Genomic DNA, 69,514 nt, shown 5'->3' on the forward strand with positions numbered 1-69,514 from the left:
CCATCAGTGCCACCGTTAACTGTGGCAGCCACCAGGCTAACGTTACAGCAACTGTGATGAAGCTTAACAGAGGCATGAAACTTAATGTGGTATCTGCAGAAAAGAGTTGTCTTTAGTTCTGCTAAGGTGCAATATGAAGCATTTGCCAGTCCTGCTGCAGGGGCGCTTACTGATCTCTGCAATCCCATATATACTGTAGCCACAAGAGCATCACTGTCAGTAAACCCTTTTGGGTGAAAAAACCTCTTTTTGTTAAGGTTAGGAGTTTGGATTCTTTTGTAGCTGTTCCTGATCTTGGAATTCCCCAGGAGAGGTAGTAGATGACACTTTTAAGCACCTCCTCCAATCTAGGGGGTACAAGACTGATGCTTGTATAGAAACAGATGATATTGAAGTGAAGGGTTCTGCTGTGTGACATTTTCCTCCTCCTGGATCCACATGCCCTAATCTAATACACTTCTGTGCAAGGAATGTAGAGGTACTGTCGGGTATGTTTTTGAGTGTGGTTTGAAGACAAAGTATTTGGTTTGGGCTGTCCTTTAGGAGTCAGTTGGAGGTATATCAGAAAGGATCTGTGAATATCCTCTTGTAGGTTGATTACCTCTTTCTCTCCCTTCCTCCCCCCACTCTCTTTTTCCTTTTAAAAAGTCTCTTATCTTTCGTGCAGACGCTGGAAGTAAAATAATAAATTGCTTTTGCATGGCTTATGTTCTAACACTTGTTAGCTTCTGTTTCTGACCTTCAGAAGCAAATACATTCCTCAAAAAGTTCCTTTCCTTAAAAGTTAAATTCCTTTTAGACTTCAATCCATAATTCTGGTATCTCTGCTAGTGCTCCAAGCCTCAAGTCAAGACACCAGAAAAACTCCTGTTGTGGGTGAGTGGGAGCTTTTCCTGCATTAGGGCTACTCATTTAGGCAGCAACCACACGAACCTGCCCCAGCCCCATTGCAACAAGACTCATGAAGCAAAGATCCCATCTGGATTCCTACCACACGCCTTCCTCGGCTTCTGTGCGTAGAGCAATTTTCAATTTCAAATGGTTTAGTAATGCAGTTTAGAAATGCTGATTTTTGGTCTTCAGCACAAACCTAAGGATAATACGCTGTTGACCATGAAAAGGCTTTTCCAGTAGAGCGTGTCTGTCTGTAGAACAGCTGGCTACAGCTGTAAAAATCCAGTCCTGCTCTGAAAATAACTTGCACAGTGAGAACTCGTGCTTTATTTGCTAAGAATATGTTCAGCTGCAAAGCTAGCTGAAGGTTATAAAATTCCACAACTTTATCATGAATGTCTTTGAGATGTCAGTTTAGAGCTGTCCAGATTTGTGGCATCAGAGGACTTACATGAGGATGAAGTTGGCTCACAGTTAGTAGCATTTGGAAACAAGCTTGACATAGAAAGAAGATTGATTCTAACCCATGAAGATTGATTCTAACCCACGACAGCCCAAAGGGGATTATAACAATATTTAAAAAAAAAACATTTTCTCAACCTGCCAAGACTTCACTTTACCCCTACGCAACTCCGTTAGGCCAAAGCCTGTGGGCAATATTTAGCATGCAAATCAAAATATCAAGCTTTTAAAGAGAATTCGTAGCAAAATTCAGCAGCAGTTTAGCTTCGCAGAAACATTTTCCTTGTCTTTGTCACAATCTTTGACGAAATTCAAGTATTTTGTTTTAAAACACCATCCCTAGTATGAACGCCTGCAGTTCCAGTTTTTGCTCTGTCTCTTGGTTGTTCCTCAGGGGGCCTGGCCCTTGTTGGAGCACATGCTTTTCCTGCCCGAGGGTGGCTGCCACGGGCACTTTCTACCTCAGTGCATTTTAGCAGCTCTCCTGAAGTTTTCAAGTGTTTATCTTACACAGCTGAAAGTCTCCTCCTGTTTCATGAGCTCTGCACTGGAATGCAGTGGAAGAGACCCAGGGCCTGTGGCCACCCAGATTAGAGGTTTTTGTAATAAGGTCCCTATATGGTTTTGTTAGAGGCTTCAGCTCTGTCTCTGGCTGTCTCTGCTCCTTGTTTGGGAGGCTCGTGGGAGGAGAGGAGCCGAAGGGGCTATATAACCTTGGAGCATTCGGATGCAGAATGCACCATCCCGGAGCAGCTACCCCAGCTGAGCACTGCCAGGGTAAGTGGGGCTGAACCAAAGCAAATGACACGTTTCTGGAGGACTTTATTAAATACGGTCAAATGGAAGCTGTTCAGGAGGATGCACTGTTGTGCTGTACTCTGCTGATGCATTTATTAGAGATGGATGGATACTGAATTGCTTGTAATATCCATACTGCATTGGCTTTATTTTCATAGCACTTTTGAAAGGGAAATAAAATTCTACCTCATATTTTTGGTGATTTCACTGACAGTCAAGCAATAGTGTGAAGACTGTGATGCCACCACTGAAATTATGATTGTGCCCATGTTCAGATTAACCCATGTAACCCTGGGATAATGGTTTTGGACAGAATGGTATTCTGCATGGGGTGAGTTTTTCTGCAGTAAAGCAGGGCTTTTTAGCAAGTTTGCTTAAGTGCTCTTAAATCTGTGTAAAGTGGCATGTTTTAAGAAAGTGTTTTGTGGAATGTGGCTGTAGAAGAGCTAAGAAGTGTGTGAAATAGCAGTGTCCAGTCTGATACAGTAAGGATGCCTGTGCATTTGTCCTTGTCTCTGTGTGTATGAAACCACTGTCCTGGAAAATGCCAAGTATTTCTTCGGGGACACGTTACCCACAGTGTTTCCTGTGAGGCCGGAGTTCTTTCAGCAGGTTGCTGTGGAGTTTTGTGAGGTGACTGGCTGTATTTAAATGGAAAATAGGTAGATATAAGCAGCTAAATACTGTATGAATTATTTGGGAGAGAAAAATACTCTTGTTCCACAGTGCTGAGTGATATTTGCTGCTGTGGGATGTTGCTGTTGCACGCTATGATAATGCTGAGCTGTAACTTACTGGCTGGCAGGAGAACACCCTGTCTGAAACCATTCAGCTCTGATTTCTTCAACTTTTTGTGCTTTATTACTAAATATGGTTTTCATTTAGAGTTCACTAAGCTCAGAAATGTAGCCTTTCCTGCCCCCTCCTCTTTCCTCCCCCAAGTGGTTTTTGGCATTGCATTAGCTGCTTTGGTTTGAGCAAACCCCCTGACCTCGAACTCTGTTCCAAAAACAGACGCTTGAAAAGCCCGTTTCCTAATTAGGAAATGGTTCGTCTAAACCAGCCCCTTCATTCATGTTAGATAACAATTATACTCCATTGAGTAAATGTTCGAACGTAAAGAACCTGTTTTCTCAGGAGTTTAATAAATGGAAAAACTGCATCCTAGTTTCCATTTTTAGTACAAGCAGTAAAATACCTGGAGCATCAGGTCAGGATTCCGTGTCCGCGTCTTCTCCGGGGGCTGTGTCCGTGCAGGCTGCAGCCGCCGTGCTGGGGAGTGACAGAGCACCTCAAAAGGAGGATTTGGGAGAACTGTCCGTGTTTCCTTCCATGTGCCAGAGGGGCTAAGCAGCATTTTCACGTTCCCTTTCTCATCAGCCAGGGCTCGCGCTGAGCCTGTCCCCCTCTTCATCCCGCCCTTCCAGCATTCCTGTGGCGAATGGTTTTGGTGGCTGTGTGTGGAGTCAGCTGGATCTGTGCATCGCAGCTGTCTCCTCTAGCTGTTAAGGCTCTGCACGCGAGCCCGGGCTCAGAACCAGCCAAGGGATTCCCCTGCCGCAATACAAACTGTGGGCAAATAGTTCTGCAGTCTCGGTACTTGGGGATTGTTTCTATAAATGACTTCAGTACAAACCCTTCAAAGCATTTTTACTCTCCGTGCTATTGTCTGTTGCCTGAGGAGGAAAACAATTTCTGTTTTACAGAGTCAGGGAGCCAACGTGAATTCCATTGCCATTTTACAAATGCAGTTTATTAGACAGTTTGAAATGATGATGGAGCATGTGCTATGGCCTATTTTTAAAATACAGACTTGCTTGTAAAGGCAGAATCTTTTTCTGAATGAGTAAAGAAAGGTTGGGAGAAGCTTTTTTTTTTTTTTTTTTTTTTAAATTAGGAACATTGCCTCACTCTTAAAATGGGAAATATAAGTGTATTTTGCTATCTTGACACAGTGGGATAATACCTGTATCATTAAAATACCATTGGCGCCTGACTAGTATTTAATGTGGCTTGTCTTATGGATGCCCAAGAGTGGTGTGGGTGAAGTGTTCTTGCCTTTAAGGGCTTTCCACGTGGGCCCGAATGCTGTCAGGGGAGTACTGTGCTGAATCTGATGCAAAGGGAGCTCTGTTTTTGCAGCTGTCACTCCAGCATTATTTATTTCTTCTGCCCGAGCAGTAGATTTTTTGACCAAATTTAGATAAATGTTTGCTATTTAGATAACATTTGCTACTGGCCTGTCTCTCCATGCAGCAGGACTGGAAGTCTCCTTTGGAGTCCCCTTGAATTAACTCTTGTGCATACAGTTCTCCTGCCAACATGCTGAAAATTTTATTCTTTTCCTGCTATTTTCTCTCAGGAGGATCTACGGACACCGACATAGAAGATGTGTGAGGAAGAGGACAGCACTGCCCTTGTTTGTGACAATGGGTCCGGGCTCTGTAAAGCTGGCTTTGCTGGGGATGACGCTCCAAGAGCAGTTTTCCCTTCCATTGTGGGTCGCCCCAGGCACCAGGTAATGAACTGGTTTGATTATTTCCTGCTGGATTTCTAGAAGTTCTTGCTGCCCTGTGCCCAGGTGTCCATCCAGATCTACCCTCTCCTGTGCGTGGGGTAGCCCAGCCCTGAGCAGTTTGTGTAACGTGCCACAGTCCAGCCATTTCTCTTCCCTTGACAGCAGAATCCTGAAAATTGTCACTTCTTTCTTTTCCCTGCCCTCAATTTTAGGTCATCTGGAATATTTGTCAAGTAAAGCCAATTTTAAAAACACAAATCCTACAGAGAACTATTTGGAAATTTTGACTGCACAAAGTTTGGTGAGAGATGATTTGGAAAGAAGAAGGAAGAAAAATATTTCAGTCGGCTTCCTGTTAACTTTCCTGACTTGATTCATTTAGTTGTATCACAAATGAGCAGGGTCATTTGTGTATGGCTGAGTTTCTGTAGCTTAAAGGTTTGCAGTTGAGCCTATAATGCTTTACAGTTTGTTTTATTAATTTAAAAATTCTGAGATGTTAAAGAGAGTTTTGAGCCAGATCACCATTAGCATGAACAAGAACAGTTAACTAGGCCATGTAAAATGAAATGGGCTGCTGAATTTTAAGATCTACCTAATTTCTTCTATGCCATCCAAGGACCTGGTGAAATGTAAACCGGTAAATTGTTTTTAATATGTTTGGCACTTGTATACATAGGAAATACATTTTAAGTTTTTCAGGGCAGGAGAAATGTATGCTTTTCCATACAGGTCTGGAGATTTAACTGAGGCCTTTGGGTGTTACCATAATTAAAAAGATAATCAAATATCATTCTCCGTAGACCATGTGAATGATGTTAATTGTTCAAAAATAAGCCACACAGTCACTGTGGGGAAAAAAATATTGCAGATTTCTAGAAATTCCCTTTCCTGACCACAGATACAGATGACATTAGTCCCCTGATGAAAAGATCACCCCATCATAGACCGCAAATCCAGATTTCCTGTTTCCAAGACAGGTCAGTTTAGAGAAGACAAGATTTAGAGCATGTCATGACTAAATTCTGATAAGGGAATAAGGCAGTCAAAACACCCCAATATACTTTTATTTTCCCTTGTATTTCCATTTTCAATGTAGTAAGAGGCTACATATCCAAAGCCTTTTTTGGCTCCAGGGACCACTTCCAGATCCATGAAAATACCTAAAAGGAAGCATATACCAATAGATTTAAATTGCCAGTATCTCCAAAAGCAGTATTTTAGTATTCGAAAGAAAAAAAAAAAAAAACAGAACAAAAAACATCTAAGTTTAAAAAACACTGAAATTCAAACTTTGGGAAATGTAAAGTGTATATTACTCACTCTTGACCATTAGATGGCACAACTTTGCTCCCCGCTTTAACTCCACTTCATGATACTTTAGCAGATAGTTCATCCCTAAATAATAATGATCATTAAGATAACCCTATTGATCAATTTAACATTGTACTTGTGCTGCTTATCTAAACAGTAATGCAGATATCAACTTCAAAGGTTTAACTAAAAATTTAATTTTGTAAATTGAAGAACAATGAGTACTTCTGCAACATTAGCTTTCATAAAGTATTTTGTAACTGATGCCATTGGCAACTGGATGTATCTGACGGGTAATGTTCTAAATGCTTTGTTCTGATTACTATGTTAACACCTGTCTTTGAGGGACTAACTCCTTTTGTGTCCTTTTGTAGGGTGTGATGGTCGGCATGGGTCAAAAAGACAGCTATGTAGGAGACGAGGCTCAAAGCAAGAGAGGAATCCTGACCCTGAAGTACCCCATAGAGCACGGCATCATTACAAACTGGGATGACATGGAGAAGGTACTTCAGCATGGCAAAAATGATGTGTATGAATCATAGACCTACTTGGTCTACAATTTCCTGGGTAATCTGTCAACATTAGGTTCAAAGCGTCATGTCATCAAGTACAGTTTAGTAAGAAGCTTGTTAGCAACTGAAGCCAGACTAGCAAAGCTTAATGGGCATCAAAAGTTGAAGTATCTCTAGGAACACATCAAAATGGCTTTTAGTTTTCTTTTTCCTCTCTACACATCTTTGCTATCTATTGTAAAGCAAAAAATAGCAATGTCTTCAATTTACTAGTGAGAAAATGGAATTGAACAAGGCATCTCTGTTCTTGAAAAACTCTGCAGCATGTATGTAATTTTGATATGAACGGCACTGCTTACAGATATACATTTTAATATTAGTTTTAATATTATTATTATTTAATAACATTTTAATATTATCAGTCTAATAATAATAGAAGATTAGAAATACTAAGAATGAAATGAATCCATTTCAGAGGTAGTATCTGGATGAAAGTATTGTGATACACTGTGGAATTAGAGCTGTTCCGAGTGGCCATGACAGCACAACACACTGCAGAAGAGTGTGGAGCCACACAGGATTAATTCTTGTAGCATCATAGGCTTTATTGGGGAAAATAAAAAAGTATTTCAAAGACGTAACCAACAAACCAATCTGTAATCACCACCAGCTTGAAGGCAAGCTTAACAAACCTGTTTTGGTATTTAGAAACTCTCTTGTGGTTTATTCTTATTGGTGAATTAACTTCCTCATTACAGCCCACTCAGCCTCATATTTTATGACTGATAAGAGCATGAGTTGGCCATGAGGAGGTGGTAAACACTTGTTGACTTTTAGTCCCACAAAAATAGCACTTTCATTTCTTATTATGAATTCTTGGGCTGACCTCTATAAATCAAAAGAAGAAGAAACTGTCTTCAAGAGACCCATTATCTATTGAATGCTACTGCAGGGATCTCTGTGTTCTAGAATAACCATCTTTTAAGGAATGCTTAAACTATTGCACTTTCAATCAATATTGATATTGCTTCTTGAGGGTCTATCAAAAAGATGGAAAGGAAAATGCATTTGTACACTTGGGTCCTAATGCTATTTGCCCCTGGGATTTCTTTTTTTGACCTGAAATAAGACAGTTCCCTTGTTTATGTAAATCGGTAGAAGGCCAAAATGGAGCAAAAAGATACAAAAGGAACCAGTATCGACATTTCCATATTATATTTGAAGGGCAATTTAGAGTGAAATAGCCTCGTTTCAATCAAATCTGTCCTGCCCTGTCTCTTCTACTGTAAGAACAGAATCTTTAAGAACCTTCTTAAAAATACTGCTAGTATTTTACTAGCAGTAAAACCCAAGGATAGTGATTTTCTTTTTCCGGTCCCTTTGGTAATCTCTACGGAGGCAATAAGACCAACTGCATCAGTAACCTCTCTCTAGTAGGCAGTCAGCAAAGCGCTGGAGCAGAGTAGCTGGCCAGAAGTGATTTTGAGATGTTGGTGATGGTGTTTCCTTTCTTTGTCCTCAGATCTGGCACCACTCTTTCTATAATGAGCTCCGTGTTGCACCTGAAGAACATCCGACTCTGCTGACAGAAGCACCACTGAATCCCAAAGCCAATCGAGAGAAGATGACCCAGGTAAGCAATAATGTGCAATAATTCCGATTTTGTGAATTTAGGAGAATCTGAGATTGATCATTACAGTTAGTTGTGCCAGCTTGACTGTCCAGTTGTCCTCAGCACTGAGTTAGGAAGATAGAATAGTGCATAGTGACAATCTGTCAAATGGGCACAATCTTTTTGAATCAGTTTTGACTGTGAAAACTTAGGTGTATCCAAGCTGTTATCTTCAACCTTTTTAGGGCCCAGGCCTATTACAAAATTATCTTTAATACTTGCATGTATCTGTATTCATAAATTGTGGTTCCAGGCCAGATACTGAGAGATGCCTTAAAGAACAAATATTTTTAGACTTAGATGTGTTTTCTTTCCTCAGCATTACAGGCCATAAAGAAATACGAAAATCCTGTCTTTTCTCTTTCTTTCAATGTATTGCTTTAACTAAACTACAAACCCTGTTATTAAGGTAACTATTTTAACTGCATTTCAGATCATGTTTGAGACATTCAATGTACCAGCCATGTATGTAGCTATTCAAGCTGTTCTGTCCCTCTACGCTTCTGGACGTACCACAGGTAGGAGGCTTCTGGGGAAGGTGGCACAGGCCTTCTAGACAGCTGAGTGTGTTCCTGTGCAGTTGAGAATGAACAACTTGTGTTATCTGCTCAAAGGGATTGTGCTTGACTCGGGGGATGGTGTCACCCACAACGTGCCAATATATGAGGGCTATGCCTTGCCTCATGCCATCATGCGTCTGGACCTGGCTGGCCGTGATCTGACAGACTACCTCATGAAAATCCTGACCGAACGGGGCTATTCCTTTGTGACCACTGGTAAGAACATAGTGCAAACCGAGCAGAAGATTTATTTTAATGTGTAGTGTTTCTAATGGCCTTAAAAGGAATAGTGGTGGTTCTACAGCTGCTTGGAAAGTTGCATGAAGGATTCCGACAGGAAATTGCCCTTCAAGTCTGTCGGAGAATTTCTTTAAAAAATGGGGAAGGTGCTAGAGAAGGAAAGGGAATAACCTGTATCAAAATGCTTAGGTCCTCCTTAAATGCCATTCTAAAGACTGAATCCTCTCAACAGCGGAGCGTGAAATTGTCCGTGACATCAAGGAGAAGCTGTGCTATGTGGCTCTGGACTTTGAAAATGAGATGGCCACGGCTGCCTCATCCTCCTCTCTGGAAAAGAGCTATGAACTTCCTGATGGTCAGGTGATTACTATCGGAAACGAACGCTTCCGCTGCCCAGAGACCCTCTTCCAGCCATCTTTCATTGGTAGGTTGAATGATTATCCTGACCAGAAATACCAGCCCATGTTCCTTTTGAGTCCTAGCCATTGCTGGCTTACACGAGTATGTGCTAGGATCCCCACTACAAAGTGACATTTTAGAACAGAACTTTTAATAGGATTGGAGGAACTTCATGTTGAACAGTAAGGCAAAACGATTTCCCAAAATAAACTGTGAATGTTTATTCCTCGATTCTGGCTTTGGGCACCTGTCATTATGTAGCTGGCTACTCTGCAAAGAATGGCTACAGAGCCGCTTTTCTAAACAGCGTGAGGACTGTAGTTTGAATGTCCTTGTGGGGGACAGGGGAGCACAACTTCTAGTCTTCCAAGACTGCTCAGAGTTCTGTATCCACAGTGCCTTCACATCTGCAGAGCGCAGCTAGCTTCATGCCATGTTAATCAGCTGTGGTGAAGGCAAGCTTGTAGTGAGGTCACATAGGAATCCAGTGTTGGTTCTGCCAATGGGTAGAATTTGAGCTCAGAATTGGACAAAGTAGTTGCATACTTGGATGTATTAGGACATATTTTGACTGTTCTGTCTCTGAGCTGGCTCAACATAAAAAAAAATAAAGAAAACAAATGATTTCAGAACCATATAAGGAAGTCTTAGGCCACTTGAGGTTGTCTGCAAGAGCCTACTGGAAACTCTACTGTTCCACTGCCCCAGCCTACTTTTTATGGAGGAATTATGTATAAATAAGGAGGGGAGGAGGACTGTACCCCAGGGAATTCCTAAGTAAATAACCTAGGCAGTTGCAGAATGGCTTTCCAGATTCCCACAGCAACTACGACTGGTATCTTCCAGCGGGTCACTTCATAGTGGTGGTTCTATGTTAACAATTTTAAGTCTTTGTATGGAGCTGCTTCCTTAGGGTTATGCTTTAACTTCTGCAGGCATGGAGTCTGCTGGCATTCATGAAACTACTTACAACAGCATCATGAAGTGCGACATAGACATCAGAAAGGATCTTTATGCCAACAATGTGCTGTCTGGTGGCACTACCATGTACCCAGGCATTGCTGACAGGATGCAGAAGGAAATAACTGCTCTTGCTCCCAGCACTATGAAGATCAAGGTAAAATGCAATTATTTGTAGACTATTTGATTTGACAAAAAACTAATGAAAAACGGCACCACTTAGATCACTTTGTAGATATCTTTAATCATTGTATATGTTCTTGCAAATAATCATCCAAAGTAACTTTGTTGCTAGTGAAAGACGGGCCTGTCTCCTTTCCTTATTCATGCTGAATTCTGCAAAAATGCCCTAACAAGGACTAAGCACCAAATCAGAAACACAGATTTTCCTCTGGGGCTTTGGGAAGCTTCTTCAGCCCTATTAGGCTGAAATATGGGCATGAAAGAGAGGAAATGCTGGTTTTGTCCTTGGCCTACACAATCAGAAAATCAAGAACCTCTGACAAATAGGTCTTCTTTCTGCTGCCTCAGACTCCTCTTCCTTGCTTTTCAAGCATTTTCCTGGCTCTGCCAACAAGGATATTCCATAGGCCACCTATTTTTCCAGGATCTCTTGGCTGTCATTTCTTATTGCCAGACTAATTATTTCCCCCTTTCTAATTTCCAGTCATGAATATGCAAGTGCACAACTCCTGCTGGGTAGGCTGAATCAGTCAGACAGTTTAAGTCTGGGACTTCATTTCTCAATTTCTCTAACTTTACTGCTTGCAGCAGTGGCTACCTGTATTAAGGGATGACACTAGCATATAGATAGAGTGTTTTCATTGACATCAAATATAACTGCTTTGGGAATTTTGTGTAACAAATGCATTTCATTCACAGTGCAAGGTTGTATTTGATTCCTTTGTTTCTTGAACAGATTATTGCTCCTCCTGAACGTAAATACTCGGTCTGGATTGGAGGTTCTATTCTCGCCTCCCTGTCCACGTTCCAGCAGATGTGGATCAGCAAACAGGAGTACGACGAAGCAGGCCCATCCATTGTTCACCGCAAATGCTTTTAAATTGCTTTATATGTTTCTTTAGTGTATTACTGTGAATGTATTCAGGAAGATACATTCTTATAACTTCATTCCATAAATCTTTTATCATAATGACTCTGATTAATTGGATACTATGTATTTTTTGGAATAAATATAAAGATGCTACAAAATTGCTGCTCCTATTTTACAAAAGAAACATGCATTTGTGGAGACACCATTACAGCTGGTTTAACGCTCCATCTGGTGGCATGAATTTGTTATTACATTATGCTGGGCTCAACAGGAAAAGTGGAACCTTTTGTTCAGGGACGTGAATGATAGAAAGTGCTCGGCTATCAGTGTCTAGCCAGTGTCCAGCTTCACTAAATATTCTTGTCTGAAAACACCCAGTCTTGAGTCTTCTAAAGTTCTGGGCAGCTTCAAAGGCACAGAACATCTGACTTACACAAAGATGAGCACATGCACTCTGCTTTGCACCTGGTCTATCCAGAAATAATTATCTATCCACATCACTACTTAATTGACAGCTTTAATGCTGAAAAATTCTTTTAGTGTATGTGTGGCCCGGAGGTACTACAGCAATTCAGTACTTCCTCTTTAAAGAAACTAAACCTGCTCCTTGTGGGGGCAGGACCAAGCTATCTCATTAGACCAAACACAGGACTTTGTTAATATATGCCTTCAGGGTGAATGCAGACCTATTATTTTTATGTTGTGGTTTCTGGCATGGCCTACAGCATAATTAAGCAGGCTTAATATATTTTCTCTTTTGACTTGTTTTTTTGAGGTAATGTAAACAAAGCAGATAAAATAATTTTAGAACACCTTTTTCTGTGATTTTTCTGATTCCATTTATGGTCTTAAACACATTGAAAATAATGCTAAACTAGAAATACATGTATAGGAACTGAAGCCAGTATTGCTGTCTTAAAAGTGTATATATAAATAAAAAATTCACTGAGTGATGTCTGGAAAAAGGCCAGTTCTAAGAAAATTGCTGTCATCTGTATTTGTTAGAATTCAGGATACAGGCTGCTATTTATTTTTGATATTCACTTACCTGTTCCTCCTTATCTTTCAGACTGTAGGGTCTTTAGAACAGCACCTCTTTCTTACCATGTCTGCTAACTCCTGGGTTCCTGATCTTGTTCAGCCAACTTCTGAGGATTAGTATATGTTCCAAGGTTTTTCATATTAATCTTATTCTTTCAAGTACAGGTGATTTAGATTCTGAATCAACTCTTGTAAGGGGAATATTACTTTGTATGCTTCTTTCTTGTAACTCTAGAGAGATCTTCTAATCCAGCTCCAGATAGCTCTTTCAGAAGCAGAACTTCCTTTCAAGTAGAAGTTTCTGCAATAGAGCTGCTGCAGAAGACACCTTCCTCCAAGAAAGTCTGATGCATCTCTGTTATTCCAGGATATGATGGGGGATCAGCTCTCAGGTAAAGAACTTGTGTTTTCCTAAGTGATTTCTGTTTAACAACATGGCAGAAATCAGAAGTATACAAAGATGGAAAGGGGGAGGTGTGGAAGCAGAAGGACAAGTCACCCAAGCTGACTTATTTGGCTCTACTATGTGTAATATAAATCCATTGAAGCAGTTAGAACTGCAAGTACATAGCTGCAAATCAGGAAAAGTCAAAGGTTGTCAAAAATCTGCAATTCTTAGAAGACAATGCCAACAGTGACAAAAGAAGCATTACTTCAATAGCATTACAGTTGTCTGATGTTCATTTTATTGTGCTGTTGTATTATTGAGATACATTTAGAGTTGCAGGGCTGTCACTGAACTCCATCTTGACAGAGCAACAAAGTAACTCCAAAATGGTCAATAAATATCAAACATTCAATCCAAAATGTATAAATATAAAAGTCATTTCTGAAAACATAGGAAAACTGGAAGCCATTTTTTTATTTTTGGCCACTCACCTAGTAGTGGCCACTATTGTCCATCTGTATCACCTCAGATCCAGCACAATTATCTTGATGTCTTTCCCGACCACATGCGTGCATGGCTGTAGAAAAAGTCAACCCATTACTCACAGAAATCACTTTGAGTAAAATAGCATATGTGGGTTATTGTTTCCTTCTGACATTCTGGGTCTACTTAAGATTAGGCCTATATATAGGACTTTAATTTTACCTGTCACTATGCCTGTTAATAGACAAATGTATCTTCACAGGTGTAGATTGCTAAGCAGGACAAGGATTACAACATGCAATTAGACAGAGATTTCTAAGAAGGCTATTGCTATAAAACATCTCTAGAACCTATAAAGCACAGTGTAGTTCTGAGTAGTAGTTTGAATCACAGCATGGTGTACTGAAGTGAAGGGGCAACAGGCTTTACGCTGGGCAACGGCAGCAAGCCAAGCTTGAAGTCTTCTTGCTTTCTGCAGTAGCTTCAGATGTTTCTACTCAAATAATACATTTTTTAACTATCACTTAGTCATGACTGTGTCTAATGGCACTAACTAGTCGTAAAAGCTTGCGATGTGTCTGTGGAAAATAACTTTTATTGTAAATCAGATGGATGCAAATTAGGATTGTTCTGCTGATCAGTTTTCATGAAGTTTCTTGTATTATCACACCTGATATTTTTCTTTCAAGAAATAAGGCTATGATCTTCCTATTCTTGTCGGAAGATCAATGGGTTTTGAATATGGTACTTAAAAGGAAATTTGTGATACCAGTAGCTTGCATAATGTTTGTAAATGAGTCATTTTTGAGGATTAATACTGATATTCTGAGTACTGTACCACAAAGAAGTAATTCGTAATGTCTTTTAAAAATATTATTTAAATGCATTTGATTATTTGATTTTGAGCTGTAGCCTTGAGCTGGTCTGTCTTTAAACTGAGCTCCACTTAAAAATCTTAATTATTCAAAGGTAAAAAGATCACTGTCTTTTAGGAAACAATGACATTTCATATAATTATGAATGACTACTGTTCAGCTACGCAAACAGCATATTAGACTCTGAAAACACCTAAGAACATTGTAGTTCTTGAGGAAAGCTTCTGAAAAACTGGGGGAAAGTTACAGATAATGAAGGAAATGGGGTTTAATTAATTCACAGTTGCACGTTGCAGCATCTGGTCTGTTCTGTTGGAACCCCACAGCTGGGGAGATGAACTAATTTCTTTGTTTAAAAACTGGACAGCTCATGAACAACTCTTGTTTGAATCTGTGGCATTTGCTTCTGTTGAAAGCAAGCAGAAGTCATAACTGATGGAAACTGTCACTCATACAATTACTTGAATGCAGGTATTGACCTTCAGATAGATTTCTGATAGCTCTACCTTTCAGTGAAGAAAAGATAATGAAAAAGAAGGGGAATGTAATGAGTTAGAAAAGGTAAGAAGAAAAGGTAATGAGTTACAGTATTCTAAAGTGGGGAAAAAGTATAAAGAAACCAGGTCTGAAGCAGGTATAGTTTCTGCAGCCAGGAGCAATAACCTGAATAGTAAAATCATGTTGGATTATATACTTACATTAAATAGCCTAGGCTCCTTTGTATGTGGGTGAAATCCCTTCTTTTTACAAGCAGAAACTTCAAGCATGCCAGTGTTAGTAAGTCTGAAGATGCCAGTGCTAGAAGTAAAAGATGAAACTGCTGTTAATACTGCCCTTGTTCTGGAAGTGCAGGATTTCACATACAAATTGCTTGGCTCAAGAGAAGGACAAGATGACACTCAATAATGTTTGATTCGCAGGAGATAAGGCCAGGTCAGATTCTTATGACCCCTATAAAAAGTCATAATAGGATCCATGGAAGTCAGTTCTAAGAGCAGATGGCCAATAATAAAGTCTGAAAAAAAATGCACAGTACTCAATAATGGCCCTATGGGTTGAAATGCCAAACACAACAAAGGCTATACATCTCCACAGAAAGTGTTGTGCAGCTCCAAGTTCTAACCACATACTTACTCCTTGTATTTATAAAGTATAAAGATAGGACCTTAAAGGTCTGCTTTCCTTCTCTCCTCTTTTGCAATTTTCATATCATCCTAGACAAATACCTCTAAACCCTTCTACTTCCTTCAACAGAGAAATAAATATAGGTGTCTGGCAGGCCATGGCCAATAAGACCTACAGGAAAGCATCTTTTGTTGTCACTACTGGCTTGGGCAGAGCATAAAAACACATAAAAATTAAAAGCTGGGCCTAAGGGGGCAGCAGGAGAGAAATGCCAAAAACAATACTGTGCATACACTCTCACTGGAATGTAAGTCTAAGCACCATAAAGAAAACAAACTCGCCCTACACCCACTCCTGTCCTTCAGCCCAGTTTGTATTTGATCAAGTTTTAAGATAAGAAGCAGAGAAAAATATCTAAACATTACTTGGAAAAATCAGAACTCACTCATTATGCTTTGGTGAACAAACAATTGCAATGGCCTCTGGTAACATTAGCTGATAAGAACAATGAGTATGAAGATCGACACTGGATAAGAATGCAGTTTGTGTTGGATGTGTCTACAAAAAGAAAGGGAAATCTCTACATCATGAAATATTTCCAGCAAATCACAGTTGACATACATTCTAGAAGAAACAATAATTTGTAACAACTAAAAGTATCAGTAATTCCCCCAGACTGAATTCTTAACTTTCTATTATCTCAGATTCAGCATCGTCAGGGTAGCTTTTCAATATGAGGTTCATGGAGGCACATTCATGGTCAGATGTACAAACAATTTTCTGATCATGGGGGCAAAAGCAAGTGGAATGAGGCAGAACAGGACATAGGGAAATGTCTTGACTGGCCAGAGTTCCTAAGAGTGAAATCACAGTCCATGTAACTAACATTTAATTAACATTTAAGTTTCAACTCAATACTACCCCCAAATTAGATTTTGACTGTACAGTGAAATAAATGTAATTAGAAAGTAATATAAGTACCCTTAGATAGACACAAACAGAAGCTGTCCTTGTGTCAACTAGATGCCTCATAACTTCACTGATTAAGAAATACTATCTGTGAAGAACATTAAGGCTCAGTTACATCCCAACAATTAGTATTGTGAACAAATTCATTTCTATCATACAAGTTATTCTTTTAGTTTATTATTTCCAGGGGTGGCTTCATACAGCATGCAGAGCCAAAACACAAAAGCCAGAACCTACGTGGTATACGTACATGGATCCACCCCAAAGTAAGGAGATCATACTGGTCCTGAACACCAAATAATTCTTCCACATTCTCCATGTCGCAGTAGTCTGGACCTGCAGACTGCTTTGGCACTACTACATGGGTAATAGTAAATTGATTGTGTGTCTGCAAAAAACAAGCATTGAGATGATGGCACAGAGTGAAACTAAAATGAACTAAATGAACTAAAAAAATCTGAATCTGATAGGATAGGAATTTGAAACATGCCCATCCCAGCTATATTCACCTAAAATACCTGGATGTACACATTAGCGTTTTATTGTGAAAATACATTGGGCAGTATTAGTAACAACAGGAGGTGGCTGTATTTGAAGTATTTGTAAATCAATGCTACAGCTTGACAAGGGCATTTTCTTCTCCTTTTTTGTTGTTATGAATTTGATGACCCTAGCAGGCATGCAGCAGGCCACAGTTTTATATCTGAAGTGAATGTTATGAAGTTAATTGTTGCTTAGATCTGCTTTTGCTGCAAAATTAGTGCATTGCCAGAAAATATACGGCACTAAAATGCCTTCCCCATAAAAATGTGAAGGTTTAACTGTACCAGTTTTCCACAGAGAATTCCGCATGTCTCTATTCCTCTCACTGTATTTGTCTCTGCTAGCAGCAGAAATTTGTGACAGAGATCCCTGGGTAAAATTACACCTCTGAGTGCTTCAGCCAATTGAGCTAACACACAAACACACACAAAACAAAACAAAGAAAGAGAAAAAAATATATAATTTGCACAGTAAATTTCTCAAACGTAAGCAGTTACATGCAATTATTAAATAGGAGAGAATTATACTTATTCCATTACAGATTTCTAATGAGGCTAAAAATAATTTTTCAGAGTGGGTCACCAACCCATGAATGACTCTAGCTAACTTGATTTTGAAGCATTTTCTAGGCCAAGGTTTTCCAAAATTGTTCTTCAAATGAGCTCCTGCAAATTCTTCTTCCGCTCCCTTCCATGGTAAGATTCAAGCTTCTATAGGAAGTCTGATTCAGACTCCATAAGAAGAGTGAGGCTGTATTTCCAGATCCAACTATTAGATGGATCTATGAATTTGAATAGTAAAAAACATGGAAACATGAAACGATACAATTAATCTCACTTAAAATGACCAAACTATATGGACTATTTTATGTACATTAACCTGCTACTTCTTACTTCAAAATGGACTCCCTCACAGTGAATAAGTAATTACATATATGTATGCAGTATGCGGACTGCTTTAAGCAGCCAGGAAGCAGATTAAAAAAAACCCACAAAAACAGATCTATGCACTTACTCTGAACAGCACTTAAAGCAGCTGCTGGCTTTAGGGCCTGATTTAGTGCAGGTGAATGTCCAGCACAGCCTGATGTGCTACTCATCTCTTTTTTCTCAATCAATGTGTTAGATAAAGAACTGTTCTGAGGTGCAGAAATACAGGACAGCATGCTTCCATCTATCTGTTCAGACATAACCATGGTCTCTTTAATTTTCTGATCTCGAGCTAATTCTTGCTTCTTAAGTTGATCCTCAAAGAACTGGAACTGTTCGGATTCAAGCTGCTGTTGCCGCATATGTGCGATTCGTTTCTTCTCTGCCTCTATTAGCCGTTGCTGCTCCAATTTCCTCAGAAATTCAGCTTTACATTTGTTCTGAAACATATGCAAAGTAATTAGATTCTCAGAACAATACTGAAAAGAGTACAAAAAAATAGGACAGCAAGGAAAACACTAGTAAGACCACCAAATTCTATCATTAAACTTTAAAAACCTTTCAGTCTGTGAGCTAAACTGCCAAACCCTGAAATATCCACAGAAATAGTCTGACATGGAAGGAAATACTGGAGGTATGGAATGCCTAGCACAAAGCTTTTGGTTCATATATCTGTCAGGGGTGGTATTTTTACTCCGGTAGTGATAACATTTGACTCATTTACCTTTGATGTAAATGAAGTGTTACCAAAAAAAAACAGTAGTGGCAAAGAGATGAAACAGAAGTGTAATTCCTTCCTGTAATATTCATACATTGATTCAATATCCATATAAAACTTACTTTGTTTTGCATATATTCTTGATATTCTAAGTTATATTTTTTTAAAAGATCCTTCTTCAATTCATCTGTCCTTGGGAATGCAACTTCCTTCAATTTCTTTGGAGGGAACCAAGATAGAAAAAAATTACTTTTCTAGGAACAACTTGGTAAACAAATTCAGCTGTAATACAGATTTCAAAATAATAGTAAAAATAATAGTAAAAAACTACTACTCTTCTCACAGTAAAGAAAGAAATAAGTAAAAACTAAATCATCAGCTGGGGTCAACTTATATAGTACACTGATTTCAATTAAGCTATATTAATTTACATCAGTGAAAGGTTTGACTGCTTTTAAAGAAAGATGGTTCATTTTTCTAACCATCTGTTATCTCTGCTTTATTTAATAGATGAGTGATGACTAATTTTTCTGATTTAGTTGTATTTTGTACCTAAAGCTAACTCCAACTTTCATTATTTCAGGTAGGATTGCCACACTTTTCTCTAGGACTCCCTGGACAGAAATACAGCTGTGTATGTTCATTCCTCGTCGGGTATGAGGAGAGCTATTTGCCGAGATATCCACGCAGGTAACTTCTTGGAACCACCAAGGCAGAGTCTTAACTTAAACCAACAAAAAATGATCATCAATGTTTGCTAGTGATGCACAGGCAATTGCAAAATAACCTAGACTATTGGTTAAGCTGACAATGTGAAGGTGTGCCTAAGCCTACTGCCTTCTCTTCTAGGGGAGCATATGTTAGATGCCCTTTCTCAACAGGGATGTTTTCCTAGATTGTGTTTTAAACTCAAATCAAATTTGTCAGGAAGCCTTTTGGCCTTATGGATTAGTTATTAAACTTTAACAGTAGAAAAAAGCTAGGCAAATATGGCAGTATGAATCAGAAGAGACTGTTGGTAAGTCTGGATGTTTTAAATTTAGTATAAGTCTGTATTTGAAAATTCTCTTATAGCACAATAATAGTGAAACCATTTGTATTAAAGTGGAATAAAAAATCTGATAAAAATGGAATAAAACAACTAAATTAATATTTGGCAATAGAGAAAGCAAAAATGTACTTTGATTATTTAGCAGGGTAAGCAAAAATGTACAGACACCAGTTATTCCAAACGTCTGTTTCTCCTTGTTTGCCGCAGTCAGAAGCTGGACTATTAGCTATTCATGTAACTGGAACCAGAATAAAAAGTACTGTTAGTGTATTTTAAATATACATTTTTAAAATCAGTTGGAAACAGTAGTTGAGTTTCCAATGATACACAGACTTAGTTCAGAGGTAGTGCTTGCTTACTCTTTAGAATAATAACATCATTTCCAAAAATGATCTAGTGACTATACTGAAATAAAACATGAATGAGAAATGGAGAAAGTTATCAGAACTTCAGACTGTGCCGGCTACGTTTGGCTTCTGCTTACACTGGCAGAAAAGGAAAGCTAGGAAAGTTTCTTAAAGGCCAAGAAACAGTAACTCTACCTTAAAAATATCTTGTTTTTCCGGTACTGCACATTGGTGATAGTCTCGGTGACTGGGCAGCTTTTCTACAAACAAGCTAGAAAATTAAACACACATGTGTTTGCCTTAGCAGTCTGAGGAAGATTCATAATAGTTTTTATGCTGGCAGGGAAATAAGTTTCAAGTTAGAAATGCTAAACATTGTATCCTAGATGACTTGAGCAGGTTCTACATATTCACTAGTTTAAACTATCACTTAAGTTCTTGTATGGGCTGGTATTGTAGACATGGTGTTATGACAGAAGATCGTTTTCTAAGTCTGAATATATTTTGGATTTTTTCTATTTGGGTTAGGGGTTGGGTTAAGAAAGGAACAACCAGCACTCACTACCTGAAAATAGCCTCATTCTCCAACCTAGCCAGTGCTTTAATAATAATAAAAATGTCCTTATGTAAAAAGCAGAATCTTAGATGGGAAATCTAGAAGGCAGCACTATCATTAACACTATTGTTTCTACCAGACCAACATGCACAGCTAAATGTAGTATTAACCCATCTAGCCATCTAAATTATGGAAACACTCTCAGCTGCAAAAATCATTGGGATACACAGCTCTGCCATTCTTCCTGCATTTTGTCTAATGTTCACCTCCAGATTCTTTTTCAGGAATACAGGCATTTAAAATGAAGTTAAATAAGCAAGATTCAGTTTTAGTTTTCAGATCATGAGGGATGTAAGGAAAGGGAAGGAAGTTTCCTATGTGTATATATATATATATATATATATATATTAAAGCACATAAAAAATATTTTCAGAAGTAGTGAAACAAACCATTCAGTTCTACAAATTAGGCTAGTTCAAACACTTAACTAACTAACTGAGCCATGGATATATTTTCAGATAGCTATTTTGAGAGTTGTAATGAATTTTGTCTGGATTTTCATATAATGATCGTTTATTGTGCATTTTGCATTTCTTCTCTCCAAAGGAAAAAAAAAAAAAAAACTTAATCCTTCTCAGGATTAAAGTAAAAAGAGAGATAAAAGTCCATTTCCTTTTATCTGAGTGCTGTGTGATACTACACACTGTCTTAAAGATCTGCAGAAGCTCATAGCTTTTACCTATTAGAGTCTGTAATATAGCTTTTTAAACCATGCACAGTATTTGACAAACATGCTGATTGAAACACAATAACCTGCAGCCAGCAGTGCTCATAGTACAGCCTGGTACAGTAGACTGAAAGCTCAGCACTTTAGGTCAATTCATGACTGGCAGTTAATAGACAGATATGACTGCTATTAGTGGGGAAGAAATTACAACAAAGACTCTGGTTATCTCAAAAGAACAAAGCTACTCACTAAGAAAAGGGGAGCCCTGTTTTCAGCATGACTCTTTCAGTCTACTCAGAATCAAAAGCCGTAGTAACAACAAACTTTCTTACGTTATGAACTTATTATAAAAGACAAAAGCATTTTCCAGGTTGCCTTCCTCCAGATATATGGATGCCATTCGTTCCATCTCAATTCCAGATCTAAAGTAACGACGGGGAGTGATATCTTCATTGATTGTGATATTGCTGCCAAGTTTGCTCAAGGCACGTACTCTCTCCTCTGGGGTCACAGAGATGTCTGTATGGTCAGGAATAGCTACTAGCTTTTTCTGAAAAATAGAAGAGAGATTAGAAAAGAGAACATGATATGTATTCATTAGACCTTCAGCAAGTCATCTCATCCAAGAAACCCAAGGAAAACCTTCAGCTTTCTTTTTGAAGTAGCTAACTTCCTCCTCCTTGCTAGCAACATGTAAATCATTCTACCATACTTCTTCAATTGTGTAACAAATACAAGCGATTCTATCTCTCTCTGCAAATTACAAGAAATTCCAAGGGTTGGAAGAAAAAAAAAAAGGATAAAATTAAGTTAACCATCCAAAAGCAACACAAATTGTGTGCATCATGCAGCCTCATCTTCAGAGTCCCCCAAGCATTCTGTAAGCTATGTTTTAAAATACTGAAACATTTTGGTGGATGGCCTATATACTCAAACTGCTATTAGGTGATGTGCTTACTTGGCTGTGTATAGTTCAACTGACAAAATTCAACTAAATAAGTTTCCTTAATGAAGTCAACCATTTACTTTAGATTTAATTTTTAAGATTTAAGGGAAGCAGCTGAAGATTAAAATCTGGAACTAATTCTACTGAATAAGAAGCATAGTTGCTTATTATAAGCATTACCTTATAAGTGGCTTAATGAATAGTTAGTGCAAATTGCTTCCTCTTACTTTGTTGAAAAGTTGTACCCTTTCTATTTAAAATATTCACTTCATATTCCTAAAAACCTGATCACTGAAACAAGCTAAAACTCTTTAAACCACATTTACAGACAAAACAAAACAAACAAACAGAAAAGTTACAAAGGAATCATCAAGCAGAATGTGTGAGGAACAGGCAGAAAGCCCCAGAGGTGACACACAGCACTGCTAAGCACCTCTCAAATTGTTGCTTCTTTGAAAGAGGCTGCTGAGCCATTAGCATCTTGCACGTACCAGGGAGCTAACAGTAAATGGCTGTTCCATGTTGCTCTCTGTCTGCAAATCAAGGAACTGACTCTTTTTTTCCAAACTCTCCATCTGACTGTAAAAGACGAGACGAGCTGAAGTATCAATCCAGTGCAAACTGTCTCAGAGTCTATTAATCCAAGGGAAACTTCAGTACAGATATACTGATGGTGGTCATGTGCTGGATGAAACAGGACAAGAAGACACTCAGATGAGAAATAGATTAATGTGCTACACAGGTTTGTATCCTGAGCCCTCCCACTCACCACTTTGACATACAGTACTTATATTTGTTAGTAACCTAGAACCCAGCGTGTACCACGAATTTAAAACAGGACACTTGTCGACTAGTTGATTTAACATGATTACACTGGATTTTAACAAAATTCAACATTATTTTTACAATTTTTTACAGGTACTCCAAAAAACTTTCAAGAATTAAGTAAAAAAAAAAATTAAAGTTCTAAGAGACTAATCAGAAATCTGATTCCTTCAGCATGTTTTGACAAATATATTTATAAGCAGTGTGAATCTGGTATCTCTTTTTCTGCTAAAACTGTAATTAAAACTAAAATCCAATTCAGTACACAAACTAATAGCAGTAACATAAAGTACAGGAAATGTTTCAAGCACCATTTGCTCCACCTGCCCAACTGGCTGACTTCAAGAACACACTAAATATAATGAAGTACGATGAGTCAAATGGTAGTAATTGCTCCCTGCACAGCTCTGAACAAGTGAAAATGAATAAGTAGACATGCTGTGGTCATTAGAAGAAAAAAATCTGAAAAGAAAATGAATTATTTAAATTATGCTGGAAATATGAAAATGAAGCTATTAATGGTTTTTCACTTCTGTGTTCTCAGTCTAAACAAATTTGATCCTGAATGTCAAAACCACTCTATGTACTGCAAAAAAACCCTAAAACTTGGGTGCAGAGCAGAAGTCCTGCACCCAGAGAAGGTTCTGCACAGATGTTTTCCCAGCGCATCTCTCTAAAGGCCAGAGGACAGATTTGACATTTGCTGATAGGCAAATAGGACCATGTTTAGTGCAGCAGGCGGAAAACACAGAAGCCACCAGTATTTTGTATTTTGTTTCATGACAGGATTCCCAAGGAGGTCTTAGTTAAAGCACCCTATGAAGTCTATTCCCCAGCAAAAATCTATTTTGAACTGGCACAATGCATACATCATGCAGCCTTTTCCCTGCAGACATTTCTCATCTTGGTTGCTTCTAAGAATATGAAGATTAAAAAGATAAGTGATTTTTAACCAAAAGCAGTATCCATAGATAAGAAGGTCAAATTGAACACCAGGTGCATTACAGAGACACGGTTTTAGTAGAAACTCAGACTTCCTGAAAATTGTCTCAAAGCTGTGTTAAGGATGAAGAAGCTCTGTAGCTCCACAAGCTCCTGAGCACAAGTCAAGCCACAGTGAAGGTTAGCAGAAGTACTAAGCTTGCACCAGCTAAGCTTGCAAGCTATGTAAGTGTGCCCTACCACAGAATAAGGTGGTACTCAGGGCTGCACGGCCAGCCTTGTTAGCTCAAGTACGTACTGAACTAATCAAGTTATGTAGTGTGGGTTTGCAGTGCCGCGATGCCTTGTGTGGAGAGAATAAGCTTGGATGGATCTCCGTGCGTTTCTGTGACATGCGCTGCAGTGCCTCTTAGCTGTGCTGCAGGCTCGTTATTGAGGCAGCCCGATACCCGGGGTCGTGGTGCTCCAGCACCGGGCAAGCCGGGCCGGGCGGTGGTGCGGAGCCACCAGACTGACTGCGCGGGCGCTGCCCAAACCTTTCGGAGAAGACAAGGCCACGAGGAGCACGTCAGAGTAGCAGCATCCCTGAGGGACTGGCTGGCTGCAGAAACACAAGGAGTCAAATTCAACTTGATGCTTCCTTCTTCAGAAGATGCGGATTTTAAATCTTAAATGTTTTTTTTTTTTACATTTGAACAGGTAACTGCTTAATATAAACAACTATTAATACATTAGTTTCCACTTTCCCCCTTGTAGTATGCTTTCTAAAATCCAAAGGACTTATAAAATCGTAACACTGACTTCAACACTGCCAGCAACATAAAAAGTTCCGACAAACTTGTAAAAGGGCACATCCAGTGAGTGCTGGATCACAGAGGGCTTGTTTCATGCCACTTGCTCCCTTAGGGTGTAGATACCTATCTGTACTTCCGTACTCTAAGCTGGCTGTTCAAGTGAATTGGGTGAAAGACAAGCACCTAACTCATTCAGCCCTTTTGAAATGACCAGCCCATATGCTGGTATTGCACATAAGCATTTACACACGCTTGTGAGTTTGGTTCAAAACATTCTAAAAATAACCTAAACAGCAAACTGCCTTCTGTTGCTTCTCCCCACAAAGCAGCAGCATGTTCATCTGTCGACATGTTTTTTGAAAGAACAGCTTCAGTTGAAACAACCCATTACAGCAAGTGATTCAGCTAGTACACTAGGTAGTTGCTTCCGGAAAATGCAGCAAAGCTCTGAATGTCACGGCAAGATCACCCTCCTGTGCAGATCAGAAAAGTGAACAACTGAAAACAACAAAAGGAGAATAGAGAGAAGCTCTATTGGTTCTTTCAATAGAGAGAAGCTCCAGAAAGAACCACTTGCTGAAAGTCCCACGTCTTCCAATGGAGATAGTATAGTAGCATAGGAGCAGCTTGGCTCCAGAAAACGCTTTCTCAGCACTGCCCTTGGCGCCATTGCACTGCGTTGCCAGCATCTCCTCCCAGGCTCCTACAGCTCCTGGCAGCAGCTGGGGAGCTACAGAATCGGCTCTCCCCAGTGCTGGTCAGGGCTGCCTGCTCTTTGCAGCTGCGTGAAGGGACAGCCCAGCCGCTGCAGCAGCACAGCCTCGAGCTCTCTTTGCATGCTGTGTCAGGAGCACCTACACAGGAGCAGCTTTCCCCCTCTCCCCCTTGCATGTTGAGCACCCAAACCATGTGCAGGGGAGATCTGCAAAACACAAATGTAACGCTACTCTCCGCATGGTTATAACTCGCAGTATCCTATCCTACATCACGTCATTCAACTTTACTTTCACATAGACAAAATATGGGTCACAGAAGGATCTATTCTCCTACAGTTAGAACTATCCTCTGAAGACCTTTAAAGTTATTCTGCACTTATGCAGGTGATTTTAGTCACTGAATTTAACTACTTAGATATGGTACCATGGACCGTCTGTTTTCTAATGCCAGTTTTCCTCTTGGGAGAGGTACAGATATGGTTGCATTAATAAGCCATGTCAATAATACTAGATTTTTACTGCATCTCCTAAGAATCTGATAAACAACTACAACGTGCAAAATGACACACGCAAGAGCATCACTGCTACTCGTCTATGTTTTATGTCCCTGATAGGGAAGAAAAAGTTTTCAGCTTAGCCATATATGAGTTTTCTTATCTTCATGCACAAGTAGTAAAATGTGTCACATTATCTCCTCTTCCACAGACAGAAACCTCACTTGCTACCTTGAGGAATAATGCGGAATAAACTGATGGCTTACTTCACTACTTAATTTTCTTCTGGTTCAGCAGCATCTTGATGTAGGATCATACCCTCTCAGTTTTCCCCTTAACATCAGGCATCTGCATGTTCAACAAACAGAAAACTGGTTGAACCCACTGATGCTGTTAAAGGGCAGCAACTAAGATGGGAGGCTACTGAGATATGCTTAGAATTCAAGATACCATTAAGTTCGCTAGAAAACTGAACTACTGCTTAGAGGAAAAACTCTACCACTATAAAGAAGAGGAAAATGCACTGTGAAAGAGAACCTAACAGCTTTCCCCAGCGTGTCAGAGTATGCCTGGATCAGCCCTGTGCATTTGAGTTATGGGCGTAAATGGTCACTTGCGAACAGATTTATTAATATACTCTTTCTACAAGGCTATTAATCACTCCTAAGAAAATGTCATGAAAAACAAACTGGAAGTATTGAATATTCATGCTTCTGTGAACTACTGACTTGCAACCGAGACAATTCTTGTTTTCCTGGCTTCACCAGAGAAAAATACCATTACCAAGGGAAATGTACAACAACCCCCCAACAAAACAACAGTGCACCATGGCATATCAGACCAAAAGTAGAAAGAAATAAAAATTATTATGTGAGTTTTTCTTTGATGACTCTGTTAATATACTGAAAAGAAAAAGATACCTGCAATACTGGCAAAATCAAAACATAGCTGATAAAACTAATTTCCGCTATAGAGAAAAGAAATGGTGTTGCTAAGGGAAACGATAGGGAAGCTAAGAGCAGCACAGAGGTCTGCAAGAACCAAAGACATGATTCCCAGATTTTGCATATTTAAAAGGCTGAATTTTTACTTTCATCTATGAAACTACAGTGCTGACCCACTATTTAGTAGCTTAATTAATCAACTTAGTTTCACTTGGGGGTCTTAATGCTAAATAAAACCTATTGGCATAACATGGAATATACCTACAAGCAGATACCACATCTCAGCTGTGAGTTGCAGTAACTGGTAACTTTGAGATTTTCCAGCTGGAGTGAAAGACTGTGCCTGTCTGTATCTGAACAGCACCTTATACAGAAGGTATGCATCGGAACAACATCAAATACGTTCTCTGTCATGGCAATCTTTAGATTGCTAGATTGTTAAATATTTGTTACAGTTATATAGACACTGTTATAGCAAGCAGAAAATTAATTTGTCAGAAGCCAAACTGGAAATGTAGACCTTGACGCAGAAATAAAATATCACGAGTCAGATAAGAACAGAAGAAAACCTCCGTGCGCATATGCCAGGCAAACAGCTACAAAACATTTATTTTATAAAGCATTTGCTCAGTGTCTTCATATGTAGGTGACCTTGTCACTCCTTTGGCGGCTGAAGATTTCATGAGACCTCTCACCTTGAGCTATACACTTTCTCAGCTTGGTGATTAACTTCCAGGAAACGCCTTAAGGCCAGATCTTACACATACTTGTACACAGAGAAAACCACGAGAAATGCCTTCACAATAATCCCAGCATGAAGCATGAAACGTTTGCAGGACAGAGCAAGACACTTAATCCCACTTTTAAACATAATATTGCAATATAAAAACCTTGTACTACAGCCATTAAAAATACTATATAAAACACAACCATGAAATTTGCACCTGCAGAATTATATAGCATTTGGAAGCAATGCTTCCTACACTTTCCCGTAATCTAAGAAACTCAGCGTTTGTCAGCAATGACCTTTAGTTATTCATAGTGTTACTATCTTACAGCTAACTACAGAAATGCAGTTTACCAGACAAAAACACCTTTAATACTTTTGAAAATCCAGCTGGGACAGAATAACACAGAATATTGTGTTAGCAACACCAACAACCAAGGAACTGTCTGGCTGTCTCCTAGGGATATCTCATGAAGTTATGGCTCCATTTTCAAAGACCTGTTGATCTAAAGGTATCTGTCAAATATATGGCAGACCAGAGCTTTAGACAGGCAACCACTTCAGCTCCAGTGAGGATAAAACCCGCTCTGGTGGAAGACAGAATTTTCGGAAAGCCATTCTCAGCTTACGGAATGAATTCCCTGGGAATCACAGACCACCCCATAATCTCACCACTCTTCTTTGTTGGCACAACAGATATCAGAATCATGTACATATTAAACTCATTCCAAAACAAAGGGGTGGCTTTTTGGTGCCCTTCTGAAAAGGGAAGTGCACCCATGAGATTAGTTAACTGCTCAGTGCAGTCCAGAAACTTAGGTCCTACAGAGAGGCATTTGGGGTACAAAGGGAGTAGAAATTGCATATGAAAGATGTGCAAACGCCCTGTTTCTTCTTTTTATATTTTCTCTTTTTGCCCTGAGGATATTCTTTCATTTGTATAGGGCTAGCGACAGGAATAATTATTAAAAATGGAATACTGTTGTAGGCTTGAGGTTTTTCTGAAATACGACGAGGCCGTTCTGAACTCAGCTCGCCACCATACCAGAATCACCTGTGTTTATGGATGCGGGGGAGCAGGAGCTTTGCACAGACGCGGGCTCGCGGCCCCCACCTCCTGGGGATGGAGAAGGCAGCGGCTGTCAGTGACACCGCGCGGTCTGCGCTCCATCCCCGCTCAGCGCGCACCCTGCCCGAGGCTTCCGCGAGTCCCGCCTCGCCTCCATCGGGCCTCCTCTCGCGGAGGCCTCAAGCAATGCTCAAGGCGCGGGGAAGGACCTGACAGCCCCAGGGCGGCGGAGCAGGGGAAGTGGAGGGGACGGCGCGGGGGGCGCGCACGAGAGCGGCCGAGCTGCACGGAGCCCCAGCAGCGACCACACGAGCACGGGGGAACCTGGACGCCCCCGAGAGCCGCCGCGGCTGCCGCCATCCCCAGCCTCCAGGGCGGCAGCTCCCGCCGCCGCACGGCGCTGCTTTCCCGCCCCCGCCCCGTGGAACCGCATGCGCCAAGGAGCGGCGCGGGGCGCTGCTTACCGCGGAGCCGGCTGCTCCCGCCCGACGCGGCGCCGCCTCCCGCATCCGCGGGACGGGCCCCAGCGCGGCCGCGGCCCCCGCTGGAAGCGGCTGCAGACAAAGCGCGGGGCGCCTCCCACGCGGGGCACCTCCGGCCGCCGCAGAGAGAAGGCGGCAGCCGTGGGCCCCGCCGGCGCCTCCGCCGCCCTCCCGAGCGGCCCCGGGGCAGCCACTGCCCGCACCCGCTGCCGCAGCGCGGAGCCGCTCGCAGCCCGCGCTCCGCCGCAGCCGGGCCGCGCTGCACTGCGGAGGGAGGAGCCTGGGCGGCATGGCCGCGGCCGGCGCTGCCCGCGGGGAGCGCGGCTCCGCCCCGCGCCTGCCCGCCTGCTCCGCCGCCGGTGCCCAGCGGCCCCTGGTGCCCGACGGCCCCTGGTGCCCAACGGCCGCTAGTGCCCAACGGCTCCTAGTGATCAGCGGCCGCTAGTGCCCAACGGCCGCCGCGCGCCTGCCCTGCCGCTAGTGCCCAACGGCCGTTAGTGACCTGTGGCCGTTAGTGCCCAGCGGCCGCCGCGCGCCTGCCCCGCCGCTAGGGCCCAACGGCCGTTAGTGACCAACGGCCGCTGCGCGCCTGGCCCGGCCATTACTGCCCAAAGGCCACCGGGTGCCCCTGCCCCAACCGTTGGTGCCCAACGGCCGCACTTTGCAGAGCGTGCTGCAGCTCTGGGGCCAGCCAGAGCAAGCAGCTCCCTGCCTGGGCGTGCAAGAGTGTGGGAGGAGAGCAGCGAGAGGGCACCAGCCTGCAAAACTAGGTAGGGGCAAAGAGCGACGAGCGCGGTGGGTGCCCTTTCTGGCCCACAAGGTGGGCGTGTGAGGCAGGGAGAGTGTGACGTGCCTAGTGCTTGTAGTAGTTGTTATCTCGCGTGTCTCTCTCCTCTGCGCTTTGAAATTCCTTATGTTCAGTCTGCATTTGAATGAGTTTCTGTGTGCTTGAGCAGTTATGAGCGTGCATGCTTTATCTTGGCTGATCTAAATCTTGGGTGGGCTTAAGCAAGGAGAAACATGAATTAGGAAAACTGCTGCTAAAGAAACTGTGGATAAGGTACCAAAGAAGAAGAAGGTTTAAATAAGGGTATAATGGTTGGTCTGTGGCTGTGGTAGGTTGACAAGAAGGGCACTGGAGGGGAAGGGAAGAATGAGAGAATTTGGTAATCTCAGGTGTCTTAATGTCTCAGACATTAAGCTGAAATATTAGTGCTTGGTAATCATGGCACCTTTTGGTGTTCAGCATGGAAGATGTTACAAGCTGCTTTCTTTCCTGAGTGGTGTCGTTCACTGACTTATCTGTAAAGACAAATACTTTAGTGTTACCTTTTGCCTCCTGGATCATCTTGTAGGTGAGCAGAGAGGGTACACTAATGTGGTGAGTTGGGAAGCTGGAAAAGCTTGCAAAAGCTGCCAGTGCCAAGAATATTTTGTGATTGGTGTATTGCTTGGTGCATTGGCTGCCTGATGGATTTGCATCTGCATCTGAGGGCAAGAGAATATTTGCATCTGCCCAATCTGGTGATTCCTCTATGACATAAATTTTCTTAGGTTAAATCCCTTGGCATTTGAGCCATTGAGGCTAACTAGTGCTTGCGTGTCGAAGCCATCTTCTGACATCTCCTGAGTCTTTTTTGCCACTGTTGGTAAATGTGAGGAAAGATATGCCAAGCACTCTCTCAAGAGATAGATGATTTAATCTAAACAAATATCTAATCAAGAAAAATGAGCAAATCCCATTGTGTACTTTCATGAAATAACACCTCTGTCTCCAATAGAATGTGTAGTATTGATATACAAGTGAGAAGAATGTTTAGTTTAGTTATAGTAAAATAGTTATAGCAGTTAATATATCCCAAAATAAGTGATGCACAGAATGCTTGTATTTTCAATAGTCATCCCATCCCCACGGACCTCGATTTCTCAGGAAGATTCCAATCACCTAAATATGGTAGCACCGTGGAAAACCTAAAACTATTAGAAATGCAAGAAAATACAAACCACACAGGTTTGGAAACCCCTATACCAATATCCATTGTGTGTATCTGTGTGTTTATCCTCAGGATTCATCATTATTGCTAAACAGAAGTATCCGAGGGCTTTTACTGGATGGATGAGTTCCTTCTGTGAAATGTTAAGGGTTTTTTCTTATTAGTTCAATGATTTTCCAGTACATTTTCTTAGGTGCATCCACGCCCCAGATGAAATCTAGGTGTCCCCAGTCAGGAAAATTGTCATAGTAAATGAGGTTTTTGATGCGAGGAAGTAGCCTTCCCATGTCATTTGGATCTGCAAACTTGTCGCGTCCACCACTCCAAACAGCAATTGGTGTGTTAATCTTCTCTATCTCATATGCAGGAGGAGTGGCCTGAAAGGAAGGAAGCAGACTTGAAGTGAATGTTGTCCTGCCAAAAATTGCTTTTGGGGAAAAGATTCTGTGCAATCATCTCTGCTTCCCTCCCTTCTCCCCTCCCTCACTACAGGAAAATAGTTAGGACCAAGCCTGCCCTCTCAGTGATTATTCCCCTTCATTTTTTTGCCTACGGTGAGGAACAGCGACCTGTCCTATTCCTCAGTGCCTTCCTAGTGCATGGTTACACGTTGTTCTGCTGTGTGAGTGCTGCTCATGTCCTTGAGAGGTGGGGCTATGGAGAGCACAGTATTTGTGTTTACTGAGGACTGCAGAGCTGTTGTTCATATGTGTCCCAGTTTTGACTAATTTCGTGTTCTTTTCATGCTTTTGGGGGTCATGGAATGAAACAGTCTTAGCTGCAGTGTTCCAGGCTTCACTGACTCTCTCAGGTCATGGTGTTGCTACAGACGGAATAAAAAGAAGTAAGGCTACCTGTCTTGCCTATCATCACTGAGGAGATTAAAGAAACCTCAAAGTACAGAGCAGAGATCTTCTGAGCCCTAAATAAATGGCTTAATATACAGGGTGATTACTTGTCTACGTGGTGACAAGGTACCATTCCTAAAATTTCAGGGAGAGTAGTTAATATTTCGCTTGACTGCTTTTTTGGACAGTTTCCTAACTGTCCAAAGTATTGGGATCATAAAGTCAGTCCTTTCAAAATTAATCCAGACTGTAGTATTTAACCATCTTGTGCATAGATGGAAGTGTTTGCCATATCTTCGGAGCCTTTCTCCAAAGAATTTTTTTATTCTTAGTATCTATTCTAAGCCAGAACCCAAGGATGAGTTCTCCAGAAAAACATATTGTCTTACCTGGTTGTATTTCTTCATATTTTCCTTGGTGCCATAGTCATAAGCTTGAAATCGGTTTGCAAGTATTAGCTGTTAATGTTGTAATAAAAACAAATACAATGAAAATGTTAAACGACTGAGAAACAGAGTTCAAGGACTGCAGTGCCCAGACAGTGGACTGTGACTCCTACCTCTTTCTCATGCTGGTTTTCTCAAGTAATGAGTGTGGATCATAGGGTGAATGACTTTATTGCCTGTCCCCTTGCTGTCCTCAGACACCACCCAGGGCATGCTTTGCTATTAAAATATTTCTTGACTTAGTTGAATAAAGTTGGCATTGCCATCTTGACCTGTGACTACATTCATGTTTCCCTTTGGAAAGGGGATCTGGATGTCTAGGAGCTGTTGGGACTATTACTAGTCCAGTGTACTGTGTGATCTTTCCTCACACATCTTGTCTTTTGGCTGTCAACTGTGCCTGGCTGCTTATAGCAGTGATAGTGTTTCCAGGTATTCCATAATTCTTGAAGGAGTTTATTTCTCAATTTAGCCTGTCACTGAAGAGTATTCTTGAATCTGTGTTGTCTAAAAAATTGGAATCTGTCCTGCTGGAAAGGTAAGTTGCTGTGTTGTTTTTATCCAAATCTGTTAAGTAGTTTGATTTGTGAGTAGTTGCCTGTAATTTAGGGTAAGAAAACATTGTGAAACTGTTTCTGAGTTATCCTTGCTGTATCTGGCCTGGAATATGTGGATTGAACTCAAGGCTTTGAGTAATCGAGGATATGCTAATAATCTGCTAGTTTGTCTCCACTTACTGGCCTTGAGTTCTGAGGGCCTGAGTGCAGGGACTTTTTGTCAGCAGTGTGCCCAGGAACACATGTATATTTAGGACCATTTTAAGTATTAGCAAAAATGACCACTGTTATTTCCCTGATATGATTCAGAGCATAGACACAACAAGCTCAGGTATGAGTGATGTAAAGTTCTCCACTTTCATTATGCCAGTGGAAGCATTTGTGTGTTTAACTGGTTCTGGGAGCTGATCCAAGCTGCAATTAGTCCTCTGGGGAAAAATGTTTTAACCTGGATCACTTCCCTGTTCTGGCTTATCCTCCAGCTACACAGTATTCCGCTATCCTCTTAGTGCCTGCCAAGTGCCCAGGCTTCACTCGAGGTCATTCCTGACTTTTCAAGGCAACCATCTTCATCAATAAAGGCTGATGAGGCCTGGGAGTCACTAGAGGCTGGCGGGCCATGGCCTGTTGTGCCACAGGGAAATCTCGGTGCCCCAGACGAAAGGGACAACTCAGGCAAGTGCCCTGGCCAGAGGTGAAGAGCACTCCGTGCACGGCGGGTGCTCACGGCAGTCCGTGAGACGGTGTGTTGGGCTGGTGCCCAGGGCCTCTGGACTTCCCTGTAGGCTGCCAGTTGGGTAGAAAGTAGGAGTTAGAGTCAATTAATACGTCAGTTTATACATCAGGTGTGCAGGATTCATACCTGATGCCAATGAAGGAGGTTGTGAACTGATGTCCCTGCTGGGTAATGGGCTACGTATACATCTGTTCGACTCTGAAGAGAAAGCAGAAATGCTACAAATGTAGGGATCGAGTGTTATGACAGAAAAAAAATGGAGTACCTATGTAACATTCTGCCATGTAAAATTCTCCCTCTAATATTATGTTCTTTAAAATAGCAATCAGAAAGCTAAGAATAGATTCACAAACACATCATTTTGCAGTAGGAATTAATAAGCAGAGTCTATGCTTTTAAAAGAATCTCTCCCACATCAATGCTTAGTCATATGGAAGACTGTATTTGGGGAGTTAGTAGAAAGGCATTTCCTAAGTTTTCACATTTTGTCGGATACCTCTAAGCAGTGCTGTGTTTAATGAGTACAAGAAGATTGTTAATAGACCGTCTGATGGGCATAATGAGACTATGTGTTGGAAAGATTTTATGAGAAGATTTGTTATATAATCTGAGAAAGAGCAAAGGGCAGCAGAAAAGAGGTGGTGAGCACGAAGGGAAAAAAGATGGTAACCATAGTAAAATGATGATATCCTGTTGAAAGAAGTGTAGAGGACTAGCTTTTGAGTCTGAGTTTTGGCTCAAAAGTTTTGAAATTTAGGGAGGAGCAAGAAATAGTCTCATACATTCTGAGGATGTGGATGTCTTGTTTAGGAAGGAAAATATGAATTATACAAAAGAAAAGAAACCCTATAATCTACTTGTACTTTAACAAATGGTTTGATTCTTGTCTGATAATCTCTTAGGGCAGAAAGAGGGTATGGTAGAAACATTATATTCTGTCAAAGTTACTTTAGCTTTATTTGTAATAAGGTGCCCTTGGTTGTGCTTACCGCGTTCAGATTTCCTGTCCTGCCCCCAGCTATGTAAGCCAGGATACCTGCACAGGCTTTTCCAAAAGATTTACAAAACAGTATTAGAGGCCTTTTCAGCAGTTCATTCTGGTGAAAGACTCCTTTGCAGCCAAGTGTTAACTGTGGAGGAAAAAGTGCAAAATTTTTATTTCTTGTTATATGAGCATATCATACAGGAAACTGCCACTCGCTCTTTCCTAGTAGCCTAGTCTCTAAACTCAGATTGCTGAAACCGCTCGGCTTCCCAATACCCTTTAAGGTGTATTCTTACAGAGAGCACGGTGTGTGTTCTTCCTGCTGTGTATTGCTGGACCTGAGTCTTGGAGGGAGCTCTCCTATTTCTATTGCAGCTACCTCACAGAGAGAGTTAAAACGCAAGGAGTCCCTCTTTTCTGCACTCTCAATATTGAGACTAAGCAAAGAGGGAGCAGGCAAAGGAGAAGGATGTAGAGCCAGAGACTCCATAGCTACATAGTACATACAGAAAGATACAGGGATACGCTGGATACAGGACCAGAAAGAGCACATGCTGCTGCAATTTGGCATAAATGTACAGGATTTCTACCATGCGCAGAAAATTATATTAAATTGGTTAGTTTTGGTGTAAAATAGGTACATCTCCCTTTAAGAGTTTCCTTTTTTAGTAATTAAAGGGTTTCCTTGTTTAGTAGTTAATAATTATTTCATAAACATAATGGAACTGCAAGGATGACATGATATGTCTAATGAGTTAAAAATGTTAAACTTGCAGTTTTCTACTAGTGCTTAAGGCTATGTTTAGTGGAGTGTGTAGACTCAGGTATCCTAATATTTTCAAGTTTCCTTCAGAAATACTTGGTGTAAATAAATGGCAAAAATATTTCTGTTATCTTAAAGAAATATCAAAAGAGGGATTGTGTCAACCCTAGCAATTCAGCTGCGTGGAATCTGAAGTCTACCAGCACTATTAGCACTCTGATACACTAGACTCCGTATTAATTCATCAACTCCTTCAAAATCAGCTCATATTGAGTGAATCTAGTATAGATAAAGTAGCCTATTAGGTCTTTTAGAAGGAAGAATTACATACCCTGATAATTGCTTGAGGAAGACCTAGAAATGTAGTCACAGGACTGGAAGCATGTGTAAGTGTGGCTACTGGTCCAAAAGCAAAGAACACTTTGATCCTCTGAGCCAGCTCAGGATAAGTAGAAAAGGCTACGAAAGCTGCAAACACAGAAAAGGAACGTGAGATAGTGAAGAGATCTTCCAAGGACAAAATAATTGAAAAGCAAATAAGAAGTGAGCCTAGATTAGCAGTTCATTGTCTGTAGTTGGTGCTACATATTTTACCTGAGGAAAGTGTTTGATGCTTGACACTTTGCTTAGAAAGCAGAGTTCATTCTAAAGATACAGCTTCATTAGAGTTTATCCAGACTTCGACTTTCTCAGAACTGACCATTTAGTAATAAGGACATTTTTCAAGAAAAGATGCATAAATCAGATTTTCTTAACTCAGATATCCCTCCAAAGTTTCCCAAACTCTAATAAGATATAGTTTTTCAGCTTGTGGTCTTTAAAAGACTTATATGTTCATGGTGGCATGCAGTAGTAAGATAATTATCTGAAGGCTGAGAGGTTAAGAACAACTGTTTGACTTGTAAGTAAGTGCAAACTTAGAAGGGTGAGTGAACATGTAAATAAGGGAAGAATTTGGGGAAGAATGGAACAGACCAGAAAGGATACATCTTATTCTGTTTCTGAGCACATTCAAATTCCTCCACTGATGGATACAATGACAATTTTAACTGATTATATAGGTACCTAAAGACAAAGAAGATGCTGTCTTTGCCTTTTTTTTTTTTTTTCCAAAAGACCCTTATGAGAGGAAAAAAAAACTTTTCTAAGCATATGGTCCCATGTTACTTCCCCCTCTCCCATTTTCTTCTCTGTTTCTGAGGTTACTGCTGTAAAATGCTTACAGCACACGATGACTCATTGGATAAAACCTAGTATCCATTCTAGGATCTTAGGCATATACCAGAGATACCAGGAACTGTTAACTGATGCTAAATGAAAGTAAGTTGCATTCAAAAGCCATTAAGTGAGCTAATGTTGGTACACAGATACTAATAACAAGGAAGTTCTTAGTATTGATTTTTCTTTTCTCATTTCCAGTGTCTGGTAATTTGTTTTTATTCAGTAATGGTGTCAGTTATAGTCATTCAGGGGTTGTGCTTTAACTGAGATTAAGTCATTAGTAACTTTTTTCTTTTGGTATACTAACAGTGTTCATGATGGATTTTGAACTGTGTTTTGGATTGTTGTTTTTAGTATTTACAACTAGTCTATGAAGATCAGGTATATTTGTCTTAAAAACTGAGCTTAATAAAAATTTACTCTTGCTGGAACTTGAGAAAAAATATCAAATGCGGTAAAACTATGATAAAACAACAATGAATGGCTAGACTGTAGCCATCCTGTATAAGGATACTTAGCAAACTATAATATATGGTACCTGGTAAATAATAGCTTTTAAATGTTAGTAATCCTTACTTACAGAAGTTAGAACCATTTCTAGATCCTCTATTTATTTCTATGTTTCAGCTAAACAGAACAGTTTTAGTAAAGTTTCCTGTATTTTGCAAATGTCAGTCCAGAAAGTACTTCTCCCTTTAATTTTATAGGAGAGAAAGATATCTGACAGAGGGAGGGACATTCCAGTCAGGTTGGGGCAGTCATGGTTTTATAATCAGGCAGTCCTGACATTACCTGCGGCTGAAGCTTCTGAGTGGCCAATGTAATAGAGTTGCATCTGTCCGGTTTTATTCATGGTGAAGTACAGCTCTGCTGGCAGATCATATTTACCTATCTCGTGAAAGCTACAGAGGAGAAACACAAAAAGCTGACAACTAGCAAGGTTACCTATCACAGCATGAATTTCTGAATGCTGGTTTTCTTTATAGCACCAAGCAGAACCCGTTCAAAGATGAGATTACACACGTAGGTGGATACTTTTTTGTGACTAGGGACAGGATGCAGCTGTGCTACGAGGCTGCATGAGGCTCTCTGCTGAGGAAGTACCAGCTTTGTCTATAGCTTTGTAACTTTCTCAGTTTAGTTATTTCTTTCTTGGTTGAGTTCAACTGTGAGAGATCAGATTTCTAGACTGAGCTGAGCAGCCTGCTCTCCTGTGTGCACTGGGGTCTTGGTTTTTGGTGGGATACTTAGAGGTCCTAGAGGCCTCTCAACATTGGGAGAAACTTGGAGGTGTTTCCTCCAAAGAATCTAGCATTGTGTATGGACAAACTGATGGGTGACTTAGGTGTTTCAAGCTTTCCTTCTGTGTGTGCTGACTCCAGAAGGGCCTGTCCAGGTAACCCAGCCAAGCCCTTCCCCCTGACCCTTAGGATATAGCTAAAAGTGGCTGCATTCAGGGAGATAATTTGCTTTAGTCCCCTTGAATGTTGTATGTTTCACTTGAAATCAGGTAATATAAAAACCAGCAGCCCGAAGGGGAAAGCTTCTGCACCTCCTGAAAGTTGCTTTCATCAGTATTTCCATAGAATACCTGTACTTCCAGAACGCTTTCTGGCACGGTTTGAGGGTCCTGTGCCTTAAAGACCAAGTGTTCCCTCGGCTATTTCCAATCCAGACGTCGTAGCCAGCATCTGCTAGGATGAATGCCAGGCTGTTGCTGGGCAGGTTAGAAATCCAGTGAATAGCATCTCCTACAGTACCATGGTGTAGAAAGACTACAGGCTTTGTTCCTGAAAAATAAAAAGGTGCTCTGATGCTTTAGAAAGTTTTATGCTTTAGAATTTTTAGTTCGTTGTTGTTTTGTTTTGTTTTTAACTGTTCAGTAAGTCCATGGATGTTTACCGCATGTTTTTTGGCTAAGCTGCCTGGAAGACTGGCTTCCATGCAAGCAGTCCTGCTGTTTCCTGTGAGCAGTGAAGAATGTTTTGGTTTGGCCAGTACCCACGTTCTTCTGCACTGAGAAAGCAACCTACAGATCTCTTGGTTTCTACCACCAATAAGTAGAGATGAAAGATTAAAAACAGAACAGACATATAAAGGCAACAAATAAAGAGAAGCAAGAAAAGGGTCCAGGATTTATATCCTTGAATTCCAATTACCATGGTATTATAAGTGAATATATTAATAGAATTCCAGTTTCATTATATCAAGGATTTCTCAAAGAGGGTGTTACAGATTCCTCGTATTCGTTGGTGATAGGTTTTCTGTCCCTTCCGTATCTCATAAGCTAATGACTTAGCTTTATTTAAATGATGAATCAGAGATTTTTTTTTATCTAGAACTCTCTTAGCTTAAAAAAAAAGTTTTTTCTTTTTTTAATCAGAATTATTTATGGCTATTATAAGAATTATTTAAGCCTAATGATAAAAATGTTTTCAGGCTGCCAACAAATATACATTATATCAAAGGGAAAAACTGGAATTGTGGAAAAAAATCATAAGAATTTGAAATTTGAAAGGAGACACTGAATGTGCAGACTTGAGATGGATTTGGAATGCAGCCCAAATTCCTGACAAGGTGCTTTTGCTGCAACTCAAGAGTGTGGAGCAGGCCATGGCATGAGCAAAGGGGAAAGATGGGTGGCCCATGTAAAAGCTGCCTCCCAGCCTTTCCTTAGGGGCTGTAACTGACACACCTGTGTTGGGACTGTTCCTCCCACCAGGAATTCTGAAGACACGAAGAATGTATCCATCCTCAGTAGTAACTTCATGCTCCTCACTGGGATACCCGTGATATCTGATAATTTCACTCTGTGGGAGGCCAAAGGAGAGTTTGTTACTAACTTTGACAGTGCAGAGGTGGGTGCAGAAGGAGGTGTCTGTTTGGAGGCTGCTTGTGTGCCAGAATGTGAAGCCAGCCAAGAAGCAGCTCAGGTGTGGAGGGGCTGAGGAAGGGCCAGGCAAGTGCTTGTGGTAGCACGGAGCTTATTGTCCTCTGCTCTACTTTGTGCTAGTGGGAAGGGTCCCTAAAAGGATTCCTGCCGAAGAGCACAGCACAGCTTTTCCACGGGAAGAGTGGGCAGAAACACGAGAATTGCGTTTCAGCACCATCTTGTTCCCAAGCTCTAGCGTGCGAAGCAGATACATGTGTGCAGGAAGGCAGGGGGGAAGCCCTAGACTAGACTCAGTGTTTAGTTTAGTGCATTGCAGAGCTTGGAAGCGTGTGTCGTTCTCACCAGAACTGTCCCTCAGAACATGGGATGAAGGATCCGCTGCTTGCTGGGAAACGTGGTGGCTTTGGGGAAGTAAAGAGACAAGCCACGGAGTTCAGCTGCAGTCTCCAAAGAGGATGTCGTCTCATCTCCTTCAGCAAATGCAGGTGCAATAGTTTGTCATGTTGTGCAAGGCTGATGCAAGTTGTACCTTTCTGGAGAGTAAACATGTGGCAGGCTCTGGGCTGAATTAATGCCAAATGATGTGATCTTGGTCCAGAACGAGTGCTTTCTTACCAGAGTCCGATTAGGCAAACTATCCAGGGGAGGCAAGTAAAGAGTGGGGCTCCTGTGAGGAAGGAACTCCTGAGAGCACCTACCCCTGGTTCTGTGTGTGCTGTGAGGAGAGCTTTGGTAAGTCGGAGCATGGGGTCTTGTGTTACTTTGTGATGTGAGCATCTGCTATTTGAAGAAGAGGTTCAGCGTCCCTTGCCATTTGTATAGAGCAACCAGGTTGATAGTGAAGGTTAGTTTCCCTTTAGACAAGCAACCACCTGCTGTTTCCACCATTAATGTGGTGCTCTCTCTGGCAGGTCAAACTGTTCAGGTGGAGAGCCATGGTGTTCCCTGGGGTGGTGCTGCCCAGCCCGTTGCTGGACGAACTCTGTTCTCCTGCCACAACTGCAGTCTCCCACTCTTCTGACAGAAGCCTGAGATGTCAAGGCACATTGGGGAAGGGTGACTGTGTGACAAAGACTCGGGGTTATAAGTATAGCTCAAGCCTGTGTTCTTCATGCCTCTGTCAGTGTTCTCTGAATGCATAGACAAGAATAGTCTGTTTGATTTGGTCTTGTGTGGTGCAGGTAGCATGTGCTCTGAGCACAGTCTTGGACTGAGTGATGGTGCTGGGGGTCAAAATTGAGTAGCCCTGATCCCGTGTTGGCCTTGAGCAGATCCTGTAGAATTGCTTGTCCTCTGAGTGAAAAGTAATGCAATGTACAAGGGTCACATCTGTCCCCTGTGTGTTCAGAGCTGCACTGTTTGCAGTCATGACTCTAATGCAGTTGCTTGGGCACAGAGAGCTTGGGGAAAGTTAGAAATAGCATCAGTGTCCTAGCGCAAACTGTTAGTGATTGTGCAGGGGTAGTGATAGTGGAACCGAAGATTTAAAAAGAAACACAGAGACAACAGTAAAAACTTACAACGTTCATGAAGCATTCAGGGTCGAAACACTTCCTTTTCTGGATTTCCTCTGAGTTCAGAACGGAGGAGAATCCAGCTGAAGAGGCGATTCCTTGGCAGCAGAGCAGCATAAGGAGGCACCACATGCTGGGACTGTGTGAAAGAGCACATGCATGTGTGTTTTCCCTGCTTTAGAAAAGGGATCTTTCTGTGCACTTAAACTGCACTAAGGGGGGTTTCTCCTGGAAGCTCCCCCAGGTGCGTTGTCCCCAGGCCTGAGAGAAACAGCTGCCTGTGTGAGGAGGGCTGGTGGGCAGCTCAGGGCGGGTAAGAGCAGTGGGGAGTGAGCCAGGGGCTCCAGGAGGGATGTGGCCTGGGCCGGAGGAATGTGCCTGAGAGAGGTTGGTGCCTCTTTGAGGGGAGAGTGAGTGCTGTGAGGAGAAAAGTTCCAGTCGTTCAGCAGATGGAGAAGGACCTTCAAGATCAAGCAGGCCACCTAAAAATGTTCAGTAAGAGGATCTGTGGGAGCAAAGGGATGTGTAGCATGGTCTAAAGTTTCAGCTTGTGAAGGCTGCTTGTACGACTGCCTCACCATCATGCGGGCACGACTGCACTTGTAGGTTGGTTTCCTCAGAAGAGAAGGGCGTGCCTAAAAGGGCCTTTTTGTGATTGTGCTGGTTCACCTTTCTGTCCACCCCATAATTAAGTTCTTGATGTCCCTGGTGAATTTCTAGCAAGCTCAGCAGTGAGACAGAAGCCTGTAAGGTAATGGGGTTCCCAGGAGCTCCTAGGGAGCGTTTGTCAGGGAAGAAGTGTTTGCTGGGGGCAGAGCCCTGCTGAGGGGAGAACAGGCATGAGTCGGGTTTTCTCTTTGGCTGTAGCTGCCTTTGTAAGTAGCAGAGAGGAAGCCGCCAGGCCATAAAGAAGAGTCTGGCACACTATGGGGTAGATATGTAAAATTTGAGGGTGAGAGGGTTGTTCTGAGAGGTATAACCAAGAAAATTTCTATCTCTAAACTTGTGAGAGAATGAGGTCTCAGTTCTTTTCATCTTCAGTTAGATCAGTCATGCACCCTGAGTCGCCAGGCAGCGGGTTAAAGCTGAACTGGGAAATACTAACAACCTTCATATTGGCATCCAAACTCAGTCCAGGTCTTTCCCTTTGTATGTGAACAGTTCCTATCCTCTATCAAACGAATAGAAAACCTTCCACCTGTGTGTTCGGCTAGCACAGTTGTATAGTAGATAATCTTCCTTGTTTTTTGCTATTCTCACAGGAGTAAACACGTCCCTCTGTCTCTGCATGTAGAATGTCTTTTTTGAAGAAGATTCGTGTTTAGCTTAAGTCACAGTTTGTTTTTTGTACGAATAGATGGCGTAACAAGGAAGCCAAACTGCTGCCCTCTTTAGGGTAACCTTTTATTCTGTATATCATATTTATCACTTGTGGTAGCTGGAATGCCCTAAGGCACTTCTAGATGAATGCTCTATAAATCAGACAGAGTAGGCCAATTAACTCCAAAGCTTGGCAGGATCTGTCTCATCTGTCTCATTATTTTCAGAGGCAAAGATTTGACTGTAGAAGCCCTGAACAAGCATCTAATCTTTATGTAATGAAATAAAGCCAAAGGGGAGCATTTACCATTGCAAATAGGAATTAAGTTCTTAAAAAAGAAGGCAGTTCACATTCAAAAGGCCAGCTCTGAAAAGTTCTGAAATTTAATGACAGTAAGCTTTTAACAGCTTCTAGAAATTCATCACTGTACCCACTGGAGAACCCTAACACTTGTGGGTCACAAAACCACTAGGACTGTTAGGACAACTCGTTCACTAATGTACTAGGCACATATCAGTATCTCCTGTTTAATTCATGAGAGAAATTTAAATGCATTTGAAAACGACATGAATTGGCATCTATGCACTCTCTTAAAATACTGAGACATTCACTCATCTACTCAAATATCCTCAGAAAATAAAAACGCTAACAAACAACAAAACTCCTAACAAACAAATAAACAGAAATCCCTAACTACAACAAGATGAAACCATCATTTACTCCTTCTTCCCATTTGTGCAGGTTAAGGACTTCCTCTTCTCAACTTTAGCAAACATAAACTTCATTGCATAGCAGCAGGCTTAGTGAAGAGGAAGGAAGAAAAAGCTGTCTCTTCTTGTAAGCAAGTACACAAAACCAAGACTGTGCATCTTTGTGGAGACAGGCAAGTGAGAGGAGACCATGAGTACATATAAAATAAATTACCTCGATTTTGACTGCCTTTCTTGTGTCTTCTGTTGGTAGTTCCTAGGCTGCCTCCACTAGCCGACTGATTCACTGTCAGGAACTATGCCAATAAAAGAAAATTGAAACACAGTGAGCGCTCACTTAAGAGCAGTAGTAGAGGGTGTTGTGTGTTGTCTGCTTGTACGGGAGAGCGTGTTTATGTGATGATGGGGCAGTACTTAAGAAGTGATAAACAGCACCCTGCTGTGACATTCTGAAAGGAGATATTAAAAAGTGCCTACCAACCTATGGTTAGGATATTTAACAGGGCTGTTGGGGTTCTAGCTCCCTGAGGCTGTTGCAGATCTTGGTCTGTGCTGTCTCCTCTTCTGGGGACTGCTTTCACTATATTATTCTAGGATAAAGAGGAGGAAGAGTCCGACTCTGTTGACAATTCTCCCCAAAAATGTGATCTCTGCTGCTGTGGTTTGTATGGAAACTTGTCTTAGATTTCCTCTAAGATGCCAAACAGACTACACCTGTCACTGGTTTTCTCTAATGTTTGCAGATTGCGCTGGGATGATTCATTTTTGTTAGGCAATATTTGAATAAAAATGCAAATAATTTAAAAGACATATATTTAGCATTACGCACACGTTCCTAATCTGTTGTTGAGTTGTAGCCCAACACACAAACACCAGCTGGCTCTGGATTAGCCTGCCTCCTGTCAGAATTCTCAAATATTGGATAAAGTTTGAAAACTTCATGTAAACTTTCTCTCAGAAAGCATGCCAACAGGATGCCTCTTGCTTCTTCCAAGCCATTTTCATGAACACTATGAAAACATAGTGTCTATAGAAACGTCAGTCCCATTGCTGAATTAGTTGTAATCAGCCCATGGGCTCAGTCCTAATTGAAATTAGGTAAGTAATAGTCAGAAGGACCTGTTGTTTCCTCAGGCAGAAAGGCCACAAACAAAGTAGTGTCATCCTATGTGGCCCCAGTTGCTTCAGCTAATTAAGTTGCGGATGTCTTCTGTTGAACTTGTTTTTCTGGATGGCCTGGTGATCAGTCTGAAAGCATTCAGAAGAGCCCCAGATGAAAGTGGTATTTGTTTAGCCCGTTCTCTGCTGTGTGGGTTCTGTTAATCTACCGTCTTGTGTGGTGTAAAAGAGTGAAACAAATCCTTATTAGAACAAAATATGAAAGTAAACACAGTAACAATTCAGATTTACGAAGTATAGAATATTCTGTGGGATGGCTAACAAAGCGGTTTCTCAATGATAAACATTACAGCTCAGTATCTCTTGATATCCCTGCCCAATATGAGATGTACAGGCGTAGATGTAGATGTTTCTCTGCTGTATTCCCAGCTAAGACTATACTGTTTTGTTTGTTTGTTTATTATGGAGTTGTCAGCCTGGAATGACCTGCAACATTTTACCTAGTTCCAACATGTGAGATTTATAATGCTTATACAATTTCCATTTCTGATATTATTAGTTTTAGTAGGGGAGAGAAGGCCAAAAGATTGGTAAATCCCTCTTGCGAGGAATGAGGCAGTGATTTCTCTGATAGTGATGGGCCAACCCGAGGGTATCAAAGTGTGGAGACTGCAATGTGGCACTGACAAATTAGATTGCAGGGTTCACAACTTTGTGAGTTTTCCAGGAAAACATCTGGGGAGCAGAGGCTTAAATGCTCAGTAGAACTAATGACAGTTACACATACCATGTAAATGTTTTTCATCTTATAGCTGCGCAGGCTGAGGCTTATGCCTGGCAAAAGGAGTGGGGAAGGTTTCTTAATTTTCTTAAACACTCATTCATCAGGGAAAGACCTGAAATAGCAGGTATTTGTAGGTAGCATTAATTTAAGAAGCAGCTTTATGCCTGCTGCCGCTTCTGTTTTTGAAGCCTATTCCCCTTCCCTAGCACTTTCCATGGTTTTCATAAATTTTCTGCCTACATTTGCCAGCTAATTATCTGCTGTTTGAGCAGGCATGTACGGGAAAGAAGCTTATTATCAGTTGCCTCAGTCTGCTGAGGCATTGCTCAGGCAATATGCTACTGGGCTGCTTTTAAATGGAGACGTATTAATAAGATAACACTGATCTTGCAAATGCTTATGCATGTCAGCAACTCTGTGCAGATATACAGCCCCAGTCACTTGTACAGGACTACTGTCTTCCTGATCACGCAGAAATGCCAGATGACTCATTCTGGAGAATAACATCTTGAATAGGCCAGGATTTATGAATGAGGAATCCTAAGAGTGGCACAAAAGAGCCAGACATTAAGCAGTACTTCCTTCTGTGTTCTCTCCTTAGCATGTATTGTGAAGTGGGCACATGCCTGTGTCTCATTAGTGCTTACAGGCTTGGGGAGGAAGGGCTTTCTAAGGCACTAAACTCTGCATATGTAGCCAATAAACTGCCCTGCAACTGCCTCCAGTGACAATAAAGCTGCCCTTTGTGGAAGAGCTTTGTCAAAATTGTCTTGAGCCTGAAGGAATGGATTTCCTGGGAACTATGAACTATCCCAGTTCTCATATCAGTCATTCTCAGCACAAAGTGTTTTTCTGCCCCGATGTCTCCCGCACATATTTAGAGCCAGGTGGATAGTAAATAAATTCCAAGCCAAAAGTCATACTTTTCTTCAAGAAAGATGGTACACCAGTATGTGGCAGATTTTAGCCGTGTTGCTGAGTGCACCTTGCAGAGATGCTTTCAACATGCAGAGATGAGTGTGCGGTACTCAAAAGAGCAGAAAGAGCTTACAGAACCTGAGGCTTTTCAGTTACTCTGTGTCAAGGTAACACCATTTCTGTCTTTCACCTTTCCATTTTTTTTCTGCTTGGTGATATCTTCTCTAGATAATAGTAATGACAAACAACCTATTGGGATTGAGGTATAACACACGAAAACTAGGGTGGAGATGCATCAGTGGCTTGTTCATGCGCTGCATATGTTCACAAAAGCAATTAAGCCCCTGGAACCAGCAATAGCCACTGGCTTAGCAATAATATGCATTGTTGTAATTACATGGTTGTAAGCAATACAGAAGTGCCCAAGAGCAACTGTATTAGCATCAGGTGGACAAGCTGGACAAGGAAGAGAATTTACTGAGCATGTAGAGCATAGCGCCTGGGATCAGGCAGGCAACCTCCCACCTCCTCCATGAAACCATTTAATCTTGGCCATAGATGAGCACACATGTGCACAAGCATCTCATGATGTGGAGGCTCTCAAACTCAGGCTATTTTTATTTCCTCTGAGAAAACATATCATCTTCAGCAAGTGGAAGCGAGGGATAGACCACCCCTGGTGCAGCCTGAGGCTCCCTTAAGGTCACAGTTTTGTCCTTATTGTTCAACCTCTACCCTTAGTTAATTCAGCAAACAATAAGTTTGTACATGCTTGAGTATATGCTGGCTATGTACCTTATTCAGATCATCCAAGTCTTGGAGGAGGTTAAGTAAGGAGAAACATGAATTAAAGAAAACTGCTGCTAAAGAAAGTGTCTGAATAAGGTACCATGGAAGAGGAAGGTTTATGTGAAGAGGCAATGGTCACTCTGTGGTAGGTGACAAGAAGGCTCACTGAAGAGGAAGGAACATCTCCACCTCCACACTCTGCAGTTAGCACGTGGGATATATCTGGATGGGACAACTGAAAACTAAGTGGGGTGGGAAGAAAGGGCAGTGGTGGGTGGGAGAAGAAGTCAAGTGCAGGCGTTGGATGCTGTGCTGCTGGGTTTTAATATAGTTCTCTTCAACTTTCCTGCTTTCCACCTGAGACAACTGCCTGTATTGATAGAAAGGTTGCAAGGTTGCTATAGGGTTGCAGAGCTGATGCTAGAACAAGGCTTTAAATATATGCTGTGGCACAAGAGTGGGTTGTGGTGGATGTGCTAGTTATGAGCATGTCAGGAGATGGGGAAATCAGTAAATCTGGTTCCACCATGTAAATGTTTCAGTCATGACCATGAATAAGGTCCTGACCATGAAGGTCCTGAAGGATGAGTCCATCTTCTGAAATATTGTTATCTTAGTATTCCTGGCTTTAGTCATCTGCTAGGAATTTTTTATTTATTCTTTCTCTTCGGTTGTGGTGCTTCTTACTTCTTTTGTGTGCAGAGAAAGTTCACAGTGGTCTCTTCAGCTAGAACTTAATGCTGTTTATAAAAGACTTCAGGGTGGTCACCTGCCTTGAGCATGAGTAGAAAGTGACCAGTTTGTCTCCAGGTTTGCTGGAACACTGCTGGAACACCAGGAATGAGAGTAAATGTAGTTTCTTTTTTCTTCTTCTTCTTCTTCTTTTTTTTAAATTCTGTGTACCTGTTATGAAAAAGAGGCAGCAGCAAGTGCTATGTTAGGGCACAGCAAGCACTGTGTTAGGGCACAGCAAGTAAGTTCAAATGTAAGACATACATCTGAGAGCCAGTTGCATTTTCAATGGATTTATTGTTTTGATTTTTTGTAGTTTCAGTGATGGAATAAAGTTTTTCTAGTACTACCCATGGTTTTGTGGTACATTTTTCCAAGTTAAGATTTCCACCTTCATGCAAACCCTGCAGCAACAAGCATGGAAGAAAAGACTACCTCAGCTATCAGTCCAGATGGCAATGTCATTGCTTGATAGTTCACATTCCCACAACTGTAAAATTGGTGAAAACTGGCCATCTATTAATTACGCTAACATAAATGTTATAGAGTTTTAACTGTGTGTGTTGAAACATTCCTGTTACTGACAGGTGAAGCAGAGGTCCTAAATGAGCACTGTGCCAATATCATCAGAGTTCACTGAGTATCCTTCTTGATTCTGGCACCAGAATGATGGTCATCTGAGGTTTTCTTGCTGTGCTCCCGGGGACTGTAGAGACCCGGATACACAAGAAGCGGTTTGAAGTAGATGCACCACTACTACTAACCAGCTGTAGGTTAAGCATCCCCTGAAGTCTGTGTGCTGTGACACAGAGAAAGGAAAGCAGAGTTTCAGTGGCTGGTGAGGCAAGGGAGTAATGGTGTGGTGCTGTAGAGAAAGCTGATATGCTTACTGTCAGGAAGCAGTGAGGTTGGCACCTCTTTCGGGGAAAGGAAACCAAGTAAAATGATACAGTCAGCAGGTCATAGACCCCACAAGCCAGGGTGCTACCCCACAGTACATGAACATGGCAAAGAGGGTAGGCCCCAAAATGGTGGCAAGGTTTAGCCAAGAACTGAGATCATCACACAAGCTTGTGGAGATAAGGCATGTCTGAGGTCAAGATGGGAAGTCAATCCACAGGTCAGGATCAGGTTGAGTGACAGTAAAAACCATCAGACACAAGCCAGTGAACACCAGGCAGGATCATAGTGCAAGGCAAGGCCCCGTTGAGAAGATGGTCTGTGAGTCAGGGTCCAGATCACGGTGGACCATGATCAGGCATAGATGTGGCTGCAGATGAGCTGGAGACCAGTACAGCATCACATAGGCAGGGAGGGAAGGTCTAGGCTTGAGTCTAATGGAGCTGTGGGGTCTCTAGGGAGTGAGTGTGGGTGCAGGCCCCTGGTGAGCCTGGTTATGCACATTAGGGCCAATGAAGGCACTCAGTGGCCTTAAACTCAGTGCCCTCTATTTTATCTGTACTCTTTATCACCAAAGGGTTTTTGGACTTGTTACTTTAATTATGAAGTTAGGAACAGGTAGGCAGGTGCAGAAAGTACAACAGGAGTGTCTAGGTGCCTTTGGCTCAGGTAAATTGGCCCGGGTGGTCCATGTTGACCTCTATCCTACAGTATTTCAGCAATTTCAGTCTGTGAAGTGGGAGAGGTTATCTCAAGAATTAATTTTAATTTTTTATGTGCCACCTATAGCTCTCAGAATTTGATAAAAGGTATATAAAATAGGGGCTTCTGTCTGTGTTGTGGTAGAGAGTTTCTTTGTGCTCAGTGGTGGTGTTCAGGTGTGCTCAGTTAATCTGAGAGAAGAAGCAGAGGTGGGAGATAGCCTTACAGTCTACAAGGATGTAGTCTGGATAGCCACCAATCTTGCAGAGGTAAGCATAAGGGGTGGGGATGTTGTCCTTGTCCAGACACTGGCCGTTCCAGGTTTGCATCTCTCGGGAATGCAGGTTTCCAAGAAGCATGCTATGTGCATGACTCCAGGAGGGCACAGTGTTCTTTCCTGGGGGTAGCATATCCAAGTTAGACCATTTAGAGCAGTGCCATTTATATTGCTTTGAAATTCAACAGGCAAGTTATCTTTTCTGCCATATTCTAAAGGTGCTGTTGTCAAGTGCAATTGATATTTATTTTGAAAAGCAAGTTGCCTTTTTTTTTTTTTTTTCCTAGTGAAGACTCATGTGATAACTCTCAGGTTATTTCTGACTTACTTGAAGTTTTGTAAGCATTCTTAAATTCTTGCAGGAAGTAAGAACCACATAGGTTCACACAAACTGAATAGTTTCCAGTTTGCCCATACAGTGAGTTTTGTTCCTTTTTTTTTGAAGGAGAGGGGAAGAGCAATTCATCAAAAATGACTTAAATTTTCAGGATTTATATTTTCATTCTATAAGCAGATAAAAAATCCTAAAGAAATATATGAAGCAGAAGTGAACCTGTGACTACATAAACGTGTATAGCATCCTATCTCATCTTAGTTGCATTGCTTATCTTTTCTCCAGATAAATCTGTGACCGCAACAGTCACTTCAATTAATTTTTTTTTTTCTTCTCTTTTGCAATGGCTGGAAATATGATGCTAGATCAAATGGTAGTTTACAGTGTCTTGGGACAGGTGATGCCTGAAGCCATCTCTGTGCTCTGTGGAAAGGCTTTTGGTTTTTGAGTGTTTTGTTTCAGTTCATTTCTAGCATGCAGGTGTATATCGGTGTTAGGAAAGGATTAAGCAACGTACTAAGTTTTTATAGGGAACAGATGAGCAATTTGAGGCTTCTTTCAACCAGCTATAAATTCAAGCAAATGACCTAGCCTGAGGTAACCGAGGGATTTACCTGTGAACATGGTAGGAGAGCTGTTTGTTTGCATCTGAGTATGAAGAAATGCAAGCAAGGCGTAACTTTTCACCCATAAGATGTTATTCATTCCTTTGTGTTTTCAGGCCAATCAAATATTGATTGATGTATTGGTCTGTTGTGAGGCTCCTAGTGAATTTTGTCACAGGCAGAGTAGGTGTCTGGTATAAGCCAACTTTTTTTTTTTTTTTTTTTTTTTCCTGTGGTAAACAGCCACCAAAAGGGTTAGAACTGGTGCCAACAACCCAGCACTGGAAGCAGATGAGCTACACTACTTTAACCAGAGAAGGATAGAACTGTTGTGAATAATTTCACACGCACACACACACACACCCCACCAAAGAGAGTAAATATAAATTTCCAGGAAATAGAAGTTATAACGTGGAAGGCTTGGATTTGAGATGATCAGTTATATACTTAATATATATGTTTAAAAAGATGTTAGATGTAAAGGAGATGTCAGTGGGTTTCACCTGCAAATGGAAAAGGTATTTTGCAGTGTCTGCAGAAATGTGTGTCCCCTACACAAAAGGACTGATTGAACAATGTAAACGGTTTTATTCTCAGAGCTGCAAACACTTGAATGGAGCAGAGGCATCAAGAATCATCTTCTTCTAAGGAAGCTCCACTGTAGTTGACGAGTGTGTAAAACCAGCAGGCTAGGAAGTATCAAGCTCATTATTTGGGCAGGGCTAGGAAGAGGGGAGTGAGCAAAAGATGATTAAAGTGACCAGCCTATTTAATGAGAGACTGAAGCTAATTACGCTGAGAACTCTCATTAAAGGCGTGGTGTGTGATTCCTTTTTCCTGTAGGCGTCTGAAGTGTTCGTGCAGAGGAGTTGGGATGTATCTGTCAGACATAGATTAAGCTCTCTTCTTGTGGCTTGGGTGTCAAACTAGCTATTACTCTTAGTTGTTTACTTCAAATTTTAGTCTTTACACTTTATTTTCTGCCCCTCTCCCCACTTTTTACCATTTGTGACTTTTTTTTTTCCTGCTCTCACTGTTGAGTTACTTTCCTTTTAGGCAACCGGAGGTGGTTGTTGCAAAAATGACCAAGGAAAATGCTTCTGTCTGTTGTAACTTGTTCTGTCAGTCTCCTGCAAGCTGCTGATCTCAACTTTACCTTGCTGGGTTGGGCTTCTAAGACAATTCTTTCATACTACCAAGTGGAAGTACTTAAAGCAAATGCAGCTTAAGAAAGTTTGATACTTATGTTTTAAGTTAAATATTAGCCAGATTTAAACAAGCTCAAGTGCATTTCAAAGTAAGACTAACTTGCTGGGCTGATAAGAAGCATCAAGCACTGAAGAATAGGCATGGGGATACTCTATTCAGAGGTATGTGACCATTTTCTGCACAGTATCTGAAGCTATTGGTGATAGAGAAATACACTTGGTTTGGTTTATTTCCAACCTCCCATAAACAGGCTTGTAAATTAGAAAATCTGTTTTTTCTAGGAATGCAAAATTTTTGCTGTTAAAAATTGACAAAAATAATCTTTGTAGCATTTTTTTTAAAGGATAGTAACTTGTGTAACTATTGTGACTTCACAGAAAAAGGTATGTATTAGATAAGCATTTTCTGGTGTTCTTTGTTGAGATCAAGGTGGTACATGTACAATTAAGAACTACAGATGACCTCCTTGGATAGTAAAGCTAATGCCCAAGGAAACAAGGACCCCTTGCTTGTTTCAGGAACTTAAATTTTTTACCTCTTGTCTTTATGAGTTCATTCCCAGACACTAATCTATTTAGCAAACCCTTCCATTTTAGTATAAATGTTACGTAAGAAATATTCATTATTTTATAAACTTTCCAATGGTGCAGTTGATAATAAATGAAGATTCTGAATCTTCTAGAGTGTGAATACAGTAGATGTCACTACTTTATCTGAAGATAGCATTATGACGCTGGTGCTTCAAAAGGTTATACTGAAAGCCACCCTTCTGTTTTTAAAAGAGTATTCAATGAAATCAAGTACCTTATCCTTTTTCAGTACTAAAGGGAGCTCACATCTCTGTAAGCTGATGGACTGGTTAGACAGCATTTCATTCTAAAAAGAATTGTTTCTTCTCCCAGATCTACTACTCTGAGTTGTTATTCTGTACTCGAGTATTGTCATTTAGCTTAATTAAAGTGTTTTTTAATTAGAGAAGGTTTAAATATTGTCCATATCTGTGATGCTTGTTAGTTAATAGTCTCATATTCATGAGTTTTCTTCCGGTAAAGTTTTTAAATTAGGTGTTATTTTCTATAATACTAAATGACAGTGATGAGTTCGATTTGCTGAATGGTATGCAGGATACTGGTGCAGTTCTCAACTTCCCAAGCATGATTTAGACTTCTGTGTCTAGTTTGAAGAACACTTTTGAATGCATCTTAGTGCAGTGGAACAGACTGGAGTAGTTCAGAATATCTGGGCTTTATGCAGTTATTCTGTTTGGCTAAGCCAGCGCCAAGCTCTTGCGTAACTTCAGCAGTCCCTTGTATTTCTTGAAGGAGGAGGTCTCTGAGATGGCTGTCACAGTTCCAAGACCAGCTTTAACTCAGCCTCTCTTCTGGTGACTACATGCTTTGTCTCTAGTGTCATACCTTGAACTTTCATCTGAAGGGGGCTAGAACTTAGTAAATGTCTGGTGCTTGAATACTACCTCAAACAAGCAAAGCAGAAGGATATGCAAGAAACTCTGAAAACAGAGAAATTCAGATATGGCAGTTTATCTAGATCCAAGGAAACAACTAGGTCTTGTTTTGAATTACATTGCCCATAGTTTATAAAGAGAAACAGTTGTATAGAAGTGTTGTTATTGTGACATCCTGTGTTTTTCTGCTTTATCTCCTCATCTGGTGATTTCTGTACTGAGTGACTTTAGCAATGAAAATCCTTGCCTGTGCTATGATCGCTTCTTGCCTTTATTGAAGATACTGAACAATGAAATCCTCTCCTGGAAGGCTTGTGGGAGTATTTGTAGAATGAGAAATCCTAAACCATGGAGCTTATACTTTAAAATTCAGTATTCAGATATTCTTAGAAGATCTGATTTGGTTGAGAAACACTCAGTCATCAGCATCTCTAATACTCAAGCCCTAATTTTGTGCTGATCCTATAGGCTCTTAAATGGCCTTGTGTCCATGGCTAGTTTTTCCTGTAATGGACTGGAAGGTTAATCTAGAATAGTTTGAAGTTGATGTGTTTGAGTGCCCTGGGGCAGCTGCTTCTGAGCTGAGCCACGAGAGCTCATCATAGACATGTGTGCACAGAACTGTGTTTCAAGGAGCTCCTAGATCCCCCTTTCATCTCCCAGAACCAGTCTTCGGGGTCTGACCTTGGCGGAGCAGGCTGGCCTGAGGACCTTGGATTAGTTCATGGATACTGCCGGTCCTGTGGCAGGGCAAAGGCACTGCTGGTGAGAGCAGAAGGAGTTTGGGATGTGATCTTTTGTTTTCCCTCTCTTCCTTTGTACATTTTGTGCGGTGTTCACAGTGTGCAGCTTGTCCAACTGCAGAAGTGGAGGGCTCTACGGCTAGACAGTTCAAGGAGGCACTTGCTTCCTCTTTGCCTGAACTAGAATTCTTACTTTAGCTTCTCATTGCTTCAGATCTAAAGCTCTCATTTGTATTGCAGGTAGTATTTTATGCACCTATGCAACATCTCCCCTGCTGCGTTGTGGAGAAGGGCTAGGTCTTTTCTGAGTTTTTTGGAATGGTCAGACCACTGGGAAGTCATGCCTAAAGTGGTATAGGCCAAAGTAGCCACTTTCCAGTGTGTTTCTGGGACTACTGATGTCTCCAGGGGTTGAGATCACTGTTGCTAGTGTGTCTGTAAAAGCAGAGCTGTGTATATTCTCCTTACTCTCAAAGCTGCCAGGCAGTTGTAACAGCCATGTGAGATGCCTGCACTTGTGGTCCCTCATTGCTCCAGAGCTGAGCCCAATTCTGAGCTGTGAGGCTTGGATTCTCCTGATCCTGCATTCCTCGTGCCTATGAAGCCTAAGTAGCATGAGTATATATGAGGTAAGTTTATTTCCCTGTAGTGTGTGATGGATAGCTAATGAAATAATACAAATTGGAAGCTGGTTATTGAGTTAGGCCTCTAACACTGTAGAAAATTGAGTGAGGACTTTCAGATTTTATTAGGCTCCATGCTCTTCTGTAGGCATGTAGGAAATGTGTTTTCCAGGCTTTTATTTGGAATCCTTTGTGTCTAGAAAACACTGTCCAAACTCTAGGTGGAGGCAGTGTAATTGGCCTGACAGCTGGCATTCCCTATACCACTGGCACTGCTCTGCGATTGTGTGTACGGAAGAAACTATTACTCACCTTCTGAACAAGATTTGGAGAATGTACTTAAAGCAGGAACTCTTAAACATTGATAGTTTTAATTTAAATAGATCTGCCAAAGTGGCAGCTCCAGAAAGTAGAAGGTAGAAGAGCAGCTTCTAGCAGAAGTTTTGAAAATTTCAAAGAACTTCTGTGATTACAAGTTTGAACATGAAATCTGTCAAATTTGTGTCTGATTTGCTGCTATTGGAGGCCTGTTTTGGAGCTTTATTCTGCACATGAATAGAAATCTCTTTCTAATTGTCATGCTAAGTTTGTACTTGGCCAGATGCATCAACTATTTTACAGATGGTTGTCACCTCTTTGTATTTTTTAATATTTTAAATTATTATTTCCCAGCACATTTTCTCAGAAATCCTGAATGTTACTGGGATCAGACTAACATGGATTGTTTTGCACCCTTTCTTAACAACAGAGCTGCTGTTTGCTCCTCTAGTCATGGTATTCTCGGTGTTCTGTTCATCAATGTGGTAGATGTATCAAAGATGTTTTTCTAGAATGCAAACTAGGCGAGGATAAGAATCTTGTGTGACTTAAAAAGGAAAATCAGCTTACAGCTAGTACAGCTCTTGTATAATGTAAGAAATGTTATTTTGGGGGGTACTGGTGGCAGGCCAAAGAACATTGTCTTGTAGTCTAGATTTGGAGATCATATAACTAGATCTCAAATTCTACAAGAGTACATTAGTAACAAGTCAGGAAATGACTGAGAAGAAGAGGTTCTAATTTGGAGGAGACAGACAATTCCTGTTTGCCTCCTGAGTGGCCATTGTGGGGGAAGCTGCCAAACTTTGTTCCTGCTAATTTGAGCAAGGAACAGAGTAGACACTAAAAGATTTGTGTTGTGTTTGAGTGTTGCTAGAGTAAAAGTGCCAGTGAAAATTTTTCAGGAACAAGTAAAACTTGTAGACAAGAAATCTTAGAAGTACTTTAGAGACCGCATGTCTGTAAAACCCCAAATGTGTGTTTTTCAGGACTAGGAAAACAATGGTGCTTAAATAGTTTTATTTTTCAGAAAAAAAAAGGTGGGGGGGAGGTACTGGGGGAGAGTGTAGAAAGTAGGCAATTACAGATTTACCCCAGTGTTCCTGGCATATTTTTTAAGCAAAAAAGGCATGTTAACTCCTTAAGTTACTGGGTCTACTCAAAGGTTGCATTTGGCTTTGGGTGCCTCTTCTGAGTCATTGAACTAATGCAGTATTGCTGAAATTGAGAATGACCAGCACTGCTCTACTACTTGGCTGTGGAAGGTTAAATTTCCCTTATCCCTTTCATCTAAAAATCTAGCCTCTTCCAGTCACTAGCAAAAGATTTTTTTGCACAGCTCATCTTTTGAGGCTGATACATGTGTCTCAAGTTGCAAGCAAAGCAGGTAACGGGATAAGAAGTTTCTGTGCAATCCGTCTCTATAAAGTCAAATCACTTCTGTGCTTTTCCCTTGGATACCTTGTGGCTTGCATCCAAGAAGCTGTAGCAAACTGCAGGGGAAACCCTTACGTATGCATGAAGCACTTTATTCAGCAGCATTGCGAAACAAACTGGTTTATAAGAGTTTGTTATATGCAAGCAAGTTCTTGTTTTGCTCACTACTGAAGTTTATACCTTATTCTTGAACTTATTGTTCTCTGTAGCAGGAGACTTCGGTTAGCCCGTGTCAGTTGGGTGAGAACTTCTTCCTTGCGTTTTTTGTCTGGCATATTTTCTTACACCAGCCAATTGCAGAGCATAAAAGGTCCTGGATGTATGACTCCCATGTACCTGTCTTGACGTGTTTGCAGGCCCAAATAATGTACTTTGTTCTTTGGACTAATAATTGCTCTATCATTATTCACGGTTCTAGAACTAGATTCAACAGTGGGTTAAGATTTGGAAAAAGATGGTAAAGCTCAGAGAGAGGATCAGTCAGGGATGCTTTGGACATAATGGCCGAGCAAATAAATATTTAAGAGGCAGTATAGAAAGAAAAGCATGTCAGTATATTGCTTGGTGACACACTACTGAACTAGCAAGAACCAGACTGAGGAAGAGTAAAACAGTGTGGTAAACGGATGGAATTTGAGCAGATGTTCAGTCAAACGGCAGACCTCCTGCGTTTTTAAATATAGCAAAGCAATATGCAAGAAAAAGAGTAGTAGGGCAATCAGAAGCACAAATAGATTCTGCAGAGCAAATATGTTGCACTTGATCTTCTCTTTCCTGGAAATGAAGGTCTTGCGCCTTGGAGCAGTCAAGACCTCAGTTCTTAGTGCCTACTGCTTTTCTTACTGAAAAATCTAATTTTCTTACCTTTTTTAAAAATTTATTTTTATGGCTGAATATGACAGGACTTACTGCTTGGATTATAGAAACCTTATCCTAAACAAATAGATAGTTCATTTTTGCTGTGTTAAAGCTGTGTCAGACTTCTGCAGTCTATACTGAGAGGTGCTGTGTTACAGCTACAGGAGCATCTCTTACCGCCATCTTCTGGGAGTTGCCTAGAATTACAGCCTCAGACAGAAGTGCTTGGCAGTTTCTTGGGGTGTGTAACTAAGAAATCTATACCCTCCATTCAGACTTACTACTACAGTGATTGTTTTAATTGAATGTTTTCTTTCTTCTTCAGCCCATTTGCCAGGCAGCTTATAATAATGATTTCAATGAAGTTCAGCTCCTTTTGGAGAAAAACAGCAACTATCTGAACATCCAGGACAGATTTGATGGAGATACGCCCTTGATTTGTGCATGCAAACGGGGCAACAGCAGAATAGTTAGCTATCTTCTACAAAGAAATGCTGATGTCAACCTCAGAAACAAGGTAAGTGGCTGCAGATTTATCCTTTGCAATGGCTGTTCTTTGAGATTTCTGGAGTGTAAGGGAACCTTGGCAGCACTGCCAAGCCTGAGTTTTGCCTCCAACTGGTGCCTGAGTCTAATCCCCAAATCATACCTCTGTAAACCTATATGTTTTCATTTATCTCCTCATTTATTTTTCAAACTTGACAATTAACATAAAATAATAACCTGACCTGAATTCAGTGACCTGAATTTCTCCTTGTGCTCATGTCCCCATTTTGGGTAATACTGTGTGCCACTCAGGTTCTTGCCTTTCCTCAGCCCTGTGGGTTCTGTCCACTCACCTAGGAACTGCACAGAAAGGCTTCTGTGTTTGTTTTGGTCTGTAATGTGACACAGTAACCTGATTTCACAAACTCCAGTGAGCAGTAGTTGCTGGAGATTTAACAGGATATGCCACAATCTCCTTTAAATCTTTGTTTCAGTAACTGGTACTCCTGTAACAGAAGGAACTCTGGGATTCTTCCTGTTGATTTAACTTACTGGGCAGGAATGAAATATGAAATTTTCTCTCTGATGCCATTCTGTCTGCAGCCAAGTCTAATTTGGAGACATACAGTTGGAATCCTTTGGATTCCACATACTTCTTTCATGTGGAAATCAGTTGTCATGAGCATGTGTATGTTAAACATGCTTCTATTTGAAGGAGTAAAAGTATAGTATCTGAGGAAAGAAAAGGAAAGTTTATGTATCAGTTACTCTTGCAGGTTAGAGAATGTTTCTAGCAGATAACTTCGGAGAAAGCTTATGAAATACAAAAGAATCTGATATTGTCAATGCTAATCAAATATAATCAGTTCAGTGAATCTGATACTGATCAAAGAGTTCTTCTGTATTTAGAAGGAGCGCACTTGCCTGCATTATGCTGTGAGAAAACGGTTTAGTTTCCTTGACTATGTGCTCATCGTCATCCTCATGCCGGTTATGCTTATTGGATATCTTCTCATGGTGAGTCTGGGTGAAATCAGAACTTCTCACCCCATACTTTTCCCTTTTCCCTTATCACCTGTCCTGCAGTATTTCAGGGCAGGAATCCATGGAGTAGATGGATCCTTCTTTTTAAAACAAGGACTGATGCAGAACAGCAGAAGAAGCAGAGATTTTGTTCTTGAAGAAACTGATGTAGGGTTAAAATTCTGATGAAGAAGCTAGACACTTCCTTTTGGAAAAAAAAATGAGGGAAAAACATCTACTTCATACTAGATGAATATTAACTGTCTCACTATGTTATTCTCTTCCCCTTGAACCAAACAGATCTCAAAAACTAAGCAGAATGAAAACCTAATTAAGATGTTGCTGAGGGCGGGTGCTGACGTTAATGCTGCAGATTTCGTAAGTAGATTTGTACAAATGCACATGTAGCTTGTAGCTGCTATGAATGCAACATTATTAAAACCAAACATCACTGTCTGCTAGCAATGTATTCCTGCTATTCAGGATAGTATCAGGTAATGAATTGGTTTTAACGTAGCAGACTGCCTAGCAGGAGGGTTCAGTCTTTTCCCCTGCATTTAGTATATAGTTTTGTAATGTGCGCAGTTCTAATTCTTTCCTGATAGCTCAGGGCTGTGTGGTGGGTTTTTTGTTGTTGTTGTTGTTGTTCAAGCTTAGCATTTTTCTTAGCTCTGGAGTCTGCTCAACAATTCCAAACTCAGCAAGTGAAAACCAGCATGACAGTGCTGGATATGCACTTCGACATTAGAATGTGATTTCAGTGTTAACTTTTTCATTGCTGTGATGGCCTTTTCAACCTGTGAGATCGTCCTTCAGAGGAAGGAGGCAAGATGGATCGTATGTTGAAATGACTTCTAGCTCTGTTTTCATCACTGAGGTGAAACATTTGTAAACACTGACAAATCTGGGGGGAATGTTCCCAGGTGACTTCATCTGGAGAGACATGATTCTCTGGATCTACAATAAACATCAGCTCTGCCGGTTTCTTTCTGACCAATATCCTCTTAAAAGAATCCAAGCCAACTCAGTTGAAACACCTTTAAAAAAATGATTCTGTAAAGGTTCTACTTCCTGCAAGTGTCCAAGTTTATCACCCTTATGAATTCTTGGCCTAGAGTGGATTTGTGGGCGAAGGTCATGCCAGTGTTACTTTGCGTTTTCACTTGGTCTTCAGAGCGCACTGATCTGCCACATACAGTGCCTGTATCCACGAGCATACTTGGATGTGGTAGAGAACTTCTTCCCTCTAAGGCAGAAAAGGAGAAACTGATTCTAGCATCAGTCAAATTCTAAACCACTTAAGTGTGAGCAAACAATATTGTGTAACACATAATTGTTGAGATAATAATTATGGAATCCTCTGAAATTACTAAAGACCTATTGGCTTACTGCTAAAGGGACCAGGCCTATTTTAGCAGCTGTGTCCTGAAGTACGAATGATTCTTTGTCCCTGGTGCTCTTATGAGAATGCATTTGTTTTTCTTTGTGTGGTGTACCTAAAATCATACTTGCCTAAAGTCTACTTAAGATGTAGAAATAAAGTGTATCTGCTCTGTTTCTTTTCAGTCTGGTAGCACAGCCCTTCACTATGCTTGTGAAATGAAAAACCTGGCAGTTGTTTCTTTACTGCTTGAAGCTCACGCAGACCCTTCTGTTAAGAATCAGGTAAGAAGGTGAAGGTGATAGCTATATTTCCACTATGAAGATGGCAAACCAATATGTTACAGGCCTTACTTTAGTGTACCATGTGTTTTTTTTTAAACAAATAAGCAAACAAATACCCACAAGGGTCTACTGCTTCATGGCAGCAGGCTTGTTTGCTGTAAAGCAGCAGCCCCACTGCCTACCTTGGCAGCAACATCTTTAAAGTCTGAGTCCTTCACTACTGGTCTTCCGTTGGTAAAGGCTGCCTTGATGCCACTGCATTGGCAGATCTCTCAGCTGTCTTGATGGTGCCTCTTAATTCAGAGCTGCTCACTCTACAGCTTTTCTTGAGAGACTGGCAACGGAGGGGTAATAGTACTAGTCCTCTGAAATGTGCTAAGTCAAACTTCTGTTATTGGCCAAGATCATCTGTTGAATGCTGTCCAAAGGAACATTGACCCGGGAGTGTCTGCATTGCTCAGCTGAGATGAGTCATGTTTTTTCCACATTACTCTTGAAGTCAGCTCTTAACTTTGCACTCTTTGGATATTAACCCCAGGAATGGCTATCACTGCTGTTGCTACTGGGACAAAAGGCTCTGCCTGCTGATTTCAATGAGAGTGGTATTAGACCTAGCACATTCTGAAACCTTTGTTTCAGAGCTACAGTGTGGGAATGAAAATCATGCAGGAAAGTCTTTCATTTCAGTGACAAATTCAGGGAAGCTCTTTTTACTTGATCCATGTCTGTCACATTGCAATATATTTCATCTGTTTCTTTCAGGAGGGGGAGACTCCCCTGGATATAGCGAGAAGATTACAGTTCAGCAACATTGAAAGCATGCTGAAGAAAACTTCTTAGTGCTTGATGATATGCGATCAAGGGCTCTGGAACAGGAAAAAACATTATCCAATCTGGCAATCTGTCTTGCACAGCAGCAGCAGGAGTCCTGCTATAGGCTGATGTATTTGTCAGAGGCTTTGTCCAAATCCATCCGCTCTTTGCTGTGGACTCTGACTGCTTTGTATGTTGGAGAGCTGTCAGTGTTCCAAGGCCATTTGGCTGGAAGCTGTTCGTTTGCTTTTATTAAGCCTTGAATGTTTACAATAATATTCAAGATATTGTCCCTCCCATCTCCTCACCCAGTTTTATTGTTTGACTTGCACAGACTGTGGATTTTGAAAGCTAGCTATACTATTTTTGGAAACCTAGCAATTGCACATCATGATTGGCAGCCAATGCAAAAATAAAATTTCATTTATAGCGTTTTAGTTTTTCTATAGGAGATATGCTTGACAATTGAACATGGTGCCCCAACACCTTATGCAGGATCTTGTACCTTTTCTCTTACTATTTTTCCTACTGCTTCTTAGCACTTTCTCCTTCTGCTGCAAGTTTCACACATCTCAATTACTTCTCACTAGATTGTTGCCAGGGAAGGATTTTTTTTTAATATAAGAAGCAGTAAGAAGAGATTGAATGAATTGTTGGTGATCACAAAGAAAGCCAGTTCCCAGGTCCCTTTCATGCATTAAAAAGTAATAATTAAAACATTTTTTTGGCTCAGAAGTCAGACTCTAAGAGTTTTCCAACGTAAATAATGTGCTAACAAAGGGAGGGGAAAAAAAGTGGCAGTATATGAAATGCTATTGGTGGGAGCCAGATGCATCATACCCAGGAGACTGGACAGTACAGACTGCTTTTCAGAGTAGTGAGTACAGCAGGCAGTGCATATGCCAAAATAATAAGATCTTTCAGGTGCCTTTTCTTGCACAGAAAAAAGGAAGAAGAAAACATGCAGTGGTAGGCAGTGTATTAAGGTGGCCTAGTAGTTTCTAATTTTAGTAATGTAGCAGTAAAGAGGACTTGAAAGGGGAACCCTTTCAAATGCTTTCAGATCTCCTTTCAGCTTTTTTTCCTTGATCTATTGAATCTTTATTTTTGCTGATAGTTTTGGCCATTTCGACCATTTTTGGCCAAGCTGCCATAGGTTCAAAGGCTAGATGTCATGATCTACACTGTAGAAGTCTGCTAGACCAGGTGCATGGACAAGGTGGTACATTTTCTGTATTGTGAAAGACAGATGCATTTTGTGAGTGTCACCATGGTGTTGGATACTGACTTCAACTGTAAGAAGTCTTGGTTCCTCCCTATGGATTTGAGGCCCTACCCATATCACTTCTTACAACATTTACCTGTCTGGACTTGTAATAAGGAGTACTTTGGGTGTAACCTGGGGACAGACCCTCAACTACAGGCCCTCACCCTACTCATCTACAAGGTGATCAATGTGAGGTGTTTACATAGGTAGTGAAGAAACTGTCTCTTTGGGTTAGTGACCGACTACTTTCCCATGCTGCAGAAATTCCTTGAAGAATAAATAGACAAGATTGGCTTTGACATTTACATAACCCTATATCTTGGACAGCTTGTAACAATTTCACTGCCAGTGTCAAGAAAAATTTCTCAGGTGCTGTGGTGCTTGGAGTGCAGTTTGCCTGAGGGATCTGCCTTTCTGCATTCTCTAGCTGCCAGGCCATGAGCACAATCCATCTGTGGTTTCCTTATTTGGGGGTGCAGAGGGCATAGAAAAACATTTGATAGATATTTGGGTATAAAAGGCAGGAGAATATTTGGATTTGTTCAACAAAAAAGGTTAACTTTTTCAAGGTTGGATTCCTTAGCTTTGGAACCTACCTATTCCATGCTCAGATTCCTGTGACTAAAGGTCTCTTCGTTGTCTTGACAGTGTTGGTAAATGTGAGGAAAAAACAATGATAGGCTGTGGTCTTTGTCAAATTGATTTAATTTAAACAAAAGTCATCAGTACTTTAACAGAGAAATGAGAAAAATACATTTTTGCATTTTTATGTGATAGTATATTTCTATGAGGTACATAAAATGTACAAGAGAAGAACAGGGCTTAGGAGTAGGAAAATCAGTCTTGTAGAGGTAAAAGCTGTCCAAATTAAGTGATCCCTGAAGTGTGTGCTGAAATAATTTCATGTTTTCAGCAGCCATGCCTATATTATCAAACTCATTTGAAAGACACCATTTGCTGTACTGTATCACTGTGGAAAACCAAAAACTATTAAAAATCCAAGAAAATACACATCGGTATAGGCAATTCCCAATTCAAATATCCAGTGTGTGTACTTATCTATTCCTCAGAAATCACCCTTATTGCTAAACAGAAATATTTGGCAGCATTACTGGATGGATTGACACTGCATATGGTTTCAAAGATACTTTGTCATTAGTTGAAGGATTTTTGAGTACATTTTCTTAGTTGCGTCAAGGCCCCAGATGAAATCTAGGTGTCCCCAATCAGGAAAATTGTCATAGTGAATGAGGTTTTTGATGCGAGGAAGTAGACTTGCTATGTCTTTTGGATCTGCAAACTTGTCATCTCCACCACTCCAAACAGCAATTGGTGTGTTAATCTTCTCTATCTCATATGCAGGAGGAGTGGACTAGAAGGAAGGAAGCAGACTTGAAGTGAATGTTGTTCTGCCAAAAATTGCTTTTGGGGAAAAGATTCTGTGCAATCATCTCTGCTTCCCTCCCTTCTCCCCTCCCTCACTACAGGAAAATAGTCGGGACCAAGCCTGCCCTCTCAGTGATTATTCCACTTTATTTTTTGCCTACGGTGAGGAACAGCGACCTGTCCTATTCCTCAGTGCCTTCCTAGTGCATGGTTACACGTTGTTCTGCCGTGTGAGTGCTGCTCATGTCCTTGAGAGGTGGGGCTATGGAGAGCACGGTGTTTGTGTCTATCTAGCAAGGACTGCAGAGCTGCTGCTTGGATGTGTCCCATTCCCACCTAGCCTGGGATGCTCTGCAGGTTTTGCTGGGGGCATGGAATGAAACTGAAGAGCTTAGCCATTATACTCGGGATTTATGTAGCAAGAAATACTTTTGGCCATTTATAATCTGGCATTGGACGTGTTCAGGGATCTTGGGTCTGTGTGAAAGTTACACATTTTGGAGAATTTCTGCCTGTGAAAAACTGCGTGTCCTGATTTAGAAAAGGATGCTGCAAGTCAAAAGTGCTGACTAAATATTAAACGGTTGTCAGATGATTGGAGAGCTCATCATGGCTTAGGTAAGAGATCCATTTCATTCCTTAACAGAAAGGCAGACCTTGAGGATTTTTTGAGGAAGAGTTACTGCGCTACACTAATCCAGTCCCAGGACTTGAGTGTGGGTCTTGCCTTCTGGGAATGGCAGATAAGTTGAAATGTCATGGAGCACGTGCCCACATCAGTAAGGAAGACAAAATCAACCAAAATCAGCAATTTTGTTTGTTGTCTACAAGAAACTCCTTATGCTTTGCCTCACAGTATTAGGTTCAAGTGAAAGATCATCTTGAACTACTCTCTCCTTCTCTTGGTAGCAGGTGAAGTAACAGGTTCTGAAATCTAAAGTGTTCTTTTCTTAGGATCTATTCTTAGCCAGAGCACAAGGATGAGTTCTAAAGAAAACCTTATTGTCTTACCTGGTTGTATTTCTTCATATTTTCCTTAGCACCATAATCATAAGCTTGAAATCGTCTTGCATATTTTATCTGTTAATATTGTAATAAAAATAGACACAGAGTATTAAAAAGACTGAGAAACAGAGTGTAAGTGCCCAGATGCTGAACTGTGAGTGACTCCTACCTCTTTCTCAATCTGGTTGGAGGTTTCCTCAAGTAATGAGTGTGGATCATAGGGTGAATGGCTTTATTGCTTGTCCCCTTGCTAACCTGATCCTGAGCATATCCTGATCCTCAGATGCTGCCTATGGCATGCTTTGCTATCAAAATGTTTGCTTAATAAACTCGGTGTTGCCATCTTGACCCGTGACTAGGTTTGTGTTTCCTTTTGGGAGGGCCTGGTTATCTAGAAGCTGTTGGAATTATTACTAGTCCAGTGTACTGTGTGTTCTCTCCTCGCACATCTAGTCTTCTGGCTGTCGGTTGTGTCTGTCTGCTCACAGCAGTAATGGTAACATTTCCAGAAATTCCATAATTTTTTACAGAAACTTGACTATAAATGTGTTGTGCTTTGAGAGCAACTCTGAGGTGAGACTTCAGATGCTAGATGCTTGGCTCCTTTAGTATGTGTTGTCTCCAAGACATGCAATCTTCCCTGTAGGACTGATGAATGAAGAGGTAAGTACATATATTTGTTCTCTTGTTTTATTTTATTTATTTGTTACTGAAACTTAATGAATAGTGTGATTACTTTCTCTTCTCTCTCTCTCTCTCTCTTTTTTTTCCTTTTTCTTTTCTTTCCCTCAGTGGCTTTGCATAATCAGGGTGAGAGAACATCATGGGATGGTTACTGCAGAGTTATTCCTGGACTGTCTGGCTTGGATTGCAAGGTTTAGAAAACCTTGTCTTCAAGGCTTCAAGTAAGTGAGCAAGCACTAGAAATCTGCTAGGGAAAATTATTATTATAGTGTTTTTCTTTTGTTCTGCTGTTTGTATTACTCTTGCTTTTTTTTCTTCTGCTCTGTTGTATCTCTATTTGCTTTGTAGCCACTTGACTTTGTTAGGGGTTGGTGAAACAGTCTGTAAAGCTGCTGGCTGACAATGCCTCGTACTCATTTGTTGGCTCTGAGTAGATGTATCCCAAGGGACTGACTACTGGTAATTTTTGTCAGCGGTGTCTCCAAGAGTAGCTATATTAAATACCATATAAAATTTTGGCAGAAATTGTGGATTTTCTGTCTGATGTAGAAAGATATATCCTGGCTCTGCAGGTGTAGTTATCTTAGATACAGTGTTCTGCTTAGAGAATAACAACAAGCTTAGGCCTGCTGGTGCATGAGTAGAAACCTGCCTTTAGGGAATTTGACTCTAGGATCTAGATGCTGTCATGGAAGGTGAAGAGAGTTTTGAAAAACTTGGCTATTAGGAGCCTCCCAGTAGAACGGTGTTGCTCATTGTGTACTTGAGAGTGGCATGAGGCAGTTCCATCCTTATGCCAGTGGAAGCATTTGTGTGTTTAACTGGTTCTGGGAGCTGATCCAAGCTGCAATTAGTCCTCTGGGGAAAAATGTTTTAACCTGGATCACTTCCCTGTTCTGGCTTATCCCCAAGCTGCCCAGTATTCCGCTATCCTCTTAGTGCCTGCCAAGTGCCCAGGCTGTACTTGAGGTCATTCCTGACTTTTCAAGGCAACCATCTTCATCAATAAAGGCTGATGAGGCCTGGGAGTCACTAGAGGCTGGCGGGCCATGGCCTGTTGTGCCACAGGGAAATCTCGGTGCCCCAGACCAAAGGGACAACTCAGGCAAGTGCCCTGGCCAGAGGTAAAGAGCACTCCGTGCACGGCGGGTGCTCACGGCAGTCCGTGAGACGGTGTGTTGGGCTGGTGCCCAGGGCCTCTGGACTTCCCTGTAGGCTGCCAGTTGGGTAGAAAGTAGGAGTTAGAGTCAATTGATACGTCAGTTTATACATCAGGTGTGCAGGATTCATACCTGATGCCAATGAAGGATGTTCTGAACTGAAGTCCCAGCTGGGCAATGTGTTACGTATACATCTATTCGACTCTGAAGAGAAAGCAGAAATGCTACAAATGCAGGAATCCCATGTTATGATGGAAAAAAAAACTGTGAAATACCTGAGTACAAACTGCTGTGTAAAATTCCCACTCTAACAGGGTGTTCTTGAAGTAGCAAACAGAAAGCTGGAAGACAGACTTGGGAATAGCTGGTAAAGGCAGAGCTTTCTCCATGAGAGGGAGTCTGTTCCCTAAAGATAGTAGCACTGACGAAACACATGGTTCAACAACAATAGGGAAAAACAAAACAAAGTAGACAAAAAGGATAATAATTTTCAGTCCTTTCAAATGAGAACCCTAATCTCATGCTCAACTATCACATATCTCCAAGTCTTTTGAAGATTTGATTTATTCTTCAGTTTACTCCTGATGCCAAAGGAAGCTAGTTTTATAATATACCCCCATACAGACTGGCTATTCTTCTACTTGGACTTTTCTAGCTCTGTTAAAGGTATGTTCTAGTGTCTGCTCAGATTCCTTTTTCAGCTTATTGTCCTGCCCTGAGAAGCACATTAGGGAATTAATGTAGTTTAGTTCTGCTGTTTGAAAGGGCTGCTTTGCCTTTAATTGCTTCTGCATTGGGCATTGGAGTCTCAAGGCCTTCCTATATGTGCCATTACAAGTGGTTATTAATGGAGAAAAATGTGCCCAGGTCTTCAAAGATATTCCAGTAATGAACATTGCTTAGGTCGCACCCACTGTAAAGGGGATTTAAGGCACTGCAGTATCTAAATGTTGGTAAATGTGGGGACAGCTCTCTTGATCTTCCCATCTCCTCTGACTGATATGCTGCTCTTTGTGAATCCATTCATAGACTTTCATTCCAGACACAGTGCAAAAATGTTCTGTAGCTCCCTATACTGGGGACTGAGCTGTGAGGCCCAGCTCTGAGGAGAGGACTGCTCTGATGCTCAGAATGTGGTACCTCAGTTCCCAAGTGGATCAAGGCTGGCAGAGCATGTGTGGGGAAGACACTGAACAAAGACTGAAGGTGCAGAATGCCTTCTATGTCGGGGCTAATCAGATGTAAAATGAGTTCGGAGAAGTTCACTAGAAAGGCAGCTGGCATTTCTCAGGGCCTGATCTTAGGCTCTGATGCCCATGGGCAACACCGTGCTTAATTAGTAGAGGAGGATTGTTATTGGACTGCCAACTCATACATAGTCATACTATATGTGTGGTCAGGTTTTATGGGGGCGTGGAGGCTTATGAGAGAGCAAAAACCAGCAGAGAAACAGATGTTTGATATATGGCAGGACTGAAAAATCAAGGCAGGAGCCAGAACAAAAATGGCAACGTGCTCTTTTGAGTAATATTTTGGAATCAAGTAGTGATACAAGTAATCTAAAATGTGGCCAGAGAACAGCTGTTTCCAGTTCTTTAATTGTTGCTGTGTTTAGGAGACCATGGCATCTGCTTGCTTAGGAAGCAATGTAGGAACTGTATTACTGAGAAGTCCCACTCCATAATCTTCTGGCTCCTTTTAAACAGTATCTTTAGATGGCCAAAACTTGTTCAGCTCAGCCCCAAAAGAGGGTACAGCTAAGCTCTAGATTGAATTCAGTCCTATTTTCCTGTGATTTCAATATGTCTTCTTATTGGTTATGTTAATAGCTTTAGTCCTATTCAATACTGTTCAAACCATATCATATCCTTGTATTACCTCAGTCGGTTGAGGACTATGTTTTATATATGTTTACATGTGTAATGGTTAGTACATAAGGACAGACTGCACAAATGAAAATTTCAAAATTATTTATACCCTGTTTTGGCAAGGTGTTCTTGCATTTGCTTACCGTGTTCATGTTTTGTATGTTGCCCCCAGCTATGTATGAGAGTATACGGCCACAAAGCTTATCCAGGCTTGTACACAACTGTGCCACAGGTTTTTTCATAAATTCAATCTGATGCAGTGTTCCTTTACAGCCAAATATAAGCTAAAGGAAGGAAAAAGTACAACACTTTTTTCTTTTTAATACAGGAAACTTTCTGTTGCCTAATAGCCTACACTTAAGTCAGTATCCTAAGATTCCTGAAATAGTTTACACTCCCAGTACTAATTAAAATGTATTTTTGTCAGAGCACACCATCCATCCTTCCTGCCTTGTATTACTGGGCATCAATCCTGGAGGAAGCTAATCCTTTTTCTAGAGCAGTGACCTCAGTAGGCACACATAAATGAAGTCACAGAGATTGTCAGGGATGTAACTGCAGTTGTGTTTTGGCTCTTCGTTCATGAAGCCAGCACAGTGTTAGGTAATAGCAAAAATCCTATGACAAGCCAGTTTCACAAGTCTCCAACCTCACTGGGGTCTGCTGCTGCAGTCCCATCTTTCTGTTTTCCAGTACCTTCCCCATGCCATTTGAGGATATATTTTTCAAGTAGGTTATTCCTGAACTCTGTATCATCATATCACCCCTTTGGACCACTTCTGCTCAAGTTAAGTGAATCTTGTGAAGATAAATCAGGCATTGGGCCTTTTGAGAGGAAGAATGACATACCCTGAGTAGTGGATCAGGAAGGCTCGCTATCTTAACCAAAGGGCTTGTACCATGTGAACATGAGGCTACTGGGCTCAGAGCAAAGAACACTTTGACCCTCTGAGCCAATTCGTGGTATGTAGAAAATGCAATGAACCCTGTGAACACAGAAGAGACAGTCTAAGTTAGTGAAGAGATCTTCAATAGACAAAAACAAAGCAGTAGGCAGCAAACAAGCAGTGAATGTAGTGAGCCACTCTCTGTCTGGCCAGGTTTGTCTGTGCTGCGTGGTTTGCATAAGGAAGTGTTGCTGCTAATTTCTGAAATTGATTTTATTTGGGAGACAGAGCTCAATCTGAGGGTTAGAGCACATTTGGATTTTGACTTTGTCAAAATAGATTTGTAGGTATTAGTGAGAATTTCGTGATATGGACAGATTACCTCTAAAGGTCAC

The 69,514-nt window shown here is 41.1% G+C and overlaps 5 protein-coding genes across 7 annotated transcripts in view; 2 read left to right on the plus strand and 3 right to left on the minus strand.

Annotated features, from left to right (window-relative positions):
* The first annotated feature begins 4,497 nt into the window (after positions 1–4,497).
* Positions 4,498–11,460, plus strand: ACTA2 (actin alpha 2, smooth muscle). Its single transcript, XM_010226865.2, has 8 exons — positions 4,498–4,672; positions 6,361–6,489; positions 8,021–8,131; positions 8,604–8,688; positions 8,785–8,946; positions 9,203–9,394; positions 10,305–10,486; positions 11,249–11,460. The coding sequence occupies exons 1-8, from the start codon at positions 4,544–4,546 to the stop codon at positions 11,390–11,392; spliced, it is 1,134 nt and encodes a 377-aa protein (XP_010225167.1). The 5' UTR covers positions 4,498–4,543; the 3' UTR covers positions 11,393–11,460.
* A 1,666-nt stretch (positions 11,461–13,126) lies between these two features.
* STAMBPL1 (STAM binding protein like 1) lies at positions 13,127–22,662 on the minus strand. 2 transcript variants are annotated; one of them, XM_010226857.2, is made up of 10 exons: positions 22,573–22,662; positions 21,468–21,685; positions 20,048–20,123; positions 18,577–18,672; positions 17,822–18,176; positions 17,092–17,216; positions 16,515–16,652; positions 15,741–15,853; positions 14,869–14,968; positions 13,127–13,389 (listed from the first exon to the last, which is right to left on the minus strand). In XM_010226857.2, the coding sequence occupies exons 1-10, from the start codon at positions 22,654–22,656 to the stop codon at positions 13,333–13,335; spliced, it is 1,362 nt and encodes a 453-aa protein (XP_010225159.1). In that variant the 5' UTR covers positions 22,657–22,662; the 3' UTR covers positions 13,127–13,332. The 2 variants fall into 2 exon arrangements, with proteins under 2 accessions (XP_010225159.1, XP_088384864.1); XM_088528738.1 differs by lacking the exon at positions 15,741–15,853 and having other exon boundaries at positions 16,502–16,652.
* Positions 22,663–31,211: 8,549 nt separating this feature from the next.
* Positions 31,212–43,344, minus strand: LOC104579311 (lipase member N). The gene is made up of 10 exons (XM_010226874.2): positions 43,277–43,344; positions 41,038–41,170; positions 39,320–39,434; positions 38,216–38,414; positions 37,417–37,526; positions 35,735–35,871; positions 34,645–34,785; positions 33,782–33,853; positions 32,306–32,374; positions 31,212–31,445 (listed from the first exon to the last, which is right to left on the minus strand). The coding sequence occupies exons 2-10, from the start codon at positions 41,161–41,163 to the stop codon at positions 31,212–31,214; spliced, it is 1,203 nt and encodes a 400-aa protein (XP_010225176.2). The 5' UTR covers positions 41,164–41,170; positions 43,277–43,344.
* Positions 43,345–51,280: 7,936 nt separating this feature from the next.
* ANKRD22 (ankyrin repeat domain 22) lies at positions 51,281–61,292 on the plus strand. Its single transcript, XM_010226882.2, has 6 exons — positions 51,281–51,592; positions 57,201–57,392; positions 58,271–58,378; positions 58,685–58,762; positions 59,951–60,049; positions 60,812–61,292. The coding sequence occupies exons 1-6, from the start codon at positions 51,572–51,574 to the stop codon at positions 60,887–60,889; spliced, it is 576 nt and encodes a 191-aa protein (XP_010225184.1). The 5' UTR covers positions 51,281–51,571; the 3' UTR covers positions 60,890–61,292.
* Positions 61,293–63,138: 1,846 nt separating this feature from the next.
* The window catches only part of LOC104579334 (lysosomal acid lipase/cholesteryl ester hydrolase), a 9,776-nt gene continuing 3,400 nt past the window's right edge, over positions 63,139–69,514 (minus strand). For both annotated transcript variants that reach the window (XM_010226890.2, XM_088528780.1), the window contains exons 5-9: positions 69,082–69,218; positions 68,376–68,516; positions 66,497–66,568; positions 64,527–64,595; positions 63,139–63,501 (exon numbers count right to left, since the gene is read on the minus strand). In XM_010226890.2, coding sequence (XP_010225192.1) covers positions 63,268–63,501; positions 64,527–64,595; positions 66,497–66,568; positions 68,376–68,516; positions 69,082–69,218 — 653 coding nt within the window. In that variant the 3' untranslated portion in view covers positions 63,139–63,267. The remainder of the gene's footprint in view (positions 63,502–64,526; positions 64,596–66,496; positions 66,569–68,375; positions 68,517–69,081; positions 69,219–69,514) is intronic.

The sequence above is a fragment of the Tinamus guttatus genome, unplaced genomic scaffold (assembly GCF_059628265.1).
Source record: "Tinamus guttatus ecotype Peru unplaced genomic scaffold, ASM5962826v1 Tinamus_guttatus_pri_ptg000314l, whole genome shotgun sequence".
NCBI classification, from domain to species: Eukaryota; Metazoa; Chordata; class Aves; order Tinamiformes; family Tinamidae; genus Tinamus; species Tinamus guttatus.

What these genes read in the sequence shown, in the direction of transcription:
- ANKRD22 (XM_010226882.2), top strand. Translation starts at nt 51,572, where the DNA reads ATGGGGATACTCTATTCAGAG. An exon ending in TTATTGGATATCTTCTCATG is followed by an intron (nt 58,379 to 58,684) that starts GTGAGTCTGGGT and finishes TGAACCAAACAG; the next exon opens with ATCTCAAAAACTAAGCAGAA. An exon ending in ACCCTTCTGTTAAGAATCAG is followed by an intron (nt 60,050 to 60,811) that starts GTAAGAAGGTGA and finishes TGTTTCTTTCAG; the next exon opens with GAGGGGGAGACTCCCCTGGA.
- STAMBPL1 (XM_010226857.2), bottom strand. Translation starts at nt 22,656, where the DNA reads ATGGAGAGTTTGGAAAAAAAGAGTCAGTTCCTTGATTTGCAGACAGAG. An exon ending in TGCTTTAAGTGCTGTTCAGA is followed by an intron (nt 17,217 to 17,821) that starts GTAAGTGCATAG and finishes TTTGTGTGTTAG; the next exon opens with CTCAATTGGCTGAAGCACTC. An exon ending in AGGAGCCTAGGCTATTTAAT is followed by an intron (nt 13,390 to 14,868) that starts GTAAGTATATAA and finishes CTTTTTCTACAG; the next exon opens with CCATGCACGCATGTGGTCGG.
- ACTA2 (XM_010226865.2), top strand. Translation starts at nt 4,544, where the DNA reads ATGTGTGAGGAAGAGGACAGCACTGCCCTTGTTTGTGACAATGGGTCC. An exon ending in CGCTTCTGGACGTACCACAG is followed by an intron (nt 8,689 to 8,784) that starts GTAGGAGGCTTC and finishes ATCTGCTCAAAG; the next exon opens with GGATTGTGCTTGACTCGGGG. An exon ending in CCAGCACTATGAAGATCAAG is followed by an intron (nt 10,487 to 11,248) that starts GTAAAATGCAAT and finishes TTTCTTGAACAG; the next exon opens with ATTATTGCTCCTCCTGAACG.
- LOC104579311 (XM_010226874.2), bottom strand. Translation starts at nt 41,163, where the DNA reads ATGTGGTGCCTCCTTATGCTGCTCTGCTGCCAAGGAATCGCCTCTTCA. An exon ending in TTCCTCAAGCAATTATCAGG is followed by an intron (nt 34,786 to 35,734) that starts GTATGTAATTCT and finishes TTTCCTCCACAG; the next exon opens with TTAACACTTGGCTGCAAAGG. An exon ending in ACCTCCTTCATTGGCATCAG is followed by an intron (nt 32,375 to 33,781) that starts GTATGAATCCTG and finishes CAACATTAACAG; the next exon opens with CTAATACTTGCAAACCGATT.